Here is a 72,089-nt window from a genome sequence, read left to right on the forward strand (position 1 = left end):
TGGGTCTGACCTGTAAGTGTGACTAATTTATAGGAAATTTCCTAGACTCCCTTTACAATGTTCTACTAATTACAGTGAGGGAAAGTCAGTGATAAAGAAGCAAAAAGAAAAGGGGAAAAGGAAAATGGGTGAACGGAGGAAGGAGGAGTTAGTGTTTCATGGGAACAGAGTTTCAGTTTTGCCAAATGAAGAGTTCTGTAGATAGATAGCAGTGACAGTTGCACCACAATGTGAATGCACTGAATGCCACTGAAATGTACACTGAGAAGTATTTCAAATGGTAAACTTTATGTTGTATGTATTTTGCCACAACTTAAAAGTATGAAAAAAGAAAGAGGGACCGGTGGCTCACACTTGCAATCCCAGCACTTTGAGACGCCAAGGCGGCCTTTGGGATCACTTGAGGTCAGGTGATCTGCCCTGGCCAACATGGTGAAAACCCATCTCTACTAAAAATACAAAAATTAGCCAGGCCTGGTGACACACACCTGTAATCGCAGCTACTCGGGAGGCTGAGGCAGGAGAATCACATGAACCTAGGAGGTGGAGGCTGGAGGGAGCCAAAATTGCACCACTGCACTCCAGTCTGGGCAACAGAGCAAGACTCTAAAAAGAAAGAAAGAAAAGAAAAGGAAAGAGAAAGAAAGAAAGAAAAAAGAAAGAAAGAAAGAAAGAAAGAAAGAAAGAAAGAAAGAAAGAAAGAAAGAAAGAAAGAAAGGAAGGAAGGAAGGAAGAAAGAAAGAAAAGAAAGAAAGAAAGAAAGAAAGAAAGAAAGAAAGAAAGAAAGAAAGAAAGAAAGAAAGAAAGAAAGAAAAAGAAAGAAAGAAAAACAGAGAGAGAGAAAAAGAAAGGAAGGGAGGAAGGAAGGAAGGAAGGAAGGAAGGAAGGAAGGAAGGAGGGGGAGACCATTTAAATGAATTGTAGCTTACATATTGCCAGTGAGAAGGAAATTAATAAGCTAAAAACCTCCTGAACAGCTGTAGACAGAGGAGGGTGCTTTTTACGTGTTTTAAGAAGAATATTGAGGTCTGCGACTTGATAAAGCAGGGCCTGCATGTCACACTCCTCTGAAACCTGCAGTATTCCCAGGACAGAAGCTGCCCTGTTGGAGATGAGAGGGAGTGGAAAGATGCCATTTCCCACCTGACGGGCAGCAGACAATTCAGACACATTTATAGCAACATCCAGAATTGCTCAGACCTGAAAAACCATTAATAAAAATCGAAATCAATGGATAGAACAGAAATGCAGTTAATGAAGTGGTAACTGTAAGTTCTGAAATTTGAGCAAATGTCACTAAGAATGAATATTCTCTTAAAAGCTCCTCTTTTTAAGTACAGGTGATTGTTTCAATTCCAAATGCCAAGAAGATGATAGTGGGACAGTGGGTTTCTGGGGAGGGAAGGAGACAGATAACAAGTGAGAAGACCACAGGATGCAGTTAGTTATGTACAGGCTTAACCAATTCTCTGGTGCAGCAGCATCATAATTCTGATAATATCAGAATAGTGAGACAGCTAGGTGGGAGTGGGTCTCTGGAGAAACTCCAACCAGTCTGACCACTGAGGTGGAGCCTCAGCAAGTTCACAAGTGTGCAGCGGGGAGGAGCCTGGCCCTCCCTCTTCCTGTGTGAACCTGAGAGTCAAGCTCAGGGCAGGAAGCACTCCAGCAGATACCTCGGTAAGAGTCCTCTTTTCTTCTTTTTTACCCAATAAAACCCTGTCTTAAAAATTGTCTGTGAGCCTAAATTTTCATGGCCATGGGACAAAGAACCCTGTCTTTAGCTAGGAAGTAAGGAAAAGTCCTGCAACAATAGTACCAGATGAAAACTGTGGTTTGTAGTCTAAAAACATCACTTAAGTTAACAAGTTAGTGCACTGTATATCATTCTGATTTCCATATTGTAATGTTGAATGGATTGTGGAGTCTCTATAGAGCCTGAATTAAAGATGTTTCTCAGATCATTAAAAACAAGTAAACTTTGTCAGACCAACATGACATACCCTGGGTGGGTAAAATATGTTTCTCCCTGATTGGTTTAACAAGCCTGAGAGCTTGGTCTTGGTATTATACACATTACAGTAACATTGGAGAAAATTTAACCATTTGTTGTCAAAGATTAGGAGTAAATGAATTATAGCCAGAATGCCTAACAATTAAAAGCCAACTGCATAATTAAGAAGATCAATTCTACAATATTTCAAATGATTTGTGAATGGACTTTAAAGTGAACATTGTAACTTACATGCATTTTGTGCTTGTAATTATAAAACATGCACAAAATTTTAAACAAAGCATGTTCTCCCAACTGTCCACCACTGCACTGCTGACACCTTATTAATGGGTAATATATAGCTTTGCTTAGAGCATTCGTCAGCCTATCAGCTAAAGGAGTATAAACAACACTCTTTATAACTGGAATGTTTAATATACAGTATACAAGTTTGTATTTAAAATTAACTCTTGAAGTGAATATTTAAAGCCCTGTTATTATAGTCTACAATGACTTTAATATTCATTTTATTTATTTATTTAAATATATACTCTTCAGTTTCAAAAAATAAAAAATTAAGTAATTTTTGACACATTGTATTTTGATGGATGTCAAAATTGATATTTCCTTTATGAAAATCTGCAGAATATTCTAAATTAATTGTAATACATCTTTTACTAAAAAGTATTGAATTATATAACATTAGAAGACAATCAATTTTTTCTTAGACTTCAAGAAGATATGAATTACAAGCCTAATCTAATAGCAAATGTATAAGTCTGCACAAAATACATTAGATTTTCAAAAATTTGGGTGATTTTGATATTTCTTTTTTAATATTTAAATTAACAAATATTAAGCATCTTCATTTCTCTAGATCACATAATAATGAATGAAAATTCTGAATAGTTTAAATAATTTAATAGAAAACTAAGTTTATTTCTAAATATGTAAAGAAATATATTATTACTCACATAGTTTTTCCCATTAAAATTAGTTTGCAGTGTGCAAAACAGATCATCAACATTTCAGTAAAGATCAATGATTTAAACTATTGATCATAATTATGCCCATTGAAAAATGTCTTTTTTTCTGTTAGAATTCATAAATAATGTTTATTGAAGAAGTCATGTATTAATTCTACTTATTAGTTTATAGTTGATTCATCAACAAAAGCTAATTATTCTCAACATATTATTAGTTATGACATGTCAGCCAGCATCTCCTAGTCCTTTTACTTTTTCTTTACTCAGAGGACAAATATGGGTGATTTCTCAAACTACATTAGATAATTTAAGCCTTTGTTTTAAATCTTGTCTATTAAATTGTTTTAGGCTTAGTCATAATATGCTATTAGCATAAATATAGACATACATACAACATTCACACAGCCAAAAGCAAAGGATATTATTTAGTGATCTTTTCCCCTAGAATATTTAAGAAAGTTATACATAGAACCCAATAAATTATGGATTCAAAATATAGTCTTAAATCCAATTATTGGAGAAACCAGTTGAAAGCAGATTAACTTGTCTCCTACCTTGGGCACCATTTCAGCTGAACAATTGTAACGCTCTTTGTTAATACCAGCTAAGCAACCTCTTTGGGATAGCTCTCCACAACTTTCTTTTTAGGAATATCTCTGTAGACAATTTTTACCCAAATCCAGTTATTTGAATCATACAGGGATTAAGTTGCTTGCAGGATTTATGCAAGGTTAATTTCAGGGACAGATTGTAGTTTACTACAGTGAGCTTTGAAATACTACAATAGCAACAAATAATAAAAGAAGGAGGAAAAAGAGAGAGAGAGAAAGATTGAGTGCTCTACCTTAAGAAGGGCACCCACAGATTCCTCTAATTTCATGTCACTTGTGAGTTGGTGACTGTAGGCACAGTGGAAAGCATGGTACAGAGAACAGAGCAGGAAACAGCTTGCCTAATCACGTATAGTGGCAGGTGCTCTGGAGTCCAACTGCCTTATCTCCACTTTTTATTCCTTGTCAGAATACATCCTGGAGAATAATAACTTATTTTCTTTGACTTTAATAAATAGAAATTTAGCAATGGTCGTAATGTAGCACATGAGGTCAACATTCCTAAAAAGAAAGAGAAGAAGTAGAAGGTGGACTTTGGTTCACAACTTTTTACAATATAATTAATTATGTTTCAGTGACTTCAACGTCAGATTGATTATCAAATTGTTTCTTTGTGGCTAAAGCTATAAAATCAAGAGTGTGTGAAAGAGAGATTTGAATAGGAGTTATATGGAGAGAGGGGGAGAAACGTGTGGAACAGTTAACTTTGGAAACATTTGTTAATATTCACTGCACAGATGGGCACAGCATGTGCCGATGGGGGCACACCTGAGCTGGAGAACAAGCTGCCTGAATTTCGTGGGGACCCTAATTATAAACAGACAAGTGGAGAGATGCCACAGGTCAGCCAGCAGGGTGAAGGGGGAAAAGGAAAGTGCCAAATTCCCAGTGTTTCCCAGAGAATAATAAGATCTACAACTTTCATAACACCTTCCATCTGAAAAAGAACAAGAGACAGATGTGTCATCAAAGAAGATGGTGCTGGCCAGTCTCCATCCTCGCTCATTACTCTGATTTACATTTACTCACTTGCTCTTATCTTCTCTTAGTCTCACATTCCGGGTTGAGTCTGGTCATGAGGCAGGCAGAAAAGAAAAGGAAACCACTGGATATGGGATTTCCACAGGAACAGTATTTTCTTGGGACTTCATTTTACCCACAGGGTAGGACTTCCCCGCTCATTGTCTCATGTGCTTACTCATGGGGACTTTCCAATCCTGCAGCCACAACGTGATCCCCAGGCTCCCAATGTCCACACCAGGGTTAGCCCAGCTCTGTGGTCCTATTGATATCAACATCTCCTTATTTCATCTTTGCACGCAACCAGATCATAATAACGTCCTTTGAATGTTTATCTTAGAAAAGCTAATTTCTGAAATGCTGTTTTATATTCCTTGTATCTCAATTTGTTTTCCTTCTTTTTAGTTCCATAGGCAGTATCTTCCTGAAGGCTGTCATTTTCCCTTTTGCGTTTATATTACTGAGTAATAGCATTTGAACCCTCTCCAGGACTTCCAACTTCTACATGGCTGAGTGGTTCTCTGTGGAACTTAGCTTTGCCTGGGAGTTAGAATTGTGCTTACTCTAATTTACTTAGAATTAAATGCAAATAAACTTTTCATAATAGACCTGGGATGGGCAATTACATATCAATAAATACGTAAAACTGTATTATTGATGGATATAGAGCATTATATTTGATTTTTCAATCACTGAATTGTAAACTCAAGCACAAAAGAAGGCAACCATACCCATTAGATTGCACTTGGCTGTGAGTTTTGGAAAACTCAACTGATGGTGGCTTACAAAAATGATGTTTATTACTGACTTAGTAACAAGTCCTGGAATAGGAGGCCCGGTGTTTTTGGGTAGCTTGTTGTATTAGTACGTTTTCACAGTGCTGATAGACATATCTGAGACTGGGTAATTTATAAAGATAAAAGGATTTAATGGACTTACAGTTCCACCTGTCTGGGGAGGGCTCACAATCATGGCAGAAGGTGAAAGGCACATCTTACATGGTGGCAGGCAAGAGATAATGAGAATCAAGCAAAAGGGGAAATCTCTTATAAAACCATCAGATCTCATGGGACTTATTCACTACCATGAGAACAGTATGTGGGAAACTTCCCACATGATTCAATTATCTTCCACCAGGTCCCGCCCACAACAGGTGGGAATTATGGGAGCTACAATTCCAGATGAGATTTGGGTGGGGACACAGCCAAACCATGTCACTCATCATTCTGAAGGCCAGAGATTCTTCCTGAGCACCTGCTGGGACTACTTCAGCAGGATGGGGATGGCTTTTTTTCTGAAAGCTTCTTTCTTCACTGTGAGAAGCTGGAGGCCACAACTACAGGCATAAACATCCCTGTCACAAAGGAGATGATAGGCAGGGTGTTGACTTTTTGGTGAGAGGCTTCCTGTTACCCTTCTTTTCTTTTATCAAAGAGAAAAAATATTCCTCACGCTCCTCCAGCTGGCAGTTCCCTTCTGCCTCATTGGCCAGAGCTGAGTCATAGGATCCTTTCCAGCTCTTGGGAAGTAACTTTCAGCGTCTCTGATGGGACAGGGGAAGGAAAAGAGGGCTGAGAATGGCTGCTGAGGAAACAGCCTGGGGCATCAAGCCCCACTTTGCTTCCAAGCAGGGGCAAGTTTAGATCCACGTACATATTTGGAGATATGTTAAAAAATTTTTTTTAAATTTTTTTTATTTTTAGACAGAGTTTCGCTTTGTCACCCAGGCTCTGGAGCACAGTGGTGCGATCTTGGCTCACTGCAAGCTCCACCTCCCGGGTTGACCCCATTCTCCTGCCTCAGCCTCCGGAGTAGCTGGGACTACAGGCACCTGCGACCACTCCCGGCTAATTTTTTTTGTGTTTTTAGTAGAAATGGGGTTTCACGGTGTTAGCCAGGACGGTCTCGATCTCCTGACCTTGTGATCCGCCCACCTTGGCCTCCCAAAGTGCTGGGATTACAGGCGTGAGCCACCGCGCCCGGCCAAAAACTTTTTTTAAGAATATTTATTTTGAGGGGTGCGATGGTTAATATTGAGTGTCAACCTGGTGGGATAGATGGATGCAAAGTATTGTTCCTGGATGTGTCTGTGAGGGTGTCACCAAAGAAGATTAACATTTGAGTAAGTGAACTGCGAGATGCAGACCCACCCTCAGTCTGGGTGGGCACCATCTAATCAGGTGCCAGAGTGGCTAGGATAAAAGCAGGCAGGGAACATGGAAAGATGAGACTGGCTTAGTCTTCCGGCCTACATCTTTCTTTCTTGCTGGATGCTTCCTGGTCTCGAATATCAGACTTCAAATTCTGCTTTTGGACTCTTGAACCTTTGACCACAGACTGAAAGCTGCACTGTTGGCTTCCCTACCTTTGAGGTTTGGGGACTGGGACTGGGTTCCTTGCTACTCAGCTTGCAGACGGCCTATTGTGGGACTTCACCTTGTGATTATGTGAGTCAATACTCCTTAATAAACTCCCTTTCATATATACATCCATCCTATCAGTCCTGTCCCTCTAAAGAACCCTGACTAATACAAGAGAGAAGGGCACTAATACCAAGACAGCAACAACAACAAAAAGCCGTAATGAATGAGAAATGAAGCATGAGATCTTTAAGGCAGAGGAATTGACGGTAAGCAGAAAGCTGATGCTCTATCTATCAATCATCTAGCTAGCGAAAATTTAGTTCATAAGCAGGCTAGTTTCTCAGACAGATTCACTAGCAAAACTTTGTGCATCTGATTTGCTTCAATCTGCATTTGTTCTCAATAAAATAACAAACATTAACTCATTATAATCTGGATAAGCATTTATTCATACTTGAAGGGATAGTGGCATGTGGTTTGAAGTAAAAGAAAGTTAAATTTCAGTTTCACCAAATGACTTCCCTTTTCTCTTAATCTGCAGAATAAAAGATAGGTGTATGCTTTCTAAGAAAAAGAAACCATCAGGCAGTGGGCAGGAAGTCATGTTGCAAGGGATTACCTAGAACAACTAGCAGCAACAATCCATGGGTCACTAACCAAGGGTGAGTTGCTCCAAGGCTATTTACTCCACTAAATCATGTCACTCAGCACAGTGGGAACTGAGTACATCCAATACCATTGAGGACCCACTTTGCGTTAACTAATCCTTGCTCATGTGACTTCTGAAATAATTCAAGTCACTATTCAAGTTTAATTTTGCAACTCTGAGTTTAGGAGTTTAGAAGTCAAGTTTTGAGAAAATAAGAGGCATTTCAAAGTGGCACTCACTTTTAACAGGGCCTTCTGGAGTATGGCTTTGAATAGCAAGTGCTTTAGAGTTCTTCAGACTTAAACTTTTACTTTTCTTCTGTTCTGTCTGTTGCCAGCTCACTTAATCATAGGTATAGCGGTAGCATTCACTTCCCCACTTATAAAACACAAGCAATCATGTTTTCCCCTTCACTGTGGAAGAGTGAAAATATTATTTTTATCTCCCAGCTGTTTTTAATTTTACTTCTCTCATGCCTTTAGCCCAGTATACACCAGTCCTTTTCGATGGGCTTAACTCTCTTGGCCTCCAAAGTGACCCAGAATGAGGTTTGTCATCATCTGGTTGTTTGAGGATACAAAGGAAATCCAGAGGTGAGGCAGGAGTTCCAGATTCTTTCATAGTAATGCCCAGCATTGGTCCTTACCAAAGCTCTCATTGCTAGATATCTAGTGTCACTAAACCCATTTCATAGAGTCAGAAGGGGAGGAACACAGGGGTGAAGTCAGTTTCTTCAAGTGACAGGGCCAGTGTTGGCACACAGGCAGCCTGAATCCACAGCCCCTGCCCTCAACCTCTGTTTTGTGGCCCCAAGTTGGGCCTAAATGTAGAAGGAGGCTCCCAGCCTTTCAGGAGAAACCTTACTCAACCAGGACACACTTCCTGCCTCTGCAGCTGTGTCTCTCCCAGGCTCCCGGACAGGAAGGCACCCAGGGCTCTCAGAGTAGGGTTTCACTCATATCCCTCCTAGCCATCAACGTGGGGAGCATCATCAGGAAAGTCATGGTCCTGTCACCACAAGCTCAGCTTTATCAGCTTCTTCAGTCACCTGGGAGAGGCATTCTTATCTCTGTTCCACTTCCTCATCTCCACTAGAGGTCAAACACAAACAGCAATAGCCACAGACAAGCTCCATCACAGTCTCCATTCCATGCCCGCCTCCTCCTGGCGCAGGCAGGTTGAAACTGCCGCTTCTTCTGGGAGGCAAGAAAGAACCAAATAGAGTTTCTTTCTCTCTCAATTTCCTTGGGTTTTAATTTGAAGAAAAAGAGAGAGAACTGCAGGGGACCAAGTCATTCTTCTAGGGCTCCATCAGCAGCCCTTGCCTCCTGCAGCTGTTCTGATTAATGGCTGTGCCTCCTGCAGAGTCCCCGTAATAGGTGTCAGGAAGGTGTTTACTCAAAGTTTTACACCCAATTGTCATGAAGGTCAAAACAATAGGGCATCTCCCATGCAGGTTAAACATCGTTTTATGAGTACACACTGTATTAGAGCAAACTCCACTCTGTTTTCAGGCTGCTGACTAAAGTCTGTGGGTCCTTGCTACTTTCTTCCAGGCTGACTCAGCAGGGCAGGTCCAAGGTAGAACTGTGGGCACAAGTCAGCAGCATCTGGGCTCAGAGGTGGGCTTTGAGCCTTCAGACGACCACCAGTGAGATGCAGATGCCCACAGGTCTCTCCAGCTTTGGAGCACGTGTCTGCTTTCAAAACTCTGAAACATTTAAAAATCAAAACAGTGATATCAAAACTCCTTTCCCAAGAAAGAGGAGTTCATGCAAAATAGAGATCATAATTTCTTAAAATTAAAATGCTTCCTTTTGGTACATTAAACACTGACCTTGAACCCCCAAGTTGGTTATCCTCTCCCTTAATCATCTTCTTTCATTGTCCCCTCAGCCTCTCTACCTTCTGCACACACAAACTCCAAGAAATAGAGAGCAAAATGCTACACATTGGAAATATTGTCTCCCATCTGCTATCCACAGGTGTTGCAGAGGAGATTTTTGACCCTATATCTGAGGAAAAGAAAGCCAAAGTTCAAAGTGAATTTCCTAAACATCAGATGCTCTGAAAGTGCTGCCTTATGTTGGTTCACACCATGCCTAGAGCCGTCTTCAGTCCTGTTTTGTGCTGTTACACATGAGGCACCTTTTGCAGATTGGAATGCAACAAAGACCGGAAGAGCCCCTTGAATTCCCCTAGTCCTCTCTGAAGAGTAGAGACTCCTATAGAGTCAATCGGATTGATTTTAACCTTTTCAAAAACCCATGTGGATGCTATATTTCTCTTTAAAGGAGGATAATTATTTAATTATCTTCATGAATGCCCATGACACTTTGCACATCTGTGAATGGCCACTCTTTCCTCTCTAAATCTGGAGATGAGTTTAATGCCTTTTCAAACCATTAAATGTATTGGTTTTGACATTAGATAAATGCAATAACATAGCACATGTTCAGAGGGAAATTAATTATACAAGTATTTATTGAAAACTGATCATTGGCTAAAATCTATGGGATGGATGAAACACAATGAAAAAGAAGGAGGAGGAAGTAATCATGTAGATAGGGTTGCAGCAGATGGCCAGGCATGGACTGGGGAGATGAGAGCAGAGAGGCAGGAGGCAGCCTGGGTGCTAAGCCCTTTTCCTGCTCACAACCCTGTGTACATGACCTAGGCTCTACTGGTTGCCTCATTTGTGGGTATAGAAACTGGTGTGGAGAGAAATGGAGAGCTTGCTGCAAGTTGTGCTAGTCAATTTACTGTCTCGCCCCAGGGCTGTTACACCTAAGCTAGACAGTGTGTAGGCTCTGCTTGTAGATGATCTTGTGAGGTATACTATAGAATCAGGATGTTAACTTTAGGCAAAAAGGTGTGAGTTTTAAACAAAAGAATGTGACATCTAGATAATTCTAATGGCACTGTGAGCTGCACAGTGGGGTACTGGTGCAGGCATGGGAGTGGGGAAACGGATGAAGGCCCATGAAATCATTGCTCTGAAGGAAGAATCTATGTAACCCTCTTGAGAGATTCAACATACAAATGAACACTTGTCAGATCATGTATACAAATAGAACTCTGACCCATAATCTGCAGCAATCTGCCCAGGAAACAAACCTATTATCTACAACAACCAGCCCAGGAACCAGCCTGCTATCCTTAAGTCAGAAGTTCAGGCAGTCAGACCGCTATCTCTAGCAATAATCCTCAAAGCAGAACAGTAACCCCTGGAACAACCAGCTCCAAATAATTAAAAGCTTCCTAATTTCCCACCCATCCTCATCCCCCACCCACTTCCAAGTTAGGACCAGCTAGAGAAACCCAAACATGCCCCCCTAAGCATCACATAGGAGTCCAGGCTTCTAGTTAGCCTCCTCCAGCTCCCCCACACCAACAGCCTCTTCCCTGCTTTCTACCACGAAGCTTTCCCAGCCCTCTGGCTGCCTTTGGGTCTCTGTCAAACTCAAGTGCTGGTGGTCAGCTCCCTTGCTATGACAATCTCTGGATAAATAGCATTTGCTTGATCTCATTTGGATAGTCTTCCTTTATTTCCACATTTGTCTCCTGAAATACACAAGTCTATTAATGGAGATTGTCTATCCAACATTTAAAATGAGTAAACTAAAGCTCAGAGAAGCAAAGTTAACCTTGACCTCCAGTGCAAGGTCATGGAGCAGGTCAGAGGGAGAATTTAAATCTAAGTCAGACTGATACCCAAACCTATGCATTTAGTCACTCCGATGTCACTATCTCTTCATTTTTAGAATCGAAGAAAGGAGCTTCAGAGTTAGAAATTTGACTTTGAGAATTACTTCTGCAATGTTAACATTAGCTAACACTGTATCCTAGCCCATGGCTGGCATCTGATAATATTTTTATAAGTAAAATGACATTTGCATGGCTAATGGCCTCTTTTTAGAATGATGTGGAAGGTGAAGATCCCTTGTGTCCACAGTTGGTTTGTATGAGAAAACCTTGTCAGCCCTTCCCCTCTGCCATTCCTAGCTTTAGAAAACTTGAGGGATCTGTCCACCTAGCTGGTTGTGGATTTTTTAAATACTAAAATTGGAATATGATGATTGTATCTTGTGTCTGCTGATGAATTTGTGAGATTCAAATGACCTCATATATGTGAAAGCACTTTGTCAACTGTAAACTGCAGTATTAATCTAAGATATACTCAAAATAGTTACTAGAACTAATGTTTGACTTTGAAAGATTGTAAAAGAGGCATCAAATCTTAAAAGTGTTTTCAAGTACCTACAGCTCAATCATCCAATCTGCAAACAGCCACATACATCCCATATGGAATGACACAACATCAGTCTCATGGTCCCAAGTGGAATGTGAACTGCCAAGAAAGCTGAGTAAGGGCCTGTCTCTGCTACATACAATAGTGAGGGCTTTGGTGTCTGGTCTTTCTGAGCAGTGTTTTCCTTATCTCCTAGGTTGACAGGATCATCTCTGTCCAGCCTTCCTGGCGGGTCCTCTAGTGCATTTCCAAAGAGCTAATTCATAAGGAAGTGTTCTGTTAACTGTGAATGCCTACATAAATGCAAAGTACCACAATGTTGAATTTGAAAAGTGCTATTTAAGTGCCACTTATTATTACAGTGGTTATTGTTATAGTTGAAGAGTATAATGGATTTCAGCAACTAATGGTATGGATATATAATCTTTTACCACCACAAAACCTCCCTCGATGTTTTACTTTAATAACTATACTCCCTTTCATCTGTAGCTATATACTGATGTAATTAACCTTCCCTAGATTATGTGTTTTGCTTTTAATTCTAGATACACAACTTAGAATTATTTTGTTGTACTTACCCCTATAAATAGGCCCTATATCACTTCTAAATTACATAGCATTAGGGAGCATGCTACCAGGAGTACCACACTTATTATTTTCCATAAATATATTATGTATGACAATATCTTCCTACATGTGCAGCTTTAGTTATGACTTAGTGGATATAAATTATTTTGTAAAAAATTGTCAATCATTAGATTAGGAAAGATAAATAGTTAAAGAAAAAGTGCTGCCGGGCGGGGCGCAGTGGCTCATGCCTGTAATCTCAGCACTTTGGGAGGCCGAAACCAGCAGATCACGAGGTCAGGAGATCGAGACCATCCTGGCTAAAATGGTGAAACCCCGTCTCTATGAAAACAAATACAAAAAATTAGCCGGGCATGGTGGCAGGCGCCTGTAGTCCCAGCTACTCGGGAGGCTGAGGCAGGAGATTGGCGTGAACCCGGAAGGCGGAGCTTGCAGTGAGCCAAGATTGCGCCACTGCACTCCAGCCTGGGCGACAGAGCCAGACTCTGTCTCAAAAAAAAAAAAAAAAAAAAAAAAAAAAAAAAAAAAAAAAGAATAAGTTCTGCCATGGTTCACCTATAAAATTAACCAATTTAAGTTTAGACTAGAAGAATTTAATAATATTTTATCTATTATCTGGTATGTTCATTTCTCACCACAAGGTATCATCCATATTCCCTGATGTTTCTCAAAATAAGTGTTTAGTCTCTTTGAAGCTTTATTTACTGTTTTATACAAACAGCAAGAGACAAAGGTATGAGAATTGTACTTCAGGCTACACACTGCCCTTCCTTCCTAAAAATCACATTATTCATCATTAATTCATTTATTATTCAACCAAGAATGATTTCCCAGGGACCACCATTTGCCAGCGATTTTAGGGCTGCTGTGGCTGCAAATGACAGGCACTCGACCTATCAGAATTTCTCTCTGCCCAGCAGCATCATTACAGAAGCACCCCAGGTGGCTGGATCTTGGCTCTCTTTAACTCCTCGGCTTTATATTTTATTATTCTGGTCCCTGGGGGAAAGACTTCAATTTTACTGCCCAGTTCCATGTCCGCAAATTCAGGGGAAGGTTCTCATTGGCCCAGTTTAACAAAATTACCTATCTCTGGATCGATCAGCTGGGACCAGGGAATCAGGCCAATGTAGAATGGCATAGCGATTTTAATTTAACTGTAAGAATAGGGGGTGAGGTGGGGGTCATGGCTACAAAGTCCTGATGAAAAAGGTCATGGTCAGTTGATCTTTAGGATTGCTGTCATTCACACAGTATCTTGCACAGAATCTAAGTTTATTCACTGACAGAATTTATTTTTATTTGGAAAGTTCCCCAATTACCTAATGTATAAAGCTATGAAAAATTGTGTGAAGGAGTGATTCTGTTGCTTTAGTTAGTGCCTCTTATGTGAGGTATGAGCTCATTCATTCTGGCAATAGCCCTGCTATCCTTGTTTTATAATGGAGAGGGCTGCAGCTCTGAGATGAGAGGAAACCAGCTCATCTAGGGGCCAGGACCCAAACCACAAACTGCACAGGAGTAAAGCCTGTGCAGAGTCACCATTTAATTTAAAAAAAAAACATTTCAGAATATATTTTCTTAATTCAGATCCAACTTTCTTCATAATGTCAATAGCTCAGGGTTTTTAGAGTTAATCTGACGTATTTGTTCAGCCCACAGTGACCATTAGAAACAGATGGAACTTGCCTTATTTTTTCCAGCACTTCTTTCTGAAACATGTCTCCATGTTCATGTCTCCTGTTGTGTTCATATCTTTGGACAAATTATAACCATCTGACACATTCCTTAACCCTAGGATTTATCCTTATGCACCAAAACCTATTCTCATCACAAAGTCTCCTTAAAGAAGTATCGATGTTGTAGAATGACATTCAATGATTACAAGTGCATAGCAAAAGAGGTAAACTTTTATTGCTTGCTTTTTCTTTAAATATATAAAATATATGTTATTTCTCCACAGAATTCTGATAATTATTTAAAATTATTTCTTGAAAGTTTTTTTTGATTTATAGGTCCCGTATATATTTCTATATTTCTAACTTTTTGATCTATCATTATAAGAAAAGGTATGGCATTCAAAAATTTGGTATGAAAATCAATAATTATAATGATGCCTCTACTAGGTATAATTGACTATCATTAGCCATTACCTTTATTCAAAATTTAAATATTCATTGAACTCACATGAGTAAAGAACTTAATATAATACCTCACTCAGAGTAGGTGGCTTCCTAAATAATAAAGGTTTGAATTTGATTTAGGGCTAAAAGACAAGCTGAGCATGTACCCATGCTTACCCTAAGGACAACGATAGACTTTGTACATGAGTGGGAGGGGTTTTTTGCTGACAAGACAGTTACCCCAAGAAGAGATTTGTGTCTTCTCTTCTGCTGTTTGGAGGCTGCTCCATAGGCCTGTCCCCTGTGGCTATGCTTGACTTCTCCAGAGAGCAGATGATAAAACTGGCCTTGAGTGCAGGAGGCCAAGCAGAATTTTTTTTGTAATTTGAGACAGGGTCTCACTCTGTTGCCCAGGCTGTAGTGCAATGGTGTAATCACAGCTCACTGCAGCCTCAACCTCCCAGGCTCAAGCCACCCTCCTACTTCAGCCTCCTGAGTAGCTGAGACTACAAGCATACATCACCATGCTGGCTAACTTTCTCTATTTTTTGTAGAGATGGGGTCTTTCCATGTTCCCCAGGCTGGTCTTGAACTCCTGGGCTCAAGCTCTCTGCCCACCTTGGCCTCCCAAAGTGCTGGGATTACAGACATGGGCCACTGTGCCCGGCCAGAATTTCTTCTTCTAAGCTCTATTACCTGGACATGGATCACTTTCATTATAAGTAATTCCTTCAGGCTTCCCACCACTCCAGCACCTTGAACCAGCTCATCACTTCCATTTGAAAGCTAAATTCTTCAGCAGCATTATTTTAGACTGCATCTACACAGGTCCATTTCCTGTTCCCACCACACCCCTGACATGTTTCTCCTTGACAGTGTGGTGGAAGCGAAGGCTCACAGGTTTTAGATCCATACAGGCCTTTGCCCCAGCCCTGAACTGACACTTTACTTGGACTGAGATGTTTTGCAATTTACTTGACTTTTCTCAGACTTGGCTATTGCATCTACAAAATAGCACATACCTGACAGGGTTGAAGTTAGCCTTATAAGAGATTGTTTTTTAAATTTTAAAAAGGACTAAAAGAGTGTGTATTAGTTACCAAGCCTTCGGTTTGGCTGGTAACAAGTACTTTTCACATTCATTTAGTTTTTCATGAATGTAATAAATACACATGAAGTGATCATACTATGTGCCAATCCATATACTGGGTGCTGTGATCCAAGAGTGAGCAAAATAGGTACAACCTCTGACTTCCAATTGTAACCACAGAAATACATACAATCACAATCTTACAATCACAATATAGATTAAATCACAATCTAGATTCTAAGGAGGCTCATAGTGCAAGTATCATAGTGCAAGGCTCAGTGCAAGTATCACAACTGCCAGATGAGAGCAACACAGAGGAACCTTTGAAGCCCTATCCCAAGAATGAGAGAAAGAAACTGAGAGGAGAGGAACAGCATTCTAGGCAGAGGGAATAGCAAATGCAAAGGTTTGTGACAGCAGAATGAGTTTAAAGAAATAGATCAAGGTAGATGAAGGCTGCCAGAGTAAGGTCTGGGCATGTGGACCTGGTTCTCTGGGAATAACGGGATAACTTTAAAGAATTTCAGCAGGGATATGGCAGAATCTGATTTGCGTTTTGAGGCAATCATATGGGCTCTGGTGTGGAGAACGGTTTATGGAGACCCTGCTTCTCAGAGGAGCCGACGTGTTGTGGACTAGGTAGATGAATGCTGTGGGTTGTCCACAAGGAAAGTTGGTAACCTGGACTGGAATGGTGGTGCTGTAGATGAGAGGAGGGCAGAGGTAAGATCAGCTTGACTTGGTGGAGAATCAGATGAAATAATAACATCAAGATTGGTGTTTTAGCTACTGCTTGCTTTGTGTTTACTACTAAGAACTACTCTTCTATCCCACGCTGCTGTGCTGGGCTTCCCCCTTCCTTAAAGAAAGATGTGATGTGACACCCAATCCACAAAAATTTAACATCAATTCATCCAACAGAAAAATCTAGATGGAACAGACGTGAGGCTACTTAGAGTCTTTCTTTATTGCACCTGCTTTGGATATTTTGCTACAAAATCATTTCTGTTATTTATTACTGTAGACATCACCAGGGAGATATGACATGTGTAGTGTACATATCATATTACTTGTGTAAATTCTGAGTTATTTTGAATTCCAAAATACATCTGGCTCCAAGAGTTTATGGAATTGTAATAATAATTCTAAAGATCAGCATACTGAAGTTTGCGAAGTTACTTACCCAACAACTCCCAGCTGAGCCCAAATTTGACCCCAGGTTTGTGTAATCCCAGTACTCAGTGCCACGTCCTTCTACCACCCCTGACCATTGTTTGTTCACTTCCCATTTTATTTGGAATAAATATGTTCACTGACTGAGTGCCCTCTCTCTAAGTTTGAAATATTGATAGTAGAGAAGCAAAGGAAACTCATCTAGACTGTGAAGAGAAAAAAGTTTTCCCCCAGTTGCTGCATTTTTCTCTTTTTCTCAGAATCCCACAGCAACCTCCTATTAATGTACAGCAAACCTGCTCAACTTCTTTCATCACAAACCTCCTTAAAAACCATCTGTTCCGCAAAGCATCTCCGTTACAATAACCACTCATTTCTCAAAATTGCTCGCATTGCATTGTGTTTTATCACTGTTCATTGTCTCATGTGTCCTTGTGTGCATTTATATTGTAAACCCCCAAAGGAAAATTCTTGCTTTGTTCTGTCTGTTGCATGGACACATCCACTACAGAGCTGCACCTACACCCATGCCCTGTATAAATAATGGATAAGAATAAAAACACCACCACAGCCGCATTTTATCTTGGAGGGTTAAGGAACAGTAGTTGTCATAGCAAGAAGGCATCGTATAATTCAGTGGGGAAATTTTAGAAAATTTGTTTATTTTTTTATTTGATTATTTGTTTAGGTAGAATCTTCCATTAATTTTAAAGGAACTGAAATTATTTGGAAAGCCATTTGGTGTAGGCACAAAAAGAAGCATCAGCGGCTACCCATGTCAAATGACAGCTCCACAGAGTATACATTTGAATTAATTGCTGAAACAAAATCACAAGGATAACATCATTAAATAAAACATTGCAGGTACCACCTTCCACATGAGAAAGAGTAAAATCAAGTTGTTGGGAGGAGCACCGAGTGGGGACAATTGCTTTTTCATGCTGTAAATATGCAGTAACTATGCAGGTGGGGTTCTGTGGGTATATAATGGCTGTCCTAAAAAATAAAGACAACCGGGGAAGGTACAAAGATTCTCTCCTTTCGTGAATAAATTGACCTGAAATGAAGAGATGTGTTTCAGTTTCAGAGGTAGAATGGAATGACTTATTTGTGGTAATTCACTTCCCCCTACCCCCGGCTGTATTTTGCTTTTTATGGTTTATGAAGGCCAAGTTTGAAAGCTAATGAGTTTGATTTATAAGAGCCATCGTCTTAATTCACCAGGCCCTTGTTTAAAATCTGATGGGTACAGTGATCTGACACCTTTCTTGTAATTTTAAATATAAGGCATTGTCGTTTTCCCCTTTAGTCAAGAAACTATAAAGGGGGAGGAATATATAGAATTCTGTTACTAAAATCGCTAATTACTACTCATACCAGTTAACTCCTTTCATAGGGAAATGCATTCCCAAAGTCTGTCCAAAAGGGCAGACTTGTGGCTTTGGACAGGTACAATATTGCAGCTGCACTTGGAATTGAATTTCAAAGATAGCATCTGGCTCCAAATGTTTTTCTCCTCATCCAAAGTCTTACCTTTCAAAATAGAAATACTCCAGAAGATAAGCAGCACCTGGCGTGAAAATGCCTAGGTTCCGATGAAAAGCGAATTGTGTATTTTAAAAGTTACCAAACACCCTTTCTTGAGCAAGTATCACATTCCTGTCTTGGAAAGAATGTTTGAGAAAACTGGACTTTGTGAAGTGGTCTTTGGTCCTACAGGACTTGAGGAATCACCACATGGTTGCCTCCATCCTTGCCCAGGCAGTGCCTTCTGGATCCTCTAGGGAGGTAAGATCAAAAGAGCTTACTGTTGGGAAGGTACCCTCACCTCACCATTTCAACAAAGACAAAGCAGTCTGCACTGCAATTCACCTTCATCTGTGAAATTAAAAAGAAAAATACCAGAGCAAAGAGGGTTTATATGACTACCTCCACATCGAAGAGCAAATGCCAGTGCCAAGATTAGTATCTAAATATTTATGATAAAAAACAAATGATAGAAATAGCTAAAGCTTATTAAATACTTAGTATATGCCAGCTACTTTGTGCTTCATGCAGGTGATCTCATTTTATCCTCAATCTACTTAAAGCAAATGGTATCATTATCCACATTTCATAGATGAGGCAACTGAGTCTCAGATGAGGTAGTGAACTGCTCATTAATGGTGGAGCCAGTGCTCAAACTCTGCTAATCAGATTCCAGTGATATGCGCTTCTGCAATGTGCCTTATTTCCATTATTTGAACTTGCCACCATGAAATTTTATTTTTTCCAGTGCAGATCTCTGCATAGTTTGCCTTTTCTCCAGTGCTTTCTCTCTCTTAGCAGTGCAATAGTCAGAGGTAGGATTTTGAAGATCCACACTTGCAGACACAAAGCTACTAACTAGGAACTGTTAGATGGGCTTGCTAGTGGCTATATTTGGGGTAAACCTCAGGTCTCAGGTGCAGCTCCAGAAAGACTTTCCTTGATCTCTGCTGACTGTTATATAAACAGGCCTCCTTAGAGAAGTGTCTCTCTATCTCTGATATTTCCTGAATTTAAAGCAGCTTCTACATTTCTAAGTGCAGCTCTGTAAGACTAAATGATGCACCTGGATACATTGAAAAGAAATGCTGTTGGGAAAATGCAGGGGAGGGAACCCATCCCTTCTGCAGCCAACATTCTAGATCAGGAATTCCTGGGAGCAGGAGACAAATACAGTATAGGACTCAGTCCCTAATAAGTTGCCATGGCCTTCAATATCACAGTTGCTGCCATGAGCACATGGGAAGCTGGTCTACGTTAACATTCCAGCCATGCTCAGAGGTACCACCATGACTCAGGGCATTGTTTTACCCCTTCTGCTCCATTCAAACAGGTGAGATTTTTTCACAGAAAATCTTGCAAAACCTTTCTTACCTTCCCTAGAATTGGTGAGTGTCTTCCTCCTCAGGCCTTCCTTAGCTAGAACACTCTTTATTCTTTTTTGCCATATTGTATATTGCATTGCCTTTTTGAACTACTTTTGTGTCTTTCCTACTAGACCACAGGCTTCTTAAAAAACAGCAAAGGTATATGTAACATCTTGTTTCTTAATATAATTGTTTTAAGTGAAACTAAAGCTGAGAAAGGGCATAGTGAGTGATGGGGAGTATCACAAGGTAAGGGATAGCATGGTGGGGGGTGTGGTTCTCTGAGAAAGTCAGATTTGAGCAGACAGTTGAATGAAGAGGGGTGTTGGCCATGCAAATAACAAGAGGGAGAACAGGCCAAGGAGACAGAACAGCATGTTCAGATCTCCTGTGGTGGAGTGCTCTTGGCGTGGTCAAAGAACACTGTGGTTGCTGAATAATGGCTCTGCAAAGATAGCCACATCCTGACCTCCTGTGAATATGCAAGGTCTACATGGCAAAAGGGACTTTGCAGATGTGGTTAAGCTAAGGATCTTGAGATGGCGAGATTTTCCTGGATTTCCAGATGGGCCCGATGTAATCACATGAGTCCTTGTAAGAGGGAAGTAGGAGTCAATGTAAATAGTGATGACACAAGCAAGCGGCTACTGTGAGGACTGGAAAAGGCCACAAAACAAGGAATACAGGTGGACTATAAGAGCTGAACAGGGCAAAGAAATCGATTCTCTTCTCAGAGCCTTCAGAGGAATGCAACCCAACTATCACCTTGATGTTAGCCCAGGGAGACACATTTCAGACTTTTACCCTCTAGAACTGTATGAGGACTCATTTGTACTGTTTTAAGCCATAGGTTTGCAGTAATTTGTTATAGCATTGACACGGTTTGTCTGTGTCTCCACCAAAATCTCATTTTGAATTCCCATGTGTTGTGGGAGGGACCTGGTGGGAGGTAATTGAATCATGGAGGCAAGTCTTTCCTATGCTGTTCTCATGATAGTGAATAAGTCTAATGAGATCTGATGGTTTTAAAAAGAGGAGTTCCCCTGTACAAGCTCTCTCTTTGCCTGCTGCCATCCGTGTAAGATGTGACTTGCTTCTCCCTGCCTTCCACTATGATTGTGAGGCTTCCCCAGCCACATGGAACTGTAAGTCCAGTTAAACCTCTTTCTTTTGTAAATTGCCCAGTCTTGAATATGTCTTTATAAGCAGCATCAAAATGGACTAATACAAGCATTAATAGCAAAGTAATACAAAATCAACAAGGGTGAAAGAACATGAAGTTGGAGATGGGCAGAGGCTAAATCTGAGACCTAGATCTGTGTTGGCCCAAACAAAACCTTGAGATTTGGACATAAAAGTAACAGAATGAGTGGTCTCATCCTCGTAGCAAAACAATTAAACAGAAAACAAGACCTCATTGATATCTCATCCATTTCAAATAATCTTTAATATTTTGAAATATGAATCTTCCAAAAGAATCGAGTCCTTCAAATGTACTGTAATTTATCCAGTCACCGACATGAACAGAAAATTTAATTTTATTTAATCATAGACCCCATTGAATACTACTGAAGATACTATATAGAAAAATGTACATACACAAAATTTGGATACATTTTCAGTTGCTTTATGGAACCATATGAAATGCATGCATTGACCTCAGCTTAAGGATCTTGGGTCTACATCCAGAATTATTGAGGAACATTTTTGAAAAAAATCAACTTTTATGTTATTATTCCTTTTTTCTGAAGTTGGCTGACTTAGCCTAGGTTCTCTAATGGAGGCTGAGACTAGCTTTTGGATGTAGGTGGCTTACTTTGGAAGTGAGCCCAGAGAGCAAGAGTAGAGGGCAAGATGGGTGGGGGTTGCAGCACGGAGGCAAAGAAAACAAATCCGAAGGTGTCTCACTGAATTGGCACTTGATCTCCCCAAGGGTGTTTTGAAATGTGTGTCAGAACCATCCATCTAGTGGATGAAGAGAGAAACCTGCTGACTCCTGTCTCCCATCCATTTCTAGTAGCTTCACAGTCATGAATTCTCCTGCACTTCCAATTGTACAATGGTGAATGTTGAGTAGCTTCTCAGGCCTTCTGTGGCCATAAAGTCAGAGAAACCATAGAGCAGAAAACAAGGGGTAGAGAGGTAGCCCTGGTGCAAGGTCTGGGTGCTGAGCATTGCACCTGGCAGAACTGACAAACGTTTGCTCAGAAGTAGTCTCTGCTACAGCAGACAGAGCAAAAGGAGGGGCCCAGGGAATTTACAGTAATGCTCAAAAGGTGCCCCTGACATGTGGCACACCCTCAAAAAGTTCATCTTTCTTTGACAGGAGAGGAAAAAAATGATTTTCACATACGATTACTTTTAATCATCCAAATTTAATCAAAGTCGTCTTGACTTTTATAAATGCATTGTTTAAAAATGTTACCTTTTTTCCTCATGCATTTATAGTCTATATCTAGGTTATTTAATTAAACTATATCCATTTATTTATAATAATACATATTATGTACTGCACTGTTTGCTTATTTTATGCACTGGAGCAAACAATTTATATATGTTTTTCTCGATGCATTCTTACAACAAGCCTATGAAATAAGTACTATTATCCTTTTTTTCATAGATAAGGAGAATGAGATGATTATATCACTCACCAAGGGTCAGCTGGGTAGTATGGGGGTTGAGGAGGGATAAGGGTGAAAGATTCAAACACAGGTTTTTCTAATACCAGGGCTATAAGCCACTATGTTTCTCAAAATCTAGTGTGCATCAGAGCCAATTGGAAGGCTTGTTAGAACACAGAACACTCTTTTCTCCCCCGACTTGAGCTTCTGACTCTGCAGGTCTGTGGCAGAGCCTAAGAATCTGCACTTCTAACAAGTTCCCAGCAGATGATGCTTCTGGCATGAAGGCCACACGCTGAGAGCCAGTCACTACACCATGCTAACCAACCTCTCTGAGGGACGCACCACTTCAAAACAGCAGCGTGAGATCCTTCCAAACCACATTCCCAAACATTTATTCTTCTGTTTCATCTTGACTTTAGTGGAAAGATGATATTGGAGAAGTTCTTCTGAGATGACCTCTTTCTAGAACACAGTGATTTTCTTTGCCACCCTCCCCACCCCTGCCCCACCCAATCCCTAGTACATGACCAAGGGTTTTGGGCCCATTAGCTGTAAAAACGGGCTCAGCTCCCAAGACATTTTCTTGTTGGAACGCCAAAGAAGCACATCCGTCTTACAAATGATGTTTCAACTCTGTCTAAAATCTAAATATTTATGAGAGTGAGGTTAGCTATTTGGCATGCGATACATACTTTTTTGTTAAAGTTTTCCCATTAGAAGACAGTTGCTCAGGAAAGCCTTAGAAACGAATATTGCATTTTGTTTCATAAAGATTGTGGAAAACTAAACAGCAAGAGAATCCACATTCCAATTGCTGATGAGAAGTGAGGACATGTTCCCACAATCATTCTGTGCTAATGAATTATAGTCTCAACATACAGCAAGCCTCAGCATTGTGTTTCCAAGACATAATTAAGGAAGAAAAGTATTATAGTATTATGACTTGAAGAATGAAATTTATGAAAGAAGAGTGACTGGAGGAGAAGATTGTAGCAGAGTTTGGCTGACCTAAGAGAAGAAGCAGTTCAGGAAAGGCACAGTGGAAAAAAGGCCATGCAAACTGGGTCCTAGTATTCCCTGCTGGGTCCTGGCACTTTTGAGTATGGGATATGGATGCAAGCAGATATAAGAGTCTGCCAGGGTTAAGAACACTTTGTAGTCAGCCACACTTAGCTCTTCCAGTTACAGCTTGTGAATTTAGGGTGAAAAGATTGTTCCACACCGTTAAGGTCAGGATGTCAAATTCATGCTACCACACTAGAATGTGGCTAGATTTAGGAAAAGAAATCTCTACTCAGGTGTCTAGAAGGTCACTCAGACCATTTTTCTTGAGATATGAATTTTATCTTTCAAAGACTTAATGGGAAAATGTGATCTTGGAGTCAAACAGACCTAATTTTATGCTCTGTTCTGTCTTGGGTTACATTGGTGAGTCTGTATGAGCCTTGATTTTGCTCATTCAGTTTCCTCCTCTTGGGATGACGCTCATCTTGCAGGGTCAATGTGAGGAGTACCGGAGGCACAGTCATCACAGCTTGGTCTTGTATGATGAAATGACGCTGCTCCTAGAACAGTGCCTAGAACATAGTAAGAGTAGGTCTGCAAGATCAATATTCATAAAGGCATTTGCTTTAATATTAATATCCATAAAGATATTTGCTGCTTTCAAGGAAGACACCTGAGAAGGAGCATTTCTCTATAAGCAACTGCAATATGTGCTTTACTTCTATGTTTCTTGGGGCTCTGTCTGCTCATATTTAGAGGTTTAGACAGATAAAATGTTTAGGTTCAACTCACTGCACAAACATAGCGACATTCCTTTTACATTGAATTAGAAGTTGAGATATAGGAGAAAAACAACAAAGATGGAAAAGAAATGGCATAAGAAAAGAGAGGGAGACAGGTGCTAGGGGAAGGAAGGGGTTAGGGAAGGGAGGGGAGGGGAGGGGAGGGAGAGAATAAGAATGAGAATGAGAGGGAATAGGAGGATGTCTAAAAGTATGTGGCAACTGAGGCATCCTAAGTCATCCAGGACCACAGAACTGATTGTCTTCTTAGCCAGCATCGCCAGCTCGGTGAGGCTGAACCAGGTGCTCCATAAATATCATTTAATTCACAGCAGTTGGATAGCAAGTACAATGTTTGTTTCCACTCTAAAAACAAGAAATCTAGGAGATGAGCTGCGATGGTGCTGAAAAGTGATCTTAACCACTGCACCCCATGCCTCTAGAGCTTAGCCCACCTTTCCAATGTGTCCACCCCATGAAGTGCCCTGTTTCTCCCCCTTCCCACAAACTCTGGAATATTTGTGAAAACTATGAGGTGAAGACAGAAGGGATTCTTGTAGAGTATTGCAGCTTACATTTCTTCATTTCGATTTGAAAATTTGGGGGTAAAAGGCAGAAGGCTATAAAGAAGAAGATGGCAAAAAGACATGCCATGGCTGAGCCCTTCTCTCTGTAACTTTGTATTTACAAATGTGCCAGAGAAAAATTCATGGGAGAAGTTTGGGGCCTTGGAGAGTGAAGAGGGAAATCTGAAAATAATACAAAACATAAACAGAAAATAATAAAATTGCAACTTCAAAGCCATTATAATTTTATTATGATTTTCAACTTGAGAGAGGACAGAAACAAAAGTATCTATACGAATGCCCTTTCAGATGACTCATCAGTGAGTTAGTGTACTCTGGGATATTCTGCTTTCATGAGGACGTATGGATATGTTAATATTTGGAAGTGCTTTAAATGATGGTTTAGGTTGATAATGTTTGTTGAGTTATTGTTATGAAGAAATTTTAGCATGAGCCTTAACATTATTTTAAGCAATCATTTTTTGGAATTCCAGTACTATTGATTCAAATAATATTAGTCTTGTTGATATAAGTTTATGTGAGAAGTGATTGAATAATTCTTAGATTTTGAGAATTTATTCATTCTAATCTCTCTTTAGTCCATAGTCCATTTAAATTATCCTGTTCAATTTTTAGAAGAGCAATAAAGAGACTTACAATACTCAACTCTCTCTCTCTCTCTCTCTCTCTCTCATATAATAAATGACAGAATAAAGCAGCACATTTCAAGAGTTAATAAGATCCACTCCTGTTGTATCTTATTTTTAAGAACAATTAACTCAACATATATTCACCCAGCATCTACCAAGACACACATTGCAGTAACCCTTAGAGATACCAAGAAAAGCAGTAATTGTTGCTCTTAACCAATCAAAATGTAGACCAGGAGATAGAAAAATAGTGTATGTGTTGATACTTGTTATAAACAACCACAAGGTATTAAGGCATTAAGGTTGAGAGGCTACCACTGCTTCAAACTCCTCACACTGTAGTTTGTTTGTTTTTCTAGAACAACCATGAGCAGAAAACTACAAAATTTAGTCCAATATTTAGGTGTGTATTGGGTTCTTCCCATGTCATACTTCAAGACTTTGTGATTCAATTTGGGACTGGTAATGGTATTTCCCAAAGCTTAATAATATCCATCATCATTTAGGTACTGGGATTTCAAGATGATCACTAGAAAACTACTTATGAAGTACTCTTGGCATCTTGCATTTCTCTGAGGGAGCTGGAGAAAGTGGCCAAAGCTGTAAGCTAAGTGTTTGCTCATACAGTTTGCCTTAGATAGGGATCACAAAATTTGGACTTCTCTCCCATTCTACCGATCCAGTACTTCCAAACATATTACAGCTTTAAATTCTGTAGGGGACTGAAGGACTACTTAGAGAATGAAGAGAAAAAAGTGACTATCCAGTTTAATTTTTCTAAACCACTCCACGGAGCTCTAGTAGCTTCATGTATAGCAAATGGAAAATTCACTCTGTTTAGAGCCTATCCTCACAAGAAAGACATTTGACATCAGAAAACCCTAGGCTACCCACCTCCCGCCCTGCCATGCTCAGGAGCAAATCTCTGACTTTATGAAGTGGACAGTTTTTTGTATACTTTTGATAGGTTTGTGTGTGTGTGTGTGTGTGTGTGTGTGTGTGTGTGCAGTGTGTTGCCTGCTCCCTGGAATGCCTTAGCACTGGAAATAGATTCAGTCTCTTCCCTTTGATTTCCACAAATTCCTTAATTTTTTCTTGTGTTATATTTTGTGGAGCTTCCGGTTTGGGTTTCTTGCTGTGATGTGGGAACCCTGTTGCACTTCTGGAGTTATTTTTGTATTTTGAAAGTTGTCAGTAAGTTACTGAATTCTTTTGGTTTCCATTTTATATTCCTTCATTGAGGTACTAAATTTCCTTACACACAAAAAAGGAGCAACATAACAAACAAATAAAAGCAAAGCACCGAAGCGGGTGGATCACTTGAGGTCAGGAGTTCGAGACCAGCCTGGCCAACATGGAAAACCCTGTCTCTATTAAAAATACAAAAATTAGCCAGGCATGATGCCGAGTGCCTATAATCTCAGCTATTTGGGAAGCTGAGGCAGGAGAGTTGCTTGAACCCGGGGGGCGGATGTTACAGTGAGCCAAGATCATGCCACTGCACTCCAGCCTGGGCAACAGAGCAAGACTCCATCTCAAAAAAAAAAATGAAGCAAATGATAGGGGAAAATACCTATCAAGTGTGTGGTGGGTCCTTCCATCCACATAGGGCTTTCTCCTTGGTGTAGGGTTTTGTTGGAATCCCTCTCCCCCAGTTTTGGACTTCCATAGCTGGCAGCTCCTTTCTAGACTAGAACTTTCCACTGCTGGAACAGGGAAGCCACCTAGCTCCTGCTGAAGGCCAGCTTTTGGGTGATGTGACAGGCTGAGCCTTGCTGTTTGGGTCTTATGTTCATTACAAAATAAGTTTCACCAAGCTATTGCTTAGGAGTCAGAGAATGAAGTTTCAGTTACTATTCACAGAGAAGAATATAATCTATATTAATGAAGTGGAGCATTTGGCCAGGTGTGCTATAATCCCAGCACTTTGGGAGGCCGAGGTGGGCGGATCATGAGGTCAGGAGATCGAGATCATCCTTGCTAACACGTTGAAACCCCGTCTCTCCAAAAAAATACAAAAAAATTAGCCGGGCGTGGTAGCAGGCACCTATAGTCCCAGCTAGTCGGGAGGCTGAGGCAGGAGGAAGACATGAACCCGGGAGGTGGAGCTTGCAGTGAGCTGAAATTGTGTCACTGCACTCCAGCCTGGGCAGCAGAGCAAGACTCCGTCTAAAAAAAAAAGAACTGGAGCATTTCACCATAGGTTCACAATACTTGACACAGAAAGTAGAAGGTATAGAATTTTAAAAACTCATGCCAGTCAGGGAGCGGATTTTCTTTTTTGTATAGGGGAATAATCTCTTCTTTGTTCTATAAATGAAGAAGATTGGATTCCCTGCCTTAGGGGAAGGTAGAAGCTTTTTGGCTCACTGAAGCCTGAACTTTTTGTAAGAGCCCTTGATATATGGGGGTTCTGCAGAGAAGGGATCCATCCCCCTGGTAAGTGTAGTTCAAAGTGGGAAATTTATGTTCCCTGAAATGTTTAGAGAAAGTTCAGTGCTGATAACATGAACCCAAGACCTCCTCAGTGGGGGCCCTGAGCTTGGAAGCCCTTTTGCTCTTGACTCATGATAGCCTTGGGCTTGGGGGAGCTGAGCATCCAGTGGGTACCAACAGAATTCTGCCCTTGGATCCCAGCATAAGCCATTGCCACAGAACCGGCGGGGATGTGGGCCATGGCAGGCATCTACCCCACAATGCACAAGTACCCACCAGGCTCTACTAGGTCCCTGCCTAACAGTGACACCTTGTGACAGCAGAAGAGGCAGTGTAACTATTATCTCAGGGGCCAGAATAGTCAGCTATTAATAAACCGGAAATACTTTTTACCATGGACCTAATCTGGAGTTTAAAAACTTATTAGCAATGCCCCACATATGTTCCTTGCTAATAACAGTGTTGGCAGATGGGTTGATTTGATAGCAGGGAAACTTTCACATCCTCTCCCCTTAGATCAGTAGGTGTGGGGAGAGAGGCAGGTGGTCGTAAGACACCAAAAGCAACCCCACACATCCAAGCTCATAAATTACCCGTGGAGTGACGTTTACAACTCTTACTTAACGATTTTAAAATACAACTGGGTTAACTTAGGGAGTCATTGAATGTTAGTTAGGCTGATGAACTGAAAAGGCAGTGTGCATGTGTATGTGCCTGGGTGTGTGTATGTGTGTACGTGTGTATGTTCTACTGTAAGCCCTAGTGGAAACTCTGCTATGGTCCCACTTCACTAGATCATCCTGGCTCATTCAGTGGAGGGCATCAAATTCACAGGCTTAACTAGGAGAGACTGACTTTTGTGCCTTGTCTGTGCTTCAGAGCATCCACTGGACTCCAAGAAGCCTATGGTCAGCTGTAGCCCCCATACACACAAAAGAATTTTTCTTGCCCACTCTACCTAAAACCAATCTCTTTCAGTGTGACAGAGTCTTGAGAATCTGTCTGATTCTTTGGTGCTTCATTCTGAACTGGTCCTTTTGTGGAAGGTTGAAATGTCCTCAGTTGGAATGCTTCCTGTTCAGGTCACTATCACTGATGTCTGAGCCTGGGAAAAGTCAAAGGATGCTCAAGGAGTGAGGTTGTGTTGATTATTTCAAAGTAATTTTATAAAAATCAGGCCAAAAGATGGTAAACTACAGTTCTCTTTTACTTAAAGAACATCATATTGAGAATTCGTTAACAGTCAAACCAAGCAAAGTTTCTCCTACCTACGGTCAGTGCAGTATTTTGAGAAACAAGTGGAGAGTTATAAGAAAAAGTCACTGTGCTATTGATCTGTGCTAATGGCAACGCAGATGATGACAGCAGATGAATTTAAACGTCTGAGCTAAAGAATTGTGTACCTTTTGCCCTAAACATGGAGAAAATTTAAAATGCTCTAAGAATCCCCTTGTTCTAACCTTTCTTTCTCCACTTTTTAACATATGGAGCTTTCCTGCAATTTAAGCAACCACATTCCAGAACACTAGGTTTAGAGAAAAGATAGGCTAGAGTAGAAGCAAACTGACAATTTATACTTTTTTTCTGCCTTCTATATAAGTTAGTGCCTGTTAATTAACCGGTGTGAAAAATTCAACATTACAGGGTAGGGTTATTAAACATTTTTAGGACCAATACAGTGGCAACAGCCTCAATCAGTGTAATGTACCCTCCTACAAGTAGTGCTTAATTACAGGGATTAGCAAGCAATGACTCTTTTAGTTAGCTTTAATTTTTCCAGACATATTCCAGCCAAAAAGCCTGGCTCCTCCATTTCACTGGTGTGTATGATACCAATGCGGAATCCAGTGGCGAGAAAGCGACTAGAAGACAATCTATATAATTGGCTGAAATGACATCTCTGAGGAGCAGATGCTCTGTAATCTTGCAAATCAAATTAAAAGCAAAACAAACTATTTCCTTTTAGCTGTGACCGAATTCAAATGTCCTTTTGGTATTAAAGGAGCAAAACAGTCTTAATTGTTTATTGATTATTCAAATCATATAAGCCTTAGATATATTAGTGTGGTTTAACTGGTTGTTTTTTAGCACAGGGGTCAGGGCTTAATGGGAAAGCCGGGTGCCAAGAGCTAAGAATCTCTGCTGCGTGAGAATGAGTCTTGATGTGCCTTCTCTGTTTGGGACGACCTGGGATGTGGAGCGCAGAGGTGGCCCCTTCATTAACCTGCGGGTTGCAGGAGCATTATAAGTAGTTTTTCTAGCTGACTGAAAATGAGCCTTGAGACCTCTATACGGAAACTTCTGTTTGGTCTTCCTTGCTGTGGAGACACCTGCCAAAAGTGAGCTGGCAAAGGATAAGAAGCAGAGCGGGGTGGGGGGATCCTCAAAGATGATCCGTTGCTACCCAAATGAGTTTTTGGTCAAAGTCTTTGAGCACAGTGCAAGAATGAAAAATAGAGTGGGAGGAATATTTTTCAGCTATTTTGCAATCTAATAATGTCAGCTTTCAGGATTGAGGAGAAGGAAAATATGGAGGGCAATGGAAAGGATTTAAGAATATTCTGAGATTAAAATGTTATCTTTAAATATTGTACTTCAACTGCACAGCGACCAAGGACTTTCATGCTGCCTGCCAAGGGTGACTAAATCTCAGTTTCCTTGTAGTAGAAAGTAATTAGCTGTTCCCTGCCACCACTAGGTGGAGATGTAGGTTTACACAGAGCTGACTCCCTGGCTAAAAATGGCCTGTGATGGCTGAAAAATCCTTAAGGAAAATTTTAAATGTTCAAGATTGATCAATTACGAACCATGTTGGTCACAAATTCACACTAATCTTTAAGGGTCCATCCCCTTAGATTTTAAAAAATCCTACATCACACAACAGCAGCAAAAATCCTTCAGTGTGCAGTTGTAAAGTTGTCCTTGTGAATTAGAATTATTATTTTTTAAGCCATAAGCTCTGATGTTTAAGACTCTGAGAGAATAATCACGCCATGTTATAAATTGTCTGCTGCCAATACACACATATTTTCCTTTATTCTCACACCAGCTGCTAGCTCATGCTATCAGTGGTCAGGAACAAACAAACAAAAACCACCCCTAAAAAAAACAGCACAGAGCTTCCTTTCCAACTTCACCCATGGAAGTGTGCCAGGAACTGGCAGGAGTTGGGAATTGTGTGTTCGAGTTTAAGGGGTTGTTTCTAAATGTAGTACTTTTTGAGAATCTCATTACCTCACATCTTGATGTGTGAAGTATGATTCACAGCGCAGTTTGCTAAAGGCTAGTTAGCTCTTGTCTCAGCGGTCTTAGGTGTCTAATATCGTATTAATCAAACCTTAGTGAAATGAAGCATTTCAGTTTGTTTTGGCTAAGCCTCTTCTCTCTACTGAGTTGACCCCTTTTCTTTTATGTAAACTTTTCTATACCCATTGGTGGATGGCATGGGCTATCAGATGGCTTCCAGAATAGACAATGGATACCAACCGTTTTCTAGAAAGGCAGAGAGTCATTTATTATTCCTCCTTTCACACTTTGTCTCCCAGATGAAAATGCTTCTGAAGTTCATTTAATCATTCAGTCACATTTTCTCTCCCCCCCCATTCTCTTGGTCTCTTTCATAGAAAGAATACCTCATAGATTTCATCTAAGTTGCCCATGTAACCCTACTCTTCAGAGGGGCTATTCCACCTGCCAGGATCCCATTTAAAGACCCAATTTTCTCATGAAGAAAAGGGACTCTCCATTTATGTCTGGGAAAGTTCAAACAGCAATATAGTCATTGCTTCATTGCAATTACGCAAGTCAAAATCTCTTCCAAAATGAGTATCAAACTTGAAAAATGGTGAATTTTGATAATAAAGCCATCATGGCCAAAATACATTAAAATTCTTATTAAATATTTTCTCCTTAAAATTTCAAAATGCTAAAATTTTTATTACTGTGCAGATTAATCTATGAAGAAAGGCAGAAGTCATTTTTAGTGCCCCATATTTACCAGTTTAAAAAAAGAAGGAACAAACAATTAAACATTTAAAAACCAAAATTTATATCTAAAATATTGCTTTCCATTTTGCCATTAATTTGTGTCTATAATAAGGTAGTATTAAGGTAACCTTCAATTTGTTTCTTTTATGTACACACCCACAATTAGGACCATACAAAATCAGATAATTTGTTCACAACGAGCACTATGTAAAGGGAAGCCCCATTTTTTAATTTCAATGATAGACTTTTTAAAAAATCATATTTTATGTCAGTAGATGTCACATTTATTAGATATTTTCTGATTCTAGGGGAAGGGGACTAGGTGTGGAGCACATCCTTCCTTGAATAGACATTAAATGCAGGCACGTTATGAGCAGAGCATTGCACGAAGGTTGAGGAGGATGCAGGGCTGACCAGCCCTGTTCTAGACCTACAGGAGTCTCATAGGCTAATCACAGGGTTCATGCATTTTAGGAACACCAACATCAGCATGCTACAAATATTATCTGTAAAATGGCTATTCTCTCTTTAGCAAAAGGAGCCTTAGAGTGTCTGGTAGAAATGTGAAATCTTTTATCCACAGGAAAAAATAAAACTTACCTTTATTAATAAGATACAACTTGTGTGTGTGCTTAATATGTGCTAGAGACTATACTGATTTAATCCTACAAAAGCCCAATGAGATGGGTACAATTATTGTTCTCATTTTGCAGAAGAAATTGAGTAACATAGAGGTGATGGAAGGTGCCAAAGAAGACACAGCTAATGAGTAGCGAGGCTACAATTCATACCTAGGTAATCGGACGGCAACATCAAGGATCTTACACGTTTTGCTGTCAAATACGAGTTCGTATTTGCTTTCAGTATCTTGTAACTTTTTTAATGAAGTTTTTCTTAAATAACTTGAACATATTAGTTATCCACAGAAATACCTTATAGAAGTACCACTTTTTTCAGAAGAGAAGCATGTATTTTTTTTCCTCAGCTCAAGTCCTCTTGCATATAATGCTATATTTAAAATTTAAAAATGACATTTTTAACAAGTCACTAGTTCTTTCAAAATAACTATAAAATATATTTTTAAAATTTTATTGTGCTGGTACACTGAATTCTAAAACCGTACACTTATATGAGGAGCGATAGTTGGAAAAACTGTAGTTATTTATTAGTCAACATTATTCCTTGCCATAGGTAGAAATGAATTAAGATAATAAAATATTTTAAGAATAAAACTCCATATTGATAAGTGAAAAGAACTGTTTCAAGCAATACTCAAAAATATCTGTCACACACACATTCAACACACGCATGAGATTGCTTCTGTGCAAAGTCATATGATCAACATGAACTTTCTTTGCTCAAGGGAGACGGACACTTTTGAATCATGAATATTGATAAGAACTAGTCCAGTTTAAAAGTGAAAGTCAAATTTCAGGCAAACTAAAACTTAGGAAAGTCCATATCTAGAAAAAGCCAAATCAGAACTTCATGCATGCCAGGAAGAAACGAAATTTCACTCTTTCCTCAAACTCCTCACTCTCCTCAGTGAGAGCCTGTCCCCTTTCATCCTGCATAAGTCTAAATACCACCTAATCAGTTACAGATTGGGAGGGAAAAAGGAGTGCTTGCCTAATCAGCTTTCTCCTGAAATATTAAATATTAAGAAAGGTCTCAGGGGAATCAGTCCTTGATATGATAACTCACTGATGTGTGTGTTCCATGTGCCGACACAAGCATACCTTCTAAGAAGCCAGTAATCATGAAACTTAAGGGTCATGCAAAGAAACCTCACGTTAAAACAAAAAAAGGATTGGATTGGTAGATGGAGTAGGGAGGAAAATTAGTTTCAAGAACCCTTCTTAACTAACCAATTATTTTGGCTTATCTTGTTATCTGTAATAACTCCAGCTGGACCCCAAATGAAACGTTCAAAGAAAGGCAAGCAAGCACTGCAGAAGAGATGGACTCAAATGGACTAAAAAGGCAGAGCTTGTTTTTGGCTGTAGCGCCCTTTTGCCATGACAAAGCTGGGAAAGGAGACACGCAGTCTGTCGCATTTATTTCTGATCAATCTACATAAGAATTGTCAGGCTGGCACGTTGGATTACTGCTGACTTGTGAGTTGAGATCCATTTGCTTCAGGTTTTCACTTTTCATTCTTAGAAGCCCTGGTCATCTCCACAGAACTGTATTTTGTGGATGTTTTCATTGTTGGGAATGTTGATCAAATTAGGTGGAAAAAAGAAAAAAAAAAAAAGGAACATGACCACCTTGAGATTCTCCTACATTGACAGAGCACACGTTTGATCAAAATGCAATGTCATTCGTCTTTCGTGGCTTTTTGTCGATCATGTTTGCTGGAAGGATAAGTGAACTCCATGAAAAGACATTTATCTAAATTATCCTGATAAAGTGCCATCACTCTGGGTAAAAAGAAAAATGAGCGAGAAGGCCAGACTCTACGCACATGCCTTCCACTTGAATTAACCGAGGAAAAACATAAAGACACATCATGCAACTAGTATTTTACATACATATGTGTGTGCGTGTAAACTAGGATCCTCTGTGCTAAAAGTTATCTTTGTGCTTATTCAACTCTTAAAAACACTATCAAAATCCTTATAATATACCGACCTTGATATAAACCAAGAATCATCACCGGCTCACTGATAGAAAGCCAGTAACCAAATTGTAAACAAATATAGGTAATGTCTGAGAGTCTATGTTGACAAGTAGATAAGAAGATAAATGTAGAGTTTTTCTTAATTAGCCTTTCTTAATTAAAAACAGGAGCAGTATTGTGATCAAAATGAACTCTGGTGGGAGCCTGGTCACTTGGTCTTCTGGGTATCACTTGAGGAAAATTAGATTTTTTTTTTCCCTTCTAGGATAAATTGTGCACTAAAGAAGGAATAAATGGTGTCTGTGAGCAGTGTCCCCTTGGTTTTTATCTGCGTGAGATGGATGTGCCTCTTGTCGTTTTCAGAATGGCGTGGGGGCAGACTTAGCCATCATTAGCACCCCAGGATGGATCCAATTCACTAATTACTTATGCTGTCCTGGTTCACTGAGATTTAAGTACCAAGTCAATCCCATTATCTGCAGTCTCCCAAGCTTGCCAGAGCCATCCGTCTTTCATGGAAAAGAAGCACAAGGGTTATCAATTGGGCCCTGCAAGACTTGGGATTTTCCTACTTTGGGAGAAGGCAAGATTAGTCCTGACTCAAGTCCAGGCCCCTCTAAGCCGCCACTTTGGATGCGATAAAAGAAAATGGTGACAATTATCCATAACTATGTGAAACACCAGGAGGGGAAAGGCAGGGAGCAAGGGGAAGGGAGGGGCGAAAGGGAAAAAATAATAATAAGGAGAGGTAAAAACGCACAGAAAAGAAAGAATTCCTGCTCCGCTGCAACACCAGGCCTGTGGTTCCAGGCAGTTTTTCACATCACCTCTGAGCTACAAATGACAATTCATCTGTTACAAACACATGATAATATAGTCAGAAATCAGGAATTAAAATATTCTGAAGGCCTGAGGCCCCCTCAAAGAAGAGGGATGGCAGGGGAGGGGGCCGCAGGAGGGAGAAGCCGACCCGGGAGCCTCCTGGGAGGGCCTCCTCACATTCGCCATGTTCAGTGTCCCTGGGCTGTGAGGCCGGGCCTCTGCTGTGTGGGATGGGTGATTGGCACCTGCTCTGCGGAGGGGAAGGGCCTGGCAGCTCCTGGCAGCATTGTCACGTTCATTTGCACACTTTAGGAAGCAGCAGTGTGGCTACTAATACAAAAAAGAATCTTCTAAGCAGCATGACATCTCTTGGAATGGAATATTTGTCTTTACAAATGATTGCTCTGCTGCCAGCACTTGACACGGTGCTCGCAAACATGTGTAATTGTTGGAAGTGTAATGATGATTATTTGCATATTTAATGTTCAAACAGTACTGAAGAAGCAACCTAGACTAAACCTTTTAGGGGAAGATTTGAATATGTTGGGCATCAGCCTGAGGAGTCCCAGGAAGGAGGAGGCAGCCAATGGAGAGCAAGTGCGGGAATAATTGGCTTAAAGTTCCACTGCACCACCCTGCCTTGGTGCCTTTATTCGTGTACACAATAGCTCTCCCTGGGCCCATATGGGGTAGAAGTTCACCAGCATCAGAAAGGTGCTTTCTCTTGGCTTTAGTTTAAACATTAGCTGCAAGACATCCTATTCCAGCCTGGTTTTACATTAACCAACTGTGAACCCAAGAACAGTATCCAGGAAATAGGGATGTGGGTAGACGTAGGAGGGAAGATAGGCATGGAATTCATTCCACTTTTTACCCACAGGCAAGTGGAAATTGTCCACTCATCTCTGGATCCCCCCAAAAAAAAACATTCTTAAGGAAATTATCTAGCTGAACTATTAAAATGGCATTATATTGAAATTTGTAAAAAGAACATTTGATTTTCCTAGAAAGTAAATGACTTCTAAGATTCCTTTCCAGTTTTTACTTGGTTGGAACCTTGTTCGATTAAATGTGCTTTTTCTCACAATATTCTTTAGAAATAGAAAGTACTGGGTAATTTGAATGAAATTAGAAAGATCTCTATTCCCAATTCCCCACCTTCCTCAAATGTAGACCCCAATTCACCCCTATGGTGCCCAGGTGTGAAGTTTAATGCTTTATCTTTCTGCTTCCAGGCTGTGACCACTGAAGTTTGCAAGTTCACCTTGGATTCATGGGGGCCTTTCCCCAAAGTAGCATCCCTTGTAGGAAACATTGCGGGAAATCCAGAACTCAGAAAGTGCCTATGCAAATGACATCCCGTTGCACCTAATTTCTTACTAGTGACAGAGCCACTGGCCCTGGGCACCTGGCGGCCTGCCTGCCTTTCCAGCCTGTGCTAACCAGACTCTCACAGCAGGCTGAGCTGTGCTTACCCACACATGCGAACGCATCTTGAACAACTTGAAGCACGGAGATGGGGCGGCATGTTCCAAATCAGCAGGAAAGGAAATTTCAGATGGTGGCAATCATCGCAGGGAAACGCACCTCACTGAAATCAATAGAATAATTTTTGATAATGTAGCCACTTGATCTGGTAATTGGGCCTTTCACCTGTAGTGAACGGCTTCACTGGAGACTTTCTTGAGCTATTAGATGCCTCTTACTTGGAGGCTATCCTGTTTTTATCTTTCAAAATATGTGGAGTAATTAGCTTTTGAGTTGAGTGCTTTCGCCTCTTCCTCACTCCCCTCACTCCCTTGCATTTCCACCCGCCCACCCCCAGCTTGCTCTTTTCCAGGCCTGCCCCCGCCCTGCCAGGAGCCACTTGGTATTGAGCCACTGCTCATCACAGAATTGTACAGTCGTTTGAGGGGCAGCACAATAAACCTCACTCCATTATCATCTTGTAAATTGATTTTTTTTTTAAATCTGGAGGGTGAGTAGGACTGCGCATCTGCATTCCCGACCCTTGTCTTCCTAGCCTTGGCTTGTAGCAGGGCTGAAGTACGATTGACAATGCTTCTAATCAGTGCTGTCTGGGGGCCAGGGAGTGATTTACCTGCAGTGGAGGAGGGTTGGCAATGTTACCTTGCATATCGTCCGATGACTAATTCTTTAGAAGTGAGACAATACATGTAGTATACTTCCGAGCATCACATTGGTTAACAGCTTTCTCATAAAATAGTGTTGGGAATATCAAGCCAAGGAATTACTGATAGTGAACAATTCAGGCATCCTTCCAAATCCATTCTTCTTAATTCTCCCAACAACCTGATGAGATATGTACTATTATTATAACTAAGTCCCCATTTTATGGATCAGGAAATCAGGGCATAGAGAAAATAAACAACCACCCTGACATCTCCAAGTTCACACAGGATGAGACTGGAATTCAAACCAAGGAATCTCAACCAGAGTCTGTGCCCTAGCCACTGCACTACCCTGCCTCTTAGGGTTGTAAGCTATACTTCCTGTCTCGATGTTACCTATGGGTACGATGTATGAATGCGAAACCAGTGTCATTTCCACAGGTCGCTACATGGCACTGCTTGCAAGACTCCGTCTGCCATTTTGTGTCACTTTAGAGACTCCAGAAGTGGAGACGATTACCACTGACAACCCCACAACAGTTCATTGCTCTCCCACCACATGGAATGCAGAAAGTTAAAGGATTTATTTTTCTAATACAACATTAAACAACCCTTGGGATACAAAGTTGAATTTTATTGCTTGTTAAATTATTTGAAGAGCAAAAGTATTTAAAAAGCATAGGACAATAATTAGCCGTATTTCTTTAGGGGTTTGTTGGTTTGACCTTAGCCTTTTAATCTGTCAAAGTATGCTAATCAGCCTGACAGACAGAAAGATCAAATACAGAGGCTGAGGCACTAGTAGGGAAAAGAGGAGAAGAGAGTAGATAAATGAAGGACCAACAGGACATGAAGGGGACCGTGGCCAATGGTCACTGCAGGTCTACCCTTCCAGAGTGACCCCAAAAGGCTCAGGGCTAGAGAGAGCCCCTAGAACAAAGCAAGTCACTGGTTTTGTTCCCAGTCCAGCAAAGTGAGCAAGCTCATCTGTGTTTGTTCCAGAAATCTTCTTTACCATGAGCTGAGCATGAAATGAATTGATTGTTTAAAAGGTTGTGGATGGGATGGAGATTATATCAAATCTTCTAATTTAAGGTTTAGATGTATGGCATCTACAGTTCCAGCTGAATGCCTTACATCATTCTATAACTCTAGTAGAAACGTTTACTGCTCACCAAATATCCATGTACTCCCCCATTTTTCAAGTCTCTCTGAAGCTCAATGGGCTATGCAGTTAGGTGAGTGGAAATGACAAGTGTCATTTTTGAGTCAAATCATTCAATATCAGGTGTGTGGCCTGACAGCTTTCTCTTTTCCTATTGTGGGGAGGAATGCAGGGCCAGGACTTCAGATGGTTCAGCTAACAGGTGAGGGATCCCCCATTTCCTGAGCTGTTCAGCAAATCATTAGAGTTGACCCTATTCTACATATACTATCAGCAAGAAATAAACTCTTGCATAGATTATTTGAGTTCACACATTCTCAACCCACCCTTTAGTTCATGACTATACATGACTCAGATAGGAAGAATGAAGGTGAAATCACTGATTCCCTCCTTACTGATGAACATTGGGCAAGATGCTTTCTATAAGTCATTTAACTTAGGTCTCCCAGGAGGAAAAAGGTTAGACATTGACATTTCATCATTTGATAAATGAAAAAGGAAAGGAAGCTCAGAGAGGGCAAACAGCTTGCCTAAGGACATGCAGTCACTCTGCTGGAATTCAAAATGTTTGGCTCTAAAATTTATGTTTTCTACTTTATTTCACCTAGCCTTCCCAAAAGACAAACTAGACTATTTAGGTTTCTTAGAAGCCAGGGAAGAGACTGAATGGTCAACTTATAGTTTTCTAAGCTTCCAAATCTATGATTCTGTGTTTAGTCCAGCAAGGTAGCACTCATATTTTTTCTCTGTAAGAGAATATCAAGATTCTAAATTTCTTAAAGTGGTATTTTTATCACCCGAGCAGGGATAGTAGAGGTATTTGGGAGATAACCCAAAAGAACTCCTAAGTTCCAAGGAGAAAGTCAGTCCAGTATCATAGCCCCTGCCCATTTCCATGCATTTCTCTCCTACCCAGGACCCCCCACATTATTATCCCTTGTTTCTTGATAAGCCTTTAGACTCTCTTGAAATTTCTGTCTTTTCACATGTTCCACATACAGTATCATTATCCCAAATACCTGTTTGTGTTGGACTATATTTAATATGTGAAGCAAATTAGTCATTAATCAAGTTAAAAAAATTGGTGTTATTCTGACTTCTCCCTCTTTCAAAATTATGAACATAATTCAATCTTTATATATGTCACCCCAAGCCACCAGAGACGTGTGTATCCCTATACTTACAACTGTACATCCCCACTCCCGCCCACGACAAGATTGGTGCTGTGAAAAGTCTCATAAGTCCTAGAACAAAAAGCATAATTAAAAGCTTTAAGAATCACTGAATTAGGCATTATGTTGTCTGGATACAAATGGATTGAAACCTGAACATAGGGGATGTGTGGAGGCCATTAAGGTGGCCCATAGTAAACATGATATTGTATTCAAGTTCATTGACTCAATTAACTTTTATTTAGCATCTAAGCTAATCCAGGAAGTATACTGTGGTTGGCCATATAAACACTATCATGACCCAGTCTTTGTCCTCATCAAAGTTACACTTGAGGTGGAAAACTGCTATTCATCATTGTTCACTCAATAATGAAGTCTCCTCTTAGCTCTCTGTCAACTATTCTCAAGGTCAACTTCTCTTCATCTGTCCTTCTTTTAAGTATTGTTGTCCTGTATGGCTGAGTCTTCCCCAACTTTCTTTCCTAACTATGAATGTGACCCATGAGTGATCTGATTCTTCATCTTTTCAATGTTATCTGTGTGCTAAGTGTACCATGACATGCCAGGAGCTCTCTCCTTCAGAGTCTTACCTGGATCTATGGCTGTCACTGACTCATCACCTTAACCACAACCACCACTACCATCAGCATCACGCTGTACCTAATTGTGTAGCTCTTTTTATGTTCCAGGCTCCGTCTCAGTGCTTTACATCATTATTTCATACATGCCCGATAGTGCTAGAGCTAAGACTGAAACCCATGTCTTCCTTGACCCCAAAGTCCAGCTCCTTAAAGAGTGTGTTTTTTAGATTTTCCCCCTGGGATGTCCAAAACTTCATTCCACATTGTATCCAACCCACCCTTACAATATCTCCAATTCAATAGAATCACCATTATCCAGCCAATAACCAGAAAACTGAAAGTCATTCACCTTCGTCACTCAGCAGGCTCTGCAGACTCAGACTTTTTAATTCCTCTCAAGTTTTCCAGTTTCCCTCCTTTCCTTATTTATTTATTTATTTTTTATTATTATTATTATTATTATACTTTAAGTTTTAGGGTACATGTGCACAATGTGCAGGTTAGTTACATATGTATACATGTGCCATGCTGGTGTGCTGCACCCACTAACTTGTCATCTAGCATTAGGTATATCTCCAGTGCTATCCTTCCCCCCTCCCCCCACCCCACAACAGTCCCCAGAGTGTGATGTTCCCCTTCTTGTGTCCATGTGATCTCATTGTTCAATTCCCACCTATGAGTGAGAATATGCGGTGTTTGGTTTTTGGTTCTTGCGATAGTTTACTGAGAACGATGATTTCCAATTTCATCCATGTCCCTACAAAGGACATGAAATCATCATTTTTTATGGCTGCATAGTATTCCATGGTGTATATGTGCCACATTTCCTTAATCCAGTCTATCATTGTTGGACATTTGGGTTGGTTCCAAGTCTTTGCTATTGTGAATAATGCCGCAATAAACATACATGTGCATGTGTCTTTATAGCAGCATGATTTATAGTCCTTTGGGTATATACCCAGTAATGGGATGGCTGGGTCAAATGGTATTTCTAGTTCTAGATCCCTGAGGAATCGCCCCACTCACTTCCACAATGGTTGAACTAGTTTACAGTCCCACCAACAGTGTAAAAGTGCTCCTATTTCTCCACATCCTCTCCAGCACCTGTTGTTTCCTGACTTTTTAATGATCGCCATTCTAACTGGTGTGAGATGGTATCTCATTGTGGTTTTGATTTGCATTTCTCTGATGGCCAGTGATGGTGAGCATTTTTTCATGTGTTTTTTGGCTGCATAAATGTCTTCTTTTGAGAAGTGTCTGTTCATGTCCTTTGCCCACTTTTTGATGGGGTTGTTTGTTTTTCTCTTGTAATATATATATATTGCCTCAGCAGAGGTCTTCACTAAGGCTCCGAATCACTGCCTTGCTTTTGAGGTTGTCTCTTTCAAATTGATTGTTGATATTATTTGTTGAGAGGTAGTCCCAACTGAAGACCTAAAATTCAAGTGACTACCCCTGCTTTAAATCCTCCAGAGATCCCTCACAGATTGCAGGACAAAGCCCTGACCTTCTGTCTGGCAGAGCCAGCCCTTTTGCCCTGTACTTGTTCCCTGGCCAAGGGCCTGCTGGCAGCTCTCTCCAGGTACCACCTCTGCCTTCTCACTCAAGGGCCTTTGCACAATGTAGTTCCACTTCCCTTCTCTGACTCACTGCTAATCACTGGTCACCTTCAACTCAGACATCACTAAGGCCTTTCTACCACCCGCCCCTTCTTCAGACTGACTTTTAGCATGTTCGATACAGAATTACATCACTACCTGAAAACAACCCAGTGAAAGAAGGCAAAACAGATATTATTTTTATTGCCTTTTTATGGGAATGGAAACTGATGTTTAGGATGTTTAAGGACCACACATAGGAAACTGGTTAATATAAGAATTAAATAAATGGCCTTGGATTCTATATCCTGTGTTTTTCTAGGCAGTTCCTTTCAACTTAGAATTTAAAGGTGCTATGGACCGTCCCTTTTTCTTTCCTTTAAGATGTTTTTTCCTATAGAAGGGGTCATGTGTTTCTCACCTGCATCTTTTTAACAACGCAAGTAGAGTGTACAGTTCTTTTTGCACTTGGTGTCTTCCATTCTCCTTTGTCTCTTTCTATGCAGACAGAGTGTTGCCCTGTTAAGAAGAAAACTTGGCTAGAATCTTCCAAATACTTGCTGAGTGACATTGGGAATGTCACTTCATGTCTCTGAATTTAGTTCTCAAATTTGCAGTGTGATTGAGCTAGGAGATGCCATCTAAGCTCAGACGTCCTGTCTTGCCCTTGCATTCTATATTGCCAATAAAAATAAATTAAGCCCTAGAACAAGTATTTTGGCCAATTCATTTTTCACAACATTAGAATGCTGCCTATCTAAAAACCATTTTAAATACTCAGTTTTATAAGTAACCTAAAACTCCTTGATAACTGAAATAGGGATGCCGTGAATAGGGGACTTGAATAGGATTCATCTTTTAGTTGCTGAACAAATGCAGATATATTGACTAGGGCCAGAAGGAAATGTGGTTATTGGACCAATAATTAGGTTCAATTTTTACCTTTGCCTGTGATTAGCAGTGAGTGTGAAGCATGTCATTGTCATGTCAAGTACAATAGCTCCATTCCTTACTTCACTTTTTCTGTGTCTGAGACAATGGATATCAACACCCTTTGAAAAGTTCTAATGGTAATAAAAGGTATCACTCCCATTAACCGTTGGCCTTTGATAAGTCACTTTCTATCTCTAGACCACAATTCCCACTTTTTAAAAATGAAAGAATTTAGATAATTTTCTTCTAAAGTTTTCATAGTATGGAAATAAATAATAATGATGTTGATGATAATAATCACACAAATATTGAGCTCACAATGTGCTAAGAACTGTGCCTGACACTTTAAGCCCATGGTATCATGAGATGGCCTTTTGACGGGATGATACCCACATGGATTTTCAGTTCTTAAAACACAAAATCTAGAGTAGCTAACGTGGGCAGTGATCTAAATAGAAAGATGCTTTTAAATCTTTCCCCAGACGAGATTTTTTTATCACCAGGCTCCGTGGTAGAACTTAAAATTATATCCAATGCCTACTTTTTCTAATTTGTAATTATGGCCTTATACACCTCCTCTACCCGCACCAACTATTCAACATTCTCTTAACAAGCACATCGATCTATCTCTTTGCTCTCTCGATGCCATTGCCTTTTCTAATTTTGGAAGTCCTAGATTTCTTCCCCTGGACATTCCTTCCTTACCTTCCAGGACTGAGCCTTATAGGTCACTGTCTTTCTTGAGCTGTCCCTAAAAAAGTTGCCTTGGCCAGGATGCATCTTGCCTCCTCAGTACTTCCTGTGCATTGGCGGGTTCATGAAATGGAATAGCACTGGGTTGCTAACATTTTGTTTAAGTTTTCCTTTCCTTCTAAGCCTATGACCTCCCCCAAGACAGAGGCTGTGAGTGTTGTACCTAGGCATCCTGTCAGCTAGGGAGGCCTCAGCACTTGTGGGTAGTATGTGAGAAGTTTATGAAAAGATGACTCAGATGAAGTTTATGAAAAGATGACTCAGTGAATGTTTTCCACCAGTTTTGCTTTCTCTGTTTTTCTGGAAAATAGACCGTATAGTTTCACTCTGATGTTCCCCTCTTCCAACTCTGCCTATAGCTGAAATAATGAATATAAATGGCAAACAAGTAAAAGTAAATATAAGCATTCAAGTTTGGCTTGCTTTTTCCATCCTGAGTACTGCAAACTACTTAAATTTACATTTACAGAAGGCCAAAATCTTAATTTGATTTCTCCCACTAAAGGTCTTAAAATTCAGTCTGTTTCAACATGTGGAAAGTTTACTATTTGCAGGGCTGTGTGCCGGAAGGTGTGAGGGATGTGGGGAAGAATGTCGCTGTCCCTGGAATTGAAGAGAGTGGCACAAAAATCTTCACCATTCTAGAATAGGATTAGTGCTACAGGATATTTGGAAGCAAACTGCCATGATAGACCAGAGAGAATGGGGACATTTTTAGGTTAGGGGACAGTCTTCCTCACTATTAAACAGTGAAACAATTACAAGAAATAACAATCAGCAAAGGGAACACCAAGAGGGCACAGCACTCACCAAAACCATGGGGCCAGGCCAGGCCATGCAGGAAACAGCAAGCCCTCATGTTGAACAGAATCCAAGCCAGGTGACTGGAAGGAGAGACTGAGGACAACGTGGGTCCAGGTACCAGGAGTTTAGGTTTCAGTATGAGGATGGCTGAGAGCTGAGAAAGACGTTTAAGCTGAGGATGAAGGGCCTGGTCCAGGGTGGAACCCAGGGTGGCTGTGCTTTGGGTTTCCCCTGGCTCAGCCTACAAGAGCTTAAGAAGGAAGAGTCAGCGGTGGCCCTGGAAGCTCCTGTAATCATTCAGTCCTACGTGAATATATTGATTACTCCAGAGAGATTATACAGGCAGGTATATTATAAACTTCTCCTCATGGAGAGCACCTGTCCAATGTAGAACGGTATTCCTAAGCCGCCGTGTGAAACACAGTTATATTATTAGCAATTGCAAGAATTGGAACTTTGAAGAAAAGGTCTGTGAAATAACAGCATCCAAAATGGCAGCCAAGTCCTAGCCACACTTGAGTTTCCTGAAACACAGAGCCCGCGACTTAAAAAGACGGTCTACCCAATTTGGCGGGGACCGACCATTTTGCAACTGATTCTTCCTTCCTGAATTCCTTGTCGGGCCTTACCTCCCATGACAAGGGATCACAATTGCTCTCACCGCACTTTCTGCATGCCCGCTCCCCTGCACACACCCTTTTTTTTATGCCTTGGTACCCATCAAGAGCTCCCCTTGCTAGTTCCTTTTCTTCTCTCCTCAAGCAAAAATACTGTGTAAAGTGCTATGGTAAAATGCTCCAGGAACGAATGTAAAGGCCGAGGTGACAGGGGGAGGTTCCTTTCTTCAAGAAGCAATATCGTAGAGGTGGGCTGTCAGGGAGCCTGCAAGATCTGAAGTTTCAGGGACTGAATGAAAGGAACACTCGGCTAACAAAACAGAGTGCCGCCGAGGACGCTTCATCTGCTAGGGCCAAATCCCTTCTTTCTTTCTATCCTTTCTTTCCTAATAACAGCTGCCCTCTCATTCCATGTTACTCTGCTGTGAAGAACAAAACCTCCCTCTGACTATCTGTTTTTCTTTTCTTCCCCAGAGTAGGTCTCATTACTGGTGATTAGCAGATGATTAAAACCAATTCAGCTTCCCCCAGTAGATATTTTCTCCCTGTTTGTGCCTAACGCGTCAGCCTTCAATGAACGTGCTCCTAAGCTTATTAACAGGCTCAGAGGATTAGCTGCCGCCAAGCTCGGTGGCTCCCATATTGTGATGCAGGGAGTGACATGGAACCATTTGCTGAGCGCAGACAGGACCGCTGGGACCAAACTATCTAAATCACAATTTTATTTTCCATGTAGAGCAAGATAAAAGAAAACCTAACAATAATTACAAAAATCAAACGTTTGGACAAGTCTGAAAATATCCTTATATTCAGTGGCAGAAAACAGGCTAAACCAATCAAGAAGGGCATCAATGTTGTGCGTGTGTGTGAAGGTGTGTGTGTAGTTCACATGAATGTAGAGTCATGTGGTTTATCTATGCTCCTGTCCATGTACAAAGATAAAAGTTCTCGTTTAGCCTCTGCATTCACTCTGGTGCCTAAACAGCCTGTGTTTGTACAGTCACATATGGATAGATTTTTCTTTTAACAGAGACTGAAGAATCGTGAACATAGAGTATAACAGGCTATGAATTTTGGTAATATTTTAAAGAGCATCTAATCCTCCAAAATTGTGAAACTTGAGTTGGATATTGGCAGATACAGACAAAGGAATTCCAAGTAACTGGTTTCACTTCTGTTTCAAAACCAGAAATATACCATACGGTTTTTAAAGTTTAGGAGGACTGTCTCCCTATCTGAAAGTGTTTTATTTCTTGGATAACTAACTAAACAATAATGATAATAATAGTCACAAAAGAATAGTGATATATTTATTAGCTGGGACCATAATTAGTAGGTTAGAAAGCAAAAAGGAACATTGCTTCAGTTCTAAAAGGAGAAAAACCTCATGGTCTGACTCTGGTAGATGCACTTAAAAGGTTGTATTCTGGGGGGACGGGACTGCTTTATTGTTACAAATGATCTCTTATTCTAAATCTTTCAGTTTTTCTCATTTAGTTTTTTCTACCTTTTCAATGCAGCTTAACTCTGAGCATGCTGGAGCTTGAAATCTAGTTTCCGATTCATAATAGCAACAGGGTTTGCAGAAAATGTCAACAAATCCCTCATCATCAGGAAATGTAAGAAATGTGAAAGGTAAGTCATGTCAGTCTCCCCTGGTTGCGTGACGGAATAAGACTGTGGATGAAGAGAAGGAAGGAAAAATCCAAGCAAAACAGATACTACAACCAGGCTCTGAAACCCAGCAGTGCTAGTAAAACAAAGGAAAACCCGAGGAAACAATAGGGAAGTAACGAGGAATTAGAGGAAGATATTGTCAATCACTCAAAATGGCACAATCACATTTTATTTAATTCCAATCATTTAATATCTAAGAGAAAATGACAGACAAGGAGTTCTTATTGGTTCAATTTTACCAGCATTAAAAAATTTCCAGGAATACCCCTGACCTTGGATGGCCCCAATAAGTAGGTAATTGCTAAAGGATCAATTCTCTCCTCATTAAACAATAGGCCCCAAACAAATGCAATATGTGCAATCAAATGACAGTGAAGCACAGCTGAAGGTAACAGAATACAAAGAAAGCTTAAGAATGATATTCACAAAAGTGCTGTGATAAATACCAGGAAAACATTTATAATCAAGGACCCATAACAATGTAACTGGGATGTGCAGGAGAAAGTGATGGTTTAATAAGCTTCAAAATCATTTCACGACATGCCTATGAGGCATAACATACAGGAAGAAAGCATTGCAGATGATTACACAAAGATAAATATTGTTTCATGAAATATTTTTGCTTAGAAGTATTTCACTGGGACTTGAGAGAGTTTCAACATCAGTATAGAGGCAAGTTCATAAGCAGGGCAGTACCAGCCTCAATAGATGAATAAAAGAAACTATGCCATGGGAAGGGGAAGATATTTCTGTTGCCTCCTCAGCCAGCTCTGCATAGCACAAGGCCAGTGCAACATTTTGAACTGACATCCTCTCACCTACTGAATTAAGCATCACAAAAATAGAATCACTTGCTTTTTTTCCTGCAATTCCTAAAAAACAACTCCACAGAAATGGTGGATCAAAGTGCAATGACTATCATGCTGCTTAAGGAATCCTAGAATTATTTCTGACTTCTTAATAGAGAGGGTCATTTTTTCCTTCACTTTTTTTCCTTCACAATTTGCCCTGTTTTCTTGTTTTCAGTGTTATAAGATAGAATTGCACAATCCTTATGTTAGCACCTGTCAGGAGAAAATGCTGCCTTCACACTCCCGCTCTCATTATCACCAGGGTAAAAGGCGGTTAACAACTATAGACTTAGGTTTGGACCAGCTCCGAAAATTACTAATGTTATAACCTTGATGAATTTACTTCGCCTCTTTGAATTTCAGTTATGTCATCTGGAGTATATGGGAAACAATACTTCTTTCTTAGAATTAGCAGGATTAATAACATAACGAGGGTTAGTCAATGTTCATGAAGGACTCAACGTAGCACTTGGCATAGAGTTAGCTCACAGTGAATGTCACTCATATTATTAGTAGTGTCATCAAGAGAGACACATTTTATCTAATACTTTCTGATGTAGATGAGACAGCACTAAAGGAATTATTTGAATGAATGAAAATACTTATATGAAGTTTGAGAGAGAGGAGCTGTCTCTGAGAAACCTGACTCTTGCAGGAGTAGAAACCTGGAAGTGGATCAAGCAGAAAGATACAAGTATAAGGGACAAGGTGCTCATTAAAAGATCAATAGCAATAAATGGGTGTTAGAGATAATAAATACAATCAGAGAGGGGAGGGGGTTGCTAAAAGCTAGGAAACATGGTACTAGAACTGGGGCTTGAAGAGAGAGGTGAAGAAAGCAGAAAAGGAGCCTTCCCAGGAGGGTCATCCAGGCATTCTCTTTCCCTTTATGTACAGGATTCTGTCCAGCCAGCAACCCCCTGGATACTTCCAGAGCAGGGGGCTTGTATGCTATTATGTGTGAATGAATATTCCACTGGTGGGTGGGTTATTACTATTATTATTAATGATAATTCTACTTTAAACCACAGCCAATTTAACCCAACCATTTGGAAGAGCTACATCGCTCTATTATCCAATTGATAATTTCAGGGTTTTATTCACAGGCACAATCATGAGAAAAACAAGGAGAAGACAGTCTGTTGGTTGTGTACATATGCATCAACTTTGCTTTTTGAGAACATAATTGGGGACGGGAGTCACAAAGAAAAGATCATTAAGAGTTACAAAGAAAAAAAGGAAAAAAGAATTAAAAAAAAAAAAAAAAGAACCCACACACATTGCCTTCTTGTGCCATGTGCCAAGCCCTGGGAGGCCTGTTCTACTTCATTTGAGCTGGAGGCAGCACCCGGCCAAGTAGGGTGGTAAGGGAACAGGGCAGGGTGCCTCAGAGGCTTGCAGGGCAAGGAAATAACAGGCACATAAGGGCAAAGGAAAGTGCTGTGTTGGGAGAGAGCTGCAAGGGAATTTTCTTCCATTTAAACATTAGGCAAAAACAGCAAACATAGCTCCTGGCCGAGGCTGCCCCCTCCCCACTCCCATCCATGCAATAAACAAAATGTCCTCAGCTAGCTGGGATCTCTTCTCTAATAATCTACAGATCAGTAACTAAGGCCCTTAGTGATGTGTGGGTTAGCAACCCAGTCAATTCCTTCCTGCAGTCTAAAAGCAGAGGGGAAGCCGGGAGGAGGGTGCACATTGGGTGGACCTGGTGAGCCCCCTACTGCTAATCCCAGAAACAATCAAACGGTGAGGGGATGGAGGGTGTTAACATGTTGGCAAAGGCAAACGCATGCCCGTTCCACATTGCTGGAGAGAAATCGAGGATCAATTCAGCAAAATAGTTTCATGGAGAAGCAAACAGCTTGTTGGTTTTAGCTAAACGTAAAAAGACAATTAGAAATATTGAAGGTTAAAATCGATCCATCATTTAAAAACTGTAAGTAGATATTCCTAACAACTTCTGAAGTAAGTTAGGTAGCAATAAAATAACTCACTCTTAGGATGGGCAGATAGCCATTTCTCTCTCTCTCTCTCTCTCTAGCTAGCTATCTTTTTCATATTTTTTTCTGTAGTACTAGCCATAAGTCTTTGAAGGCACAGTCTATTACCTTTTGTATTTTCTTACAGAAACTACCTCAGTGCAGTGGAATAAATAGTGTTGAACGAATATATAAGTGAAAACATTCTGGATAAGGCTCTATAAAGAAATGACAAGTTGCAGATACAGGATTAGCACATTTACTTTAAAGTGATACAGTAGTGATGTTTCACCCTGCCTTAACTGTTTTCAGCTGCTTTTGATTCTTATTCTGTTGTACCATCGAGAGGTGTGATTGTAAAGTATGAAGGAGGTCTCCTATCCCATGGATACTGTAGCATTTTAGTGTCAGCTTCTGCTCAGAAATAATAACAGCTAATACTCATGTGCCAGGCAGTTTTCCAAGTACTTGATGAAGATTAACACATTTAAACCTTATACCAATCCCATAAATTAGGAACTGTTAGGATTTTTCATTTTATACATAGGGAAACCCTGCATGGATAAGTACAGTGTCTGTCTTGATCAGTTTGGGCTTCTCTAACAAAATGCCTTAAACTAGGTAGCTTATAAACAATAGAAATGTATTTCTTACAGTAGTGGAGGATGGGAAGTCCTAGATCAAGGCATTGGCAGACTCAACGTCTGACGTAGCCCTGCTTGCTGGTTCATGGATGGTGCCTTCTGACTGCGTTTTCACACTGTGGAAGGGGCAAGGCAGTTTTCTGGGCTCTCTTTCATAAGGGCACTAATCCCACACAGGAAGGCTCTTCCCTCATGACCTAATCACCTCCTAAAAGCCCCACCTCCTAATACCATCACATTGGTGACTAGTTTTTTAACATGAATTTTAGGGGACACACACATTCTGATCATAGCATTGTCTAAGGTCCCAGATGTAGAAATTGAAGGTGTCAGGAGTCGAACTCAGACATTCTAGCTTTATAAGCTGAGTCCTGAGGCATTTCTGTCTCTGAGCATGGTTCTTTTCCTCCTATTTTATAAAATTTCTTGGAAGTTCCTGTTGCTTAGCAGTCTTAAGAAGTAGACCTAATGCGAGCAATAATTTTTCAAATGCTACATTTCAGTAACGGTAGGAAATGACAACCAAATACCTGATACCTGTGTAAATACCTATCTTACACTCTTCATATGGAAAGATTCAGAATAACTAAGAGAATACTCTAAACCTTCTTGATGCAACAAACTAAGTAATCATTGTATTTTCATATATACTGCAAGCCTGAAGAGACTGTAAAATAAAGGAGGTAGGTTTATTGGATAGTTTTAGCTTTTAGTACTCCTCATTCCAATGCAGGGTATGAAAGGATTCATTCAATCTTTATAACCTAGAAAATCCCACCAGGGTTTTTGTAAAGACATAAAATTGTTTGGTAGACCTAAATTATAATTTTTTTATCCCATCTACTACAAAATATTGAAAGCACATCATATGCTAAAAGCAATGCAATTTATTATATATTAAAATGATACAACAGTGCATCTTGAGGAGTTCATGGTGTTCAAAAAGAAAGAAGGAAGGGGGGAAAGAAGGAAACATAAAATTTAACTACAAAGTTGCAGAGATGTGATTATTACTTGACATCCAAGATGAATTAATTGCTGTACTTTTAAATTAAATGTATCATAAAATATATAACATAAATGTATCATTATAGTTAATATATATTAAACATTTTATATTTATGTATTGTATAAACCATGTTAAGAAGTACTTGTCATATCTTCAATTCATAGTTTATTAATAGTGCTAAATATAAATGAACACAGTGATTCACATTCCACTTGAGTAGATCTCTGCTTTTGTGTGACAAATATAACATGAGCAAATCTCTGGAGGCTTCTGAATTGAATTATCACATCATTGATACCTTTTTATTAAAGACATCTTAGGTTAAGATAAAATACCACTTGATGCTGAAAGGCAAGCTGATCAACTAATTACTTGTCAAGTTTCAAAAAAGATTCCCAGAAAACAAACAAGAGGAACACTTTTGAAATTGAAATATAATTATAAAGTAATAAAGATTATGTAGCACTTAGGTCCTTGAGTGTTGACACTGAACAATCAAACATGTGCCTGAGAAATGGTTTGAATTTTCCCAGGCAAAATGTTTTCTTTCAGCATTCTAGGGCAGTGGCTTTGGGTGGAAATCTAGACTGGCTTTCAGTGTCAGTGGAATCCAAGAATGTTGAATGTCTCATACTTGAAACACAGCACAGCTGTCAGAGCAGCACTTTGAACATATCTAGCTTGTGACTGATCATTAATTGACTGATATCTCCAAAGCTGGAATTGGGAAAGCATGCCATTTTCCATGCGTGCAGAACACTGATGTAGAGTTCAATGTATATGGAGGAAATTTTTAAACTTCTTTTAAAATGTAGGGTTGGTTAAGATGCCGAAATACTTGTAAGATTTTTGCACTTCATTGAAAGGTATAAGGTCAATACCAATGGACTATGATAAGTTATGCATGTACATTGTAATACCTAGAGCAACCACTATGAAAAATTATACAATTCAATGTATGCAAAAACACTATAAATGGATCAAGATAGACTCCTATAAATTGTTTTTTTGTTGTTGTTGTTGTTAACTGGGTAAGTTAAGAAAAAAAAAGCAAGAGAGAAATGGAGAAAAAAGAATCAGAGGAAACACAGAAAACAAATGATAAATTGTCAGAGTTAAGCCTCAATATATCATTAATGACTTTAAATATAAATGATTTAACTACACTCTTCTAGAGATAATAATAGATTGAACAAAATAAGAAACCTAAATATATACAGTTTGTAAGAAATTTACCTGAAACTCAATGGTATGGGGATGGTGAAGGTAAAAGTACAGGGAAAAGATGTACCATGTGTACATTAATCCAGAAAATAAATAAGGTAGAAATCAGAAGATAGAAAGAATCGAGACAAAGAAGGCATTATATAATGATAAAAGGATAAACCACAAGTAAATATATGTATATTATATATAACATATAATATATATAATTTTAATATATGTAATATATAATATGTAATTATATATTATATAATATTGTATACATATAAAGAGAGAGAGACAGAGAGAGGAAAGAGACTAGTTGCTTGAAAACTACAACCTGCCAGAATCAAACTATAATGAAAAGGTAACTTCAATAGTTTTGTAATCACTGAAGGAATTAAATTAAGAAAAAAATAACACCAATACTACACAAATTCTTTCAGGAAATAGGAAAGAAGGGGGCATTTTCAACTCGTTTTTTGAGATTAATTTTGCCCTTATACCAAAATTATACAGTACTAAGAGAAAAGAAAAAGAAAGCTACAAACTAATATGTCTTATGAACTTAGATTCAAACTTCTTTAAAAAAATCAGCAAATATAATCTAGCAAGCTATAGTAAGAATTATAAAATATGTACAAGTGGGATTGATTCTAGGTATACAAGACTGCTTTGACATTTGAAAATCAATGCAATCCATAATATAAATAAGCAAAAGAATAAAAATCCTACAGTCATATCTATAGAGACAGAAAAAGCATTTGACAAAATCCAACAACTATTCATAATAAAAAATCAAAACAAAATAAAACTCTCTGTAAACTAGAAATAGAAGAAAGTTCCATAACATGATAAATAGCACCTACAAAAAAACCTGTACCTAACATCACACATAGTGGGGAAAGATTTTGCCCTAAGGTTGAGAACTATTCAAGGACATATTCTTTCACCACTTTCATTTAACATAATAGAATTTCTAGCAATTGCAATAAGGCAAGAAAAAGAAACAAAATGTATTCAGATAAAAAGGATATAAAACTATTCTTATTTAAGTTGACATGATTGTCTACATAGAAAGTCTCAAGGAATCTGAAGAACGAACAAACTAATAACAAACAAACTTTCTTCTACAGTTAATTAGTGAGTTCAGAGAGGTCTCAAAATCCAAGATCAGTACAAAAAATTCAAACATATTTTTGTATACTAACAATGAATATGTGGAAAGTAAAATTTAAAATATGGTACCAAGTAGAAATACCACAAAGAAAGTTATAATTAGGAATAAAGTTAAACTACACAATATAGTTTAGTATAGAATCTGTCTGATGAAAAATTATAAAATGTTGAGAAAGAAATAAAAGAAACCTAAATAATTGAAAATTGAAGAGGCATACAGTGTTTATTACATGGAAAATTCAGGTAGAAAAGGTGTCAGTTCTCCCCACATTGAGCTCTCAATTTAATGCAATTCCTACCAAAATCCCACCAAGGTTTCTGTACACATAGATAAGCTCATTCAAAAGTTTCTGTGGAAGGGCACAAGCTAAAACAATCTTTAAAAAATAATAATAATAAAATGGGAAGGCTCACTCTACAGATATTAAGGGCTACTCTATAGCTACAGTAGCCAAAGCTATGTGGTATTATCAGAAGGATAAATAAAAAGATTAATAAGACAGAAAACCCAGAGACAGTCACACATAAATATGGCCAACTGACTTTTGACAAATGTGCAAAACCTATTCAACATATTTACAATAGTGCCATAGACTAAATTGTATCCCATTCAAAAATTCATATGTTGGCCGGGTGTGGTGGCTCATGCCTGTAATCCCAGCACTTTGGGAGGCCAATGTGGGTGGATCACCTGAGGTCAGGAGTTTGAGACCAGCCTGGCCAACATGGTGAAACCCCATGTCTACTAAAATACAAAAATCAGCCAGGTGTGGTGGCAGGCACCTGTAATCCTAGCTATTTGGGAGGCTGATGCACAAGAATCACTTGAACCCAGGAGGCGGAGGTTGCAGTTAGCCAAGATCATGCCACTGCACTCAAGCCTGGGCAACAGAGTGAGACTTTGTCTCAAAAAAAAAAAAATCATATGTCAAATCCCTAACCCCCAATGCAGCTGTATTAGGAGATGGGCATTGGGGAGGAAAATAGGGTTAGATGAGATCATGAGGGTGGAGTCCTTACGATGGAGTTAGTGGCTTTATAAAAAAAGAAAGAGAAGTGAGATTTCGCTGTTCCTGCCATGGAAGGACACAGTGAGAAGGTGGCTGTCTAGAAGCCAGAAAGAAAGCCCTCATCAGAAATTAAACCGACCACCACCTTGGTCTTGGACTTTCTGTCTCCAGAACTTTGAGAAATAAATGCCTGTTGTTTAGGCCACCCATCCTTTCTATGATACTTTGTTATAGAAATCTCAGGACACTAATACAGATTGTCTTTTCAATAAATGGTTTTGAAGACCTGGACATCTGGAGTCCAGAGTTCAGAAATAAAGCCACACACTTACAACCATCTGATCTTTGACAAAATCAACAAAAAACAAGACATGGGGAAAGGACTCCCTATCTAATAAATGGTGCTGGGATAACTAGCTTGCCATATGCACAAGACTGAAACTGGACCACTTGCACACACCATATACAAAAATCAACTTAAGGCAGACTAAATACTGAAATGTATAACCTAAAACTAGCAAAACTCTAGAAGAAAACCTAGGAAGTAGCATTGTGGACATAAGACCTGGCAAAGATTTCATGATGAGGACACCAAAAGCAATTGCAACAAAAGCAAAAATTGACAAATGGAATCTAATAAAACTAAAGAACTTCTGCACAGCAAAAGAAACTATCAAAAGAATAAACAGACAACCTATGGAATGGGAGAAAAATTTTTTGTAAACTATGCATCTGATAAAGGTCTAATATCCAGCATCTTGAAAGAACTTAAATTTACAAGAAAAAAAAATTTAAAAATGGAGAAAGGACATGAATGACACTTTTCCAAAGAAGACTATGTCCTCACCCAAATCTCAACTTTTCAGAAGAAGACAGGAAAATGTGAGAAAGTTTGAAGCTTCCTAGAGACCTGTTGAATGGCTTTGACCAAAAGCATGATAGCAACATGGACAATAAGGTCCAGGCTGAGGTGATCTCAGATGGAGATGAGGAACTTGTTGGGAGCTGGAGCAAAGGTGACTCTTCCTATGTTTTTAGCAAAGAGACTAATGGCATTTTGCTCCTGCCCTAGAGATTTGTGGAACTTTGAACTTGAGAGAGATGACTTAGGGTATCTGGCAGAAGTTTCTAAGCAGCCAAGTATTCAAAACGTGACTTGAGTGCTGTTAAAAGCATTCCATTTTAAAAGGGAAACAGAGACTAAAAGCTCAAAAAATTTGCAGCCTGACAACGCAGTAAGAAAGAAAAACTCATTTTTTGAGGAGAAATGCAAGCCAGCTGCATAAATTTGCATAAGTAGCAAGGAACCTAATGTTAATCCCCAAGATCGTGGGGAAAATGTTCCAGGCTATGTCAGAGACCTTCACAGCAGCCCCTCCCATCACAAGCCCAGAGGCCCAGGAGGAGAAAGTGATTTTGTCAGCTGGGCCCAGGGTATCCATGCTCTGTGCAGCCTACAGACTTGTTGTTGCCCTGTGTCCCAGCCATTTAAGTGAAAGGGGCCAAGGCAGAGCTAAGGCTGTGACTTCAGAGAGTGGAAGCCCCAAGCCTTAGCAGCTTCCACATGGTGCTGAGCCTGGAGGGGCACAGAAGTCAAGAATCGAGGTTTGGGAACCTCTGCTTCGATTTTAGAAGATGAATGAAAATGCATGGATGCCCAGGCAAAAGTTTGCTGCAGAGGTGGGGCCCTCATGGAGAACATCTGCTAGGGTAGTGTGGAAGAAAAATGTGGCATCAGAGCCCCCACACAGAGTTCCCACTAGGGCATTGCCTAGTGGAGCTGTGAGAAGAGTGCCACCATCCTCCAGACCCCAGAATGGTAGATCTACTGACAGTTTGCACTGCATGCCTGGAAAAGCTGCAGACACTCAACCCCAGCCCATGAAAGCATCTGGGAGGGAGGCTGTATCCTGCAAAGCCACAGGGGTGGAGCTGCCCAATATCATGGGAACCCACCTCTTACATCAGTGTGATCTGGATGTGAGACCTGGAGTTGAAGGAGATCATTTTGGAGCTTTAAAATTTTACTGCCCCACTGGATTTCGGACTTGAATGGGCCCTGTAACTCTTTTGTTTTGGCCAATTTCTCATATTTGGAATGGCTGTATTTACCCAATACCTGTACCCCCATTGTATCTAGGAAGTAACTAGCTTGCTTTTGATTTTACAGGCTCATAAGGAGAAGGGATTTGTCTTGTCTCAGATAAGACTTTGGACTGTGGACTTTTGGGTTATTGTTGAAATGAGTTAAAACTTTGGGGGACTTTTGGGAAGGCATGATTGGTTTTGAAATGTGAGGACGTGAGATTTGGAGGGGCCAGGAGCAGAATGTTATATTTTTGTTCTATAGCCACCCAAATCTCAATTTGAACTGTATCTCCCAGAATTCCCACATATTGTGAGAGGGACCCATGGGGAGGTAATTCAATTATGGGGGCTGGTCTTTCCCATGCTATTCTTGTGATGTGAATGAGTCTCACAAGATCTGATGGGTTTATCAGGGTTTCTACTTTTGCTTCTTCCTCATTTTCTCTTCCCACCACCATGTAAGAAGTGCCTTTTGCCTCACACCATGATTCTGAGGCCTCCCCAGCCATGGGAAGCTATAAGTCCAATTAAACCTCTTTTTCTCCCCAGTCTTAGGTATGTCTTTATCAGCTGCATGAAAACGGACTAATACACTAATCATTAGAAAAATGCAAATCGAAACCACAGTGAGATACCATCTTACACCAGTAAGAATGGCTATTACTAAAAAGTCAAAAAGTAACAGATGCTAGCAAGGTTGCAGAGAAAAGGGAACAATTATACATTGCTGATGGGAATGTAAATTAGTTCAGCCATGTGGAAAGCAGATTGGTGATTTCTTAAGTAACTTAAAACAGAATTATCACTTGACCCAGCAAATCCATTATTGGATATATACTAAAATAATTATAAATCATTCTTCCATAAAGACAAATGCACACATATGTTCATTGCAGCACTATTCACAATTTCAAAGACATAGAATCAACCTAGGTACCCACCAATAGTGGATTGGATAAAGAAAATGTGGTACATATACACCATAGAGTACTACACAGCCATAAAAAAGAATGGGATCATGTCCTTTGTAGCAATATGGATGGAGCTGGAGGCCATTTTCCTAAGCTAACTAACACAGGGACAGAAAACCAAATACTACATATTCTTACTTATGAGTGGGAGCTAAACACTGAGTAGAGATGAACAAAAGAAGGGAACATCCAATGCCAGGACCTACTTATGGTTAATGGTGGGACAAGAATGAGAGTCAAAATACTACCCATGAAGTACTATGCTTATTACCTGGGTAATCAAATAATCTGTACATCCAACCCTCATGACACACATTTTACCTACATAACAAGCCTGCACATGTACCTGTGAACCTAAAATAAACGATAAAAAAGAGCCTTGACCTACACCTGACATCTGATTAAAATTAGAATCAAAATGAAACACAGATGTGAACATAAAACACAAATCTATAAAACTTTTAGGAAAAAAATGCAAGAGCAAATCTTTGCTGCCTAAAGCAAAAAGATAGTTAGACTTAACACCAAAAGCGTGACTCTCAATTGAAAAATAATCAATACATTAAACCTCTTAAAGTAAAAACTTTCCCTCTGGAAAAACCCGTGTTTAAAGGAGGAAAAGACAAACTACAGACTGGAAGGCGATATTTGCAAACCCCGTATCTGACAAAGAAGTGATATGTAGAGAAAGAGATCTTCAAGGGATCAGGCAAGATAGCTGAGTAGATATAGCCAGGTGGACAGGGATGGAGAGGACTGGTGCACTCCTAACAGATCTTCAGAGGGAAGGCACCAAGAGTAGATGGAGGGAAGACACATAAACTGGGCTGATGGAGGAGGCAGCTGGGAGCCCTACACAGGGCTATGCACACCGGGACTTGTTCCTGGCCTCCAATAACTCTAGAGGAATGGGAGCAACCCACCCTTGCGATGGGCCCCTGGAATTCTGGAAGGAAGATATGCCTCGACCACCACCGACATTCAAATTGGCAAGGAGAACTGTTTACAGAAGTTGTAGGGGCAGCAAGTCAGCTGATGTGGAGCCCAAAAGGTTTGGTGTGGGAGAGTCTGTAGCAGAGCACACCTAGAGATGGTCATATCGCTTGGCTCCACTTGCTCTCATAGGAAACTTTAGCCCTAGGGAAATTGTCAGACCTAAACTCTGCAGGGTGGTCTCGCCCATTAGAAGAGACCAGTCCAACCTGAGTGCTCCTTGGTCTTCTGGCCTCTCCTAAGGTCCCAGCCTGCCAGTGCCTGCTTGCAAAACAGCCTCAGGTGCCCTGAGGGCCTGCATCATAGCTTCTGCACTGGTGGACTATACCTGACTGGCAGAGAGCTCCAGCAGGGCAGCCCCGAGGACCACACAGCAGCCCAGTAGCTCTCTCCCTACACTGCAGCTTCCCCAAGGCCCACGGCAACCACTTACATTGCTTTGCTGGTGACTGTGTGTGGGGATGGGTTTTGCTTTCCTTGACCTGCCAGTGCCTGCGTATATGCATGCACCCTGCTCTGCCACTGCCGAGGTGGTAGTGGAGTTCACTCCCACACCCCCGCCAACTGCCATTGCAGTCAGAGCCTTAGCAGGCACAGAGCAGCCAGCCCCACCCTGACCAGCATCCCACTCTTATTCCAACACTGCCACTGGAGTGAAACTAGGCACAGAGAATAACAAATTCTTCCCTGCCTGGAGCACCCACCCCAGCCTGCAATGCACAGAATATGCACAACGACCTGTGCCTGCCAGGACCCCCTACCCCTCATGCCAACATCACCACCAGTGCAACTATGTGCACAGTCACCAGCAGCTCCCTCTGCCAAGCCACATTTCCTCCACCCCTGTTGTGAACACCTTCATGGAGGCAGGCACCCTAGCACCAGCTAGCACCCTGCCGCAGCCAAGAAGCATGCACCCTACTGTGCTGCCACAGCCACTGCTGCTGACATTTGCAAATGAAGACAGATCCTGGGGTCATCACATTACAAAATGCTTTGGGTGACATCGTCCATCAGAGTTTAATGAATAATGGTCTGGGAGCACCTTGGGCCACCCCAGGGCAGTGGGTTCCTAAGTGCACGGAGCCAGAGAACAAAGTCAGGGTCCATTAGGAGTCCCCCAGGGTTAAAGCACACAGTCTAAGAGTAGGGAGCTGAGTGTTAGCCCCCCAAAATCTTCCAGAAACAAAGCCAGTCAACTAAGTCACCCTCATACCACAATCAAACCCTCAAGGCCATCAAATAGGATAAAAGAAAACAAAGCCCATCTGAAAGTCAGCAACTGCAAAGATTGAAGGAACATAAGCCAACAAAGAGGAGAAAGAACGAGTACAAGAGCCCTGAGAACTTAAAAAGCCAGAGTGCCTTCTTTCCTGCAAAAGACCACACCACCTCTCCAGCAAGGGTTCTGAACCAGGCTGAGATGGCTGAAATGACAGAAATAGAGTTCAGAATATAGATAGGAATGAAGATCATTGAGATGCAGGAGTATGTTGAAAGCCAATCCAAGGAAGCTAAGAATCACAATAAAATGATACAGGAGCTGACAGACAAAATGGCCATTATAGAAAAGCATGTAACTGACAGAGCTGAAAAACACACTACAACAATTTCAAAATGTAATCACAAGTATTAATAGCAGAATAGACAAAGCAGAAGGAAGAATCTCAGAGCTTGAAAACTGGTTTTCTGAAATTAGATAGTCAGAGAAGAATAGAGAAAAAAGAGTGAAAAGGAATGAACAGAACCTCTGAGAAATATGAGATTGTGTAAAGAGACTGAATCTATGACTCATTGGTGTTCCTGAAAGAGATGGGGAGCATGTAGGCAACTTGGGAAACCTATTTCAATGTATCATCCATGAGAACTTCCCCAACCTAGACAGAGAGGCCAACATTCAAATTCAGATGATGTAGAAAACCTCAGTCAGATACTTCAAAAGAAGATAATCCCCAAGACACATAATCATCAGATTCTCCAAGGTCAAAATGAAAGGAAAAATGTTAAAAGCCACTAGAGAGAAAGGTCAGGTCACCTACGGAGTGAAGCCCAACAGTACAATAGCAGATGCCTCAGGAGATACATTACAAGCCAGAAGAAATTGGGGCTAATATTTGTCATTCTTAAAGAAAAAAAAATTCCTACCCAGAATTTTATAGTTAGCAAAACTAAGCTTTACAAGGAACAGAAAAATAAGATCATTTTCAGGCAAGCAAATGCTGAGAATTTGTTAGCACCAGACTTGCCTTACAAGAGCTCCTGAAGGAAGCACTAAATGTGGAAAAGAAAGACCATTACTAGCCACTACAAAAAACACCCTTAAGTACAAAGATGAGTGACCCTGTAAAGGAACCACACAGGCCAGGCATGGTGGCTCATGCCTGTAATCCCAGTAATTTGGGAGGCTGAGGTGAGTGAATCTCTTGAGCTCAGGAGTTCAAGACCAGCCTGGGCAACATAGTGAGACCCCATCTCTACTAAAAACACAAAGAATTAGCCAGGCATAGTGGTGCACAGCTGTGGTCTCAGTTCCTTGGGAGGCTGAGGTAGGAGGATCACTTGAACCTGGGAGTGGAGGTTGCAGTGAGCCAAGATCATGCCACTGTACTGAAGCCTGGGTGACAGAGCAAAAGCCTATCTCAAAAATAAATGAAATAAATAAATAAATAAATAAACCACATAAACAATTCTGCCTAGTAACCAGCTAACATCATTATGACAAGGTCAAATCCACACATATCGATACTCACCTTGAATGTAAATGGACTAAATGCTCTAATTAAAAGGCACAGAGTGGTAAGCTGGATAAAGAACCAAGAGCCATTGATACGCTGTCTTCAGGAGACCCAGCTCCCATGTAATGACACCCATAGGCTCAAAGTAAAGAAATGGAGACAAATCTACCAAGCAAATATAAAACAGAATGAAGAAGGGGTTGCAATCATAATTTTATACAAAACAGACTTTAAGCCAACAAAGTTCAAAAAAGACAAAGAAAGGCATTATACAATGGTAAAAGGTTCAATTCCACAAGAAGACCTAACTATTCTAAATATATACGCACCCAACACAGGAGCACCTAGATTCATAAAACAAGTTCTTAGAGACCTTCAAAGAGACTTAGACTTGCACATAATACTAGCAGGAGACTTCAACACCCTACTGAATGTATTAGACAGATCATCAAGAAAATCAACTAAGTTATTCAGGACTGAAACTCAGCACTGGATCAAATGGACCTGATAGATATCTACAGAACTCTCCACCCCAAAACAACAGAGTACAATTTTTTGTTCATTGCTAAATGGCACAAATTTTAAAATTGATCACATAATTGGACATAAGACTCTCCTTAGCAAATGCAAAAGAACTGAAACTATAACAACCAATATCTCAGATCACAGCACAATTAAATTTACAATTACATGGAAATTCAATAACCTGCTCCTGAATGACTTTTCATTAAATAATGAAATTAAGGCAGAAATCGAGAAGTTCTTAGAAACTAATGAGAAGAAAGATACAATATACCAGAATCTCTGGGACACAGCTAAGGAAATATCAAGAGGGAAATTTATAGCACCAAATGTCCACATCAAAAAGTGAAAAAGATCTCAATTTAACAATCTAACTCACAACTAAAAGAACTAAAGAACCAAGAAAAAACCACCCCAAAGGTAGCAGAAGACAAGAAATAAACAAAATCGGAGCTGAACTGAAGGAGATTAAGATATGAAAAAAACAATTTAAAAGATCAACAAATCCAGGAGCTGGTTTTATGAAAAAATTAATCAAACAAACCACTAGCTAGACGAATAAAGGAGAAAGGAGAGAAGACCCACATAAACATAATTAGAAATGACAAAGGAGATATTACCACTGACCCCAGAAATACAAATAAACATCAGAGAATACTATGAAGACCTCTATGCACATAAACTAGAAAATCTATAAGAAACAGATAAATTCCTTGTTACATACACCCTCTCAAGACTGAGCCAGGAAGATGTTGAATTCCTGAACAGAAAAATAATGGGCTCTGAAATTGAATCAATAAGAAATAGCTTACCAACTAAAGAAAGCCCAGGACCAGATGGATTTACAGCTGAATTCTACCAGGTATACAAAGAAGAGCTGGTACCATTCCTGTTGAAACTATTCCAAAATATTGAGGAGGAGAGACTCCTCCATAACTCATCCTATGATGCCAGCATCATTGTGATACCAAAACCTGGCAGAGACATAAAAACAAAAGAAAACTTTAGGCCAAGTTTATGAACACCAATGCAAAAATCCTCAACAAAATACTGGTAAATAAATCCCCAACACATCAAAAAACTTATCCACCACAATCAAATAGGCTCCGGGGATGCAAGGTTGGTTCAACATAAGCAAATCAATAAATGTGATTCATCTCATAAACAGAACTGAAGACAGAAAACCCATGATTATCTCAATAGATGCAGAAAAGGATTTTGATAAAATTCAACAACCCTTCATGTTAAAAACTCTCAATAAACTAGGTATTAAAAGGAACACATTTCCAAATAATGAGACCCACCTATCCATTGATGACAAACCGTAGTGAACATCATACTGAATGGGCACAAAGTTGGAAGCATTCCCCCTGAAAATCAGCACAAGACAGCAATAACCTCTCTCAGCATTCCTGTTTAACATAGTATTGAAAGTCCTAGCCAGAGCAAACAGGCAAGAGGAAGAAATAATGGACATCCAAGTAGGAAGAGAAGAAGTCAAACTATCCCTGTTTACAGAAAACAAGATGCTGTATTTAGAATATCTCACAGTCTTGACCCAAAAGCTCCTTAAGCTAATAACTTCAGTGAAGTCTCAGGATGCAAAATCAATATAAAAAATCTAGCATTCCTAGTAACTATACCAACAACTGAAAGCCTAATTAGGAACGCAATCCCATTTACAATTGCCACAAAAAGAATAAATTACCTAGGAATACAGCTAACTAGTGAGGTGAAAGTTTTCTGTAAGGAGAACTGCAAACCACTGCTCAAAGAAATCAGAGACGACACAAACAAATGGGAAAATATTCAATGTTCACATATAGGAAGAATCAATATCATTAAAAAGGCCATGCTGCCCAAAGCAATTTACAGTCAATGCTATTAGTATTAAACTACCAATGACATTCTTCACAGAGGTAGAAAAAACTATTTTAAAATTCAAATGGAACAAAAAAGAGCCCCAATAGCCAAGGCAAACCAAAGCAAAAAGAACAAAGCTGGAGCATCATGCTACCCGACTTCAAACTATACTACAAGGCTATAGTGACAGCATAGTACTGATACAAAAACAGACACATAGAGCAGTGGAAATGAATAACGAGCCCAGAAATAAGGCTGCACACCTACAGCTATCTGATATTTGACAAGCTCCACAAAAACAAGCAATGGGGAAAGGATTCCCTATCCAATAAATGGTGCTGGGTTAACTGGCTAGCCATATGCAGAAGATTGAAACTGGACCCCTTCCTTACACCATATACAAAAATTAACTCAAGATGGACTAAAGACTTAAATGTAAATCCCAAAACTATAAAAACCCTGGAAGGCAATTAGGCAATAGCATTCTGAACATAGGACTGGGCAAAAATTTCATGACAAAGACACCAAAAGCAATTTGAACAAAAACAAAAATTGACAGATAGGACCTAAGTAAACTAAAAAGCTCCTGCACAGCAAAAGAAACTATTAACAGAGTAAACAGACAAGCAACAGAATGGGAGAAAAGTTTTGCAAACTATGCCTCTGACAAAGGTCTAATATCCAGCATCTATAAGGAACTTAAACGAATTTACAAGAAAAAAATTTAAAAATGGGCAAAGGACATGAACAGACACTTTTCAAAAGACATACATGCAGCCAACAAGCATACAAATTAAAGCTCAACATCACTGATTATTAGAGAAATGCAAATCCAAACCACAGTGAGATACCATCTCACATCAGTCAGAATGGCTATTACTAAAGTCAAAAACAAACAAACAGATATGGGCAAAGTTACAGAGAAAAAGGAATGCTTACACACTTGGTGGGAATGTGAATTAAACAATTGTGGAAAGCAATGTGGCCATTCCTCAAAGACCTGAAAACAAAAATACCATTCAAGCCAGCAATCTCATTACTGGGTATTTACCCAAAGGAATATAAATCATTCTAACATAAAGATACATGTACTAATATGTTCATTGCAGCACTATTCACAATAGCAAAGACATGGAATCAACCTAAAAAACCCATCAGTGGTAGACCGGTTAAATAAAATGTGGTACATATACACCATGAATTACTATGCAGCCACAAAATAGAATGAAATCATGTCCTTTGGAAGAACATGGATGGAGCTAGAGGCCATTACCCTAAGCAAACTAACACAGGAACAGAAAGTCAAATATTGCATGTTCTCACTAATATGTGGGAGCTAAATGATGAGAACACATGGATACGTGGGGGGAACAACAGACACTGGGGCCTATCAGAGGGTGGAGTATAAGAGGAAGGAGAGGATCAGAAAAAATAACTAATGGATACTGGGCTTAATACCTGGGTAATGAAATAATCTGTACAACAAACCCCATGACAGTAGTTTAACTGTATCACAAATCTGCACATGTTAAATTGAAAAAAGAACTGGTATCTAGAATATATAAAGTACTTTCAAAATTCAACAATTAAAAAGATGAACAATCCAAATAGATAATAGACAAAATATAATATGAAAAGACATTTTATAGAAGAGGAAATATAGATGACCAAGAAACACATAACAAGATGTTTTAGCCATTAGGGAAATGCAAATTAAAAACTACAATGAGATAACACTACACACAGTTCAAACTGGCCAAAATGTAAAAATAAGTATTGACAACAACAAGTGTTTGTGAGGACGAAAAGAAATTGGGCCACACCCACCCTGCTAGTGGCAGTATAAAATGGCCTAGCCACTCTGGAAAACAATTTGGAAAATTTCATCTAAAAGCAAACATGTAACTACCATACCATCCAGAAATTGCACTCTTGTGTATTCTAGAGACATGAAAGCTTATATTCACAGAAAATCTGTACATAGATATTCATAGAAGCTTTATTTATAATAGGCCCAAACTGGAAACAACCCAGATGTCCTTCAGGGGGTGAATTGGAAATAAACTGTGGTACATCAATACCAATAAAAATATGAATGAACTACTGATACACATAACATTTTGGATGCATCTCCAGGGAATTATACTAAATGAGGAAAAAAATCCCACATGGTTACATACTGCATGATTCCATTTATATGTCATTCTTGAAATGACAAAATTATAAAAATAGAAGAGAGATTTGTGATTGACAGGATTAGAGAACGGGGAGCTGGGGAAGACAGCTGGATGTGGCTGTAAAAGAGCAACACACGATTCTTGCGGCTTTGGAAAGGCACTGTGTCAATATCAATATCCTGACTGTGTTACTATACCATAGTTTTGTAATGTTATCAGGGGAAGAAACCTGGTAAAGCATACAGGGGATCTCTCTATATTATTTCTTACAATTCATGTGGATTTACAATGATTTCAAAATAAAAAGCTTAAGTGAAAAAAAAGATAGAACATTGTCTTTTTTATTCATACAATGGAAAGTTAGTGAATCGCTGCTCCACTGAGAGGAGGAGTGAAATGACCTGACTTGGATTTTAGAACAATCCCTCTGGCTTCTGCAGCAGGGAATGGTGGAAGTAGGAATTCCGGGATAGATGATATGAAAAAAAATCCAAGATGGAGGTGAGATTGGGTTGGACCAGGGATATCGTAGATGTAGGCGAATTGTTTAGGTTCTAGACCCCTTTTGAAGGTAGAGCAGACAACAATGGCCCATGGATTGCATTTGGGGTGCTAGACTCTCATAATTTTGCCTCCAGCTCATACTTCATCTCTTCTTCATTTGTCTTATGTTGTACAACTCTCTTAAATTCTAGGGCACTTTACTTGTGCACCTTGACATTGGACATTAGCACTTCCTCCTGTCTTCTCCTGGCTAATTTCTACTCACCCTTTAGGTTTCAGTTGACTCAGTTGAAGATATTTTTTTTTTGGAGGATCTTTTCTACAGCTTGGTTTTTAAACAGAAGGTTTTATTTTATTTTATTTTTGCTAAGGCACCAACACAAGAACTGCATCTCAGTTCCTTACTTAGATGAGGAAGGATGATAATATCACTTAATGATTGTCAAATCCCTTCTATGTTCCAGCTACTGGGCTGACTGTATTTTGCGTATAATATTTCATTAAATTCTCAAGATACAGGGAACAACATGAGGAAAGTTTTAGAGTTAGGAAATCAAGGTTGATAACCGTGACATGTCAGATGTTAGCCTCCTCTACTAATTAGAAAATATTTAACAACTAGCTTCAGTTGAAGTCATTTCCTATGTTGCAGGAATTATGCCAAATGCTTTATATGTATTATTGCAATTAGTCCTTGAAAGAAATTTATGAAATAAATACTATTTTGATTTTATAGATGGGTAAACTAAGTCCTGGAGAGGCTAAATAACTTTCCTAAGGTGACATAGCCATTAAGCGGTAAGTCATAGAGCCAGCACTTACTAACTAAAGCCTGTGGGCCTGAAAGCCAGCCTATGTTAACCTACAGCTTCAGGCTCAGTCCCACCACTCTCCCCACCCCACCCCTTAGGAGAGGATTTCCTTCTTAGGTGTGTCTTTCGATTTCCCATTTCCGTTGTGTTACCCATCTGTAACAAGCTTCTTGCCATCCCTTCAGTTTTGCACTTCTCATGAATGGCTTCTCCCCATATATATTCTCATGCATGCAGCCAGCATCACAAAAGGCCCTACCCTTACTTGTCTCTACTCAGATGAGTAATGACTTTTGAAAGCTGATTGGAAACAAATGTTTTATGCACTTTTTATTACAGAGCACATTAAAGTTCACTTCAACACAAGCCCTCAAATCACCTTGGATCTTAAAGAGCTAGTTGGTAAACCAATCTTTACTTGTTTTCATTGACCCAGAAAACTCCCTGGAACTTTCCAAGTGAATAAAGCAAGATGCTTATCCTTAATTGATGACAACCCATCCTTTCAAGCTACTTTGCTTTTCTGGGACATTTGGCAGACAAACCTGGGTTTGTCTCTACTGCAGGTTGTTGAAAATCATTTTATTTTCTGTACTCAATGGCTAATTTTCTTAACTTCACTAACAGGTGAAGGGTGACTCCGACTTTTTATGATGTTGACATATTTATCTTTCAGATCTCAACTATTCAAAGAAAATAAATAGGAAAACTGTTCTCTTTAGCGAGTTAAGTTTAGTGGGCTCAGAATATATACATATATACACACACACATATATAGTGTGTGCTATATGTAAATATATATGTGTATATATGTATATATATAAATATACATAAATATACTTTTAATTGAGCTCATATTCTGGACTATAGCTCAATAAATATTCTCTCACACACACACAAACACACACACACACACACGTATATAAATGAGCTCCATTAAATGACCCTTTCCAACACCTTCCTAGAAGTTGTAGAGGCCTCCCAGATGATCAGCACATTTGCCCATATATCTTTTTTGAAAGTCCTGTATCATGGGGGGAGCTGAGTATACAGTAATTTTTAAAATTCTAAAAAATGAAGTCTCCTTTTAAAAAAAAATCTTGAAGAAAAATAAGCAGCACTTAATCGAAGAGCATTACAGGTTGAAGCCATCTGAGGCTCTCCCAGACCACTGCATTCTAGCCAACGTATCTGTAGAGTCCTTTTTAAATCCACATCTGCATCTTCATCTGGGGGCCCTCCAAATCATAACCACAGCCCACTCACATGGGAAGACCATTCTTTTTTTGCCTAAATATTCCAATGCCTTTGTACATTTCCCTGTATCTGTGAAATCCTTCTGGGTACCATTGAGTCTCTTTCTGGGGTTGGGGGGTGGGGCAGGTGGGCAAAGTCTACTAGAGGAATGTGAAGTAAATTCTGTTTTCTTTCTCCTAACAGTTAGTGATAATTTTCTCAGCAAGTGTGCCTTTGAGCATGGATGATGAGGAAGACAACTGAGTAACTTCAACAGCTGTTTTATGTGAGGACAATTCTATCTTGGAACTTCTTGCCAATGATCCAGGCTATTGTCACGTCATCTGCCATAGCCTGTGTCACATAATCTAATCTTTTTCACAAAGTGGCTGTCTTCAAAGAGCCTTTTAAAATAGCTTAATTCCAGGATGGGCACCCTTACAGAACTGAAGCACAGGTAACGATACCACAGATTTACAAACTCATCCACATACTAGTCACATGTTTTAAATAAAATGAAAAGACAAATACAGTGAGTTTTCACATTCAGGAGCAATAAACATTGTAATGGAAATATTTTATAAAAGAGACTGCAGATCTATTTTCCAATAAACAACAAGAGGTAGGAAAGAATCTTCTAGTACAGAGACTGACATGTAAAAATTACTCCTAGTATTATAGTAATAGTCACCAAAGTTTCCTTTGCTTAAAACAATAATAGAAGATTATGGCAGCTAAATCACTAATTGAGAATAGGTAAATCTATAGTAGTGTAAGGGCCAAGCCTATGAAGTCTCCCTGAAAAACCAACTCACTAAAGGCAGATGAGTGGAAGATAAGGCATACAAACATATTTAATGTGTATACACAGGATCCTTCAGAACAAAGACCCAAAGACAAGCAGAGATTGTCCATTTTTGTCCTTTAGTTTCAACAAAATATGAACAGCTGTATTAGTCTGTTTTCACACTAGTGTAAAGAACTGGGCAGTTCCAACATGGCTGAATAGGAACAGCTCCAGTCTACAGCTCCCAGCGTGAGTGATGCAGAAGATGGCTGATTTCTGCATTTCCAATTGAGGTACTGGGTTCATCTCACTGGGGCTCATTGGACAGTGGGGGCAGGACAGTGGGTGCAGTCCACTGAGTGAGAGCCAAAGCAGGGCGAGGCATCGCCTTACCCAGGAAGTGAAAGGGGTCAGGGAATTCCCTTTCCTAGCCAAGGGAAGGGGTGACAGATGGCACCGGGAAAATGGGGTCACTCCCACCCTAATACTGTGCTTTTCCAATGGTCTTAGCAAATGGCAAACCTGGAGATTATATCCTGCACCTGGCTCAGAGGGTCCCACGCCCATGGAGCCTCACTTATTGCTAGCACAGCAATCTGAGATCGAACTGCAAGGCGGCAGTGAGGCTGGGGGAGGGGTGCCCACCATTGCTGAGGCTTGAGTAGGTAAAGCAGCCAGGAAGCTCAAACTGGGTGGAGCCCACTGCAGCTCAAGGAGGCCTGCCTGCTTCTGTAGATTCCACCTCAGGGGACAGGGCATAGCCAAACAAAAGGCAGCAGAAACCTCTGCAGACTTAAATGTCCCTGTCTAACAGCTTTGAAGAGAGTAATGGTTCTCCCAGCATGGAGTTTGAGATCTGAGAACGGACAGACTGCCTCCTCAAGTGAGTCCCTGACCTCTGTGTAGCCTAACTGGGAGGCACCCTCTGGTAGGGGCAGACTGACACCTCACATGGCCTAGTTAGTACCCCTCTGAGATGAAGCTCCCAGAGGAACAATCAGCAACATTTGCTGTTCAGCAATATTCGCTGTTCTGCAGTCTCCATGGCTGATACCCAGGCAAACAGGGTCTGGAGTGGACCTCCAGCAAATTCCAACACACTTGCAGCTGACTGTTCTGACTGTTAGGAGGAAAACTAACAAACAGAAAGGACATCCACACCAAAACCCCACCTGTATGTCACCATCATCAAAGACCAAAAGTAGACAAAACCACAAAGATGGGGAAAAAACAGAGCAGAAAAGCTGAAAACTCTAAAAATCAGAACACCTCTCCCCCTCCAAAGCAATGCAGCTCCTCTCCAGCAATGGAACAAAGCTGGATGGAAAATGACTTTGATGAGTTGAGAGAAGAAGGGTTCAGACGATCAAACTTCTCCGAGCTAAAGGAGGAAGTTTGAACCTAACGCAAAGAAGTTAAAAACTTTGAAAAAAGATTAGACGAATAGCTAACTAGAATACCCAGTGTAGAGAAATCCTTAAATGACCTGATGGAGCTGAAAACCCTGGCACAAGAACTACGTGATGAATGCACAAGCTTCAGTAGCCAATTTGGTCAACTGGAAGAAAGGGTATCAGTGATTGAAGATCAAATGAATGAAATGAAGCAAGAAGAGAAGTTTAGAGAAAAAAGAGTAAAAAGAAACAAACAAAGCCTCCAAGGAATATGGGATTACGTGAAAAGACCAAATCTACGTCTGATTGGCGTACCTGAAAGTGACAGGGAGAATGGAACCAAGTTGGAAAACACTCTTCAGGATATTATCCAGGAGAAATTCCCCAACCTAGTAAGGCAGGCCAATCTTCAAATTCAGGAAATACAGAGAACACCACAAAGATACTCCTCAAGAAGAGCAACTCCAAGAAACATAATTGTCAGATTCTCAAAGTTGAAATGAGGGGAAAAATGTTAAGGGCAGCCAGAGAGAAAGGTCAGGTTACCCACAAAGGGAAACCCATCAGACTAACAGCTGATCTCTCAGCAGAAACTCTACAAGCCAGAAGAGAGTGGGGGCCAATATTCAACATTCTTAAAGAAAAGAATTTTCAACCCAGAATTTCATATCCAGCCAAACTAAGCTTCATAAGTGAAGGAGAAATAAAATACTTTACAGACAAGCAAGTGCTGAGAGATTTTGTCACCACCAGGCCTCCCTTACAAGAGCTCCTGAAGGAAGCACTAAACATGGAAAGGAACAACCAGTACCAGCCACTGCAAAAACATGACAAACTGTAAAGACCATCGATGCTAGGAAGAAACTGCATCAACTAACGGGCAAAATGATCAGCTAACATCATAATGACAGGATCAAATTCACACATAACAATATTAACCTTAAATGTAAATGGGCTAAATTCTCCAATTAAAAGACACAGACTGGCAAATTGGATAAAGAGTCAAGACCCATCAGTGTGCTGTATTCAGGAGACCCATCTCACGTGCAAAGACACACATAGGATCAAAATAAAGAGATGGAGGAAGATCTACCAAGCAAATGGAAAACAAAAAAAGGTAGGGGTTGCAATCCTAGTCTCTGATAAAACAGACTTTAAACCAACAAAGATCAAAAGAGACAAAGAAGGCCATTACATAATGGTAAAGGGATCAACTCAACAAGAAGGGCTAACTATTCTAAATATATATGCACCCAATACAGGAGCACCCAGATTCATAAAGCAAGTCCTTAGAGACCTACAAAGAGACTTAGACTCCCACACAATAATAATGGGAGACTTTAACACCCCACTGTCAACATTAGACAGATCAACTAGACAGAAAGTTAACAAGGATACCCAGGAATTGAACACAGCACTAAAACAAGTGGACCTAATAGACATCTAGAGAACTCTCCACC

The 72,089-nt window shown here is 40.0% G+C and overlaps 5 annotated features.

Moving 5' to 3' along the window:
* Nucleotides 3,987-5,186: an enhancer, noted in NCBI's record as "P300/CBP strongly-dependent group 1 enhancer chr2:103751570-103752769 (GRCh37/hg19 assembly coordinates)". NCBI's record gives its function as "activates an origin of replication core promoter dependent on BRD2, BRD4, P300/CBP, MED14 and CDK7 cofactors, with strong dependence on P300/CBP, by STARR-seq in HCT116 cells {active_cell/tissue: HCT116}" and the evidence as "EXISTENCE:reporter gene assay evidence [ECO:0000049][PMID:35650434]".
* Nucleotides 21,113-24,899: an enhancer, noted in NCBI's record as "VISTA enhancer hs1581". NCBI's record gives its function as "enhancer in: eye[7/8]" and the evidence as "EXISTENCE:transgenic organism evidence [ECO:0001131][PMID:17130149]".
* Nucleotides 37,936-38,039: a silencer, noted in NCBI's record as "fragment chr2:103785519-103785622 (GRCh37/hg19 assembly coordinates)". NCBI's record gives its function as "represses an EF-1alpha promoter that drives an FKBP-Casp9 reporter gene in an ReSE screen in phorbol 12-myristate 13-acetate-treated (for megakaryocytic differentiation) K562 erythroleukemia cells {active_cell/tissue: K562(+PMA)}" and the evidence as "EXISTENCE:reporter gene assay evidence [ECO:0000049][PMID:32094911]".
* Nucleotides 43,426-44,625: an enhancer, noted in NCBI's record as "BRD4-independent group 4 enhancer chr2:103791009-103792208 (GRCh37/hg19 assembly coordinates)". NCBI's record gives its function as "activates an origin of replication core promoter dependent on BRD2, P300/CBP, MED14 and CDK7 cofactors, and independent of BRD4, by STARR-seq in HCT116 cells {active_cell/tissue: HCT116}" and the evidence as "EXISTENCE:reporter gene assay evidence [ECO:0000049][PMID:35650434]".
* Nucleotides 44,745-46,236: an enhancer, noted in NCBI's record as "VISTA enhancer hs1093". NCBI's record gives its function as "enhancer in: midbrain (mesencephalon)[9/9]" and the evidence as "EXISTENCE:transgenic organism evidence [ECO:0001131][PMID:17130149]".

Source organism: Homo sapiens, chromosome 2 (assembly GCF_000001405.40).
Source record: "Homo sapiens chromosome 2, GRCh38.p14 Primary Assembly".
In the NCBI taxonomy this organism is placed as follows: Eukaryota; Metazoa; Chordata; class Mammalia; order Primates; family Hominidae; genus Homo; species Homo sapiens.